Source organism: Sander lucioperca, chromosome 2 (genome assembly GCF_008315115.2).
Source record: "Sander lucioperca isolate FBNREF2018 chromosome 2, SLUC_FBN_1.2, whole genome shotgun sequence".
Taxonomy (NCBI): domain Eukaryota; kingdom Metazoa; phylum Chordata; class Actinopteri; order Perciformes; family Percidae; genus Sander; species Sander lucioperca.
In genome coordinates this window covers 6,252,865-6,313,812 of record NC_050174.1, presented here as the reverse complement: position 1 = coordinate 6,313,812, position 60,948 = coordinate 6,252,865, and the positions used below count along the sequence as shown (strand labels likewise).

The window sequence follows — 60,948 nt, the reverse complement described above, 5'->3', positions numbered from 1 at the left end:
CATCGCTCAGTTTCTGCCCGAGAGCCTCCATTCACTCAAAACCAGTGAAGGAAAAGTAATGTTATTGTTCTCCAGTCTTTCTCTCCAAAGGGTGGATGCTCTTAGTTCTACGGGATGAGTGGAGGATCATTGTGTTGCTGCAGCTCAAAAAGGATCTCGTCACTTTCCGCAGCAGTTGACTGAATCTTATTTTAATGTAAACTTCATTTGTATTTACTGATTTCAATTATAAATGATATGAATATGATATAAAGTGGCTGCACCGCTGTCCGTGGTGCTGAATGCGATTTTCTGATTGGAAGTTTAGCTGATTTCGACGGATTTAGGCACTTTTCACAGTGATTTTTTCACTCGCGTGAAGCTAATGTTTTTTATTCCTTGAAACGTCTTCTTGATTTGCATCTATCTCCCTTGTGGTAGGTGGTCCAACACACTTTGGGAAAATGATAAGACATGTTGTAATACCACTCGTTTGTTGAGTAGGCCTAACACATTGCGCAATCAAGTGTGTGTGAGAGAGAGAGAGAGAGAGAGAGAGAGAGAGAGAGAGAGAGAGAGAGAGAGAGAGAGAGAGAGAGAGAGAGGGAGTAAGAGAGGGAGAGAGAGAGGGAGTAAGAGAGGGAGAGAGAGAGAGGCTGGTACTGTACGCCTTTCCTAATAACCAACGGTAGTTGTAAGGGGCGGTGTCCAACACACGAATAGAGGAGAGCTGGTGTGCACAGGCTCCACTTTTATGCATCAGTTGTTCGTGTTAAGGTGTCAATGCCGAACTTACCTTGGATTTGCATTTTATATGAAAAAACACCACCATTGTCTTTATAACAAAACTCAGTTTTAAGCATCATCCAGAGTATAGCATACACCAGCGCAGTGTGTGTAAGTGTGGACCAGTGGACCCAGAAAAGTCTCCGTCATGGGAGCGCATAGATGGAGCTCAGCGCGTCTTGGGTTTATCGTTTGTGGATATTTCGCGTTTTTCTGCGGGGAAATTGTTCCACGGGCTGAAGCGGGCTGCAGGGAGAGAGAGAGCCCAAACTGCTGCACCGGCCGGAACAACGAATGTTTTGAGTACAGCAAGAGAAAAACAGTGTGCTACTGTGACACCTACTGTCAGAAAACCGGAGACTGCTGCGAGGACTACCAGCGTGTGTGTCAAATATCTGGTGAGTTGCTCACTCTGTCCTGCTCACTGACATTTAATAACAAATAACTTTAAAAACTGTTGAAGCCTTTAAGGGTTGAAAGCTAAATGTTTGGGGGAAATTAACACCTGCACTGTGCGTGGATTCAAACTGTGTCCTGTCTAGTGAGCCTGTTGTTTATTGTTGTCCAGTTTGAGCCAGAGATGACTGGCATTGAGGTGACATGGAGACAGTGAGAGATACTACACATAGCTGTCTGTAGTGCGCCCATTATGGCTGTTTGTTTTAAGTGACCAGCCAGAGGTGTATTGTAGGGGGGTATCTCCTGTCTCCATGGTGTATATTCCAACAGAAGGTTGTGAGTATGTGTTTTTAAGTTTGTAGGGTTGACCTTTGACCCTAAAACCTGACCATGAAGTGGTTGGAAACTGAAGTGAGTGATCATAACAAAGTCACAAATCAGCATGGCGGTTTTCTCTTCAACAAAGAGAAAAAACTGCACTTTGTATCACGAGTACAAGGTTAATTGTTCACAGAACCCGTAAAATGTGAGTGTGTTACCGTTTCCCTCATCATCCTGGCTGCTGCTGCTGCTGCTGCTGCTATATATGGACAAATAAGGGAATAGACACCATGGGAACAGACTGCCAAAGATGGCCAGGATTATAGTAGATTTGTGTCTGAGATATGACAGAGAGGAAACACTCCGACCTGTAACTGAGGCAGCTCTTAGTTACACTATGTTGAAACAGTTCAAGTTTACGCGGAGTGTATTACGAGGAGTGTCTGTGTATAGATACACTCAGAGTGTGACCCTCATCTTATGTGCACACTAACAAGCACCTGCAGGATCAGGCATACAAGTCAAAGAGCACTTTAAATGCTGCAGGAATCCCTCTATTTAGCAACATACATAGTGAACCTTTGAGTGTTGTATCTGTGCTGTGATGTAAACAAGCTGTCTTGTCCAGACTTGGGTCAATTACTTAAAAGTTTGTACAAGTACAGTTAAGGAAACTTTATTATTATTTTGGGTCAATCTTGCACCGACCCAGTACCCATGAGCATAAAAACCACTGAGTCACCAATAATCAACGTTATTTTGATCCACTTTTACTTATTTATATTATTTTTATTGAGTTATTCAGCCACACCAATATGTGGTTATTTTGACCCAGTAACAATGTCATATTTACATTTCTGTTGGGTCATCAAATAAACCAAATAGTGTATGGTTTTATAAACATGTTTAGTGTTCTTTTAAGACAACAACTTTTTTCAAGTTTTACTTCAAAACTTAAATATAATCAATCTACAATTTCAACTGAATTATATTAAATGGTGGACATGTTTGGCTGTAATGTAAAACATTCAAAAACACCAGTACAGCATGAATGCATGATAACACTCGTTGCTAACAGCAGAGGTGTAGTTACTAGCAACTACAAATTGCTACACTTAGGAGGAAATATTGCAGACTCCAATCTCAATTTGTGCTTTTGATCCACCAATTAGTCAGAGGCATGTAGAGACAACCTTTATCATCCAGCAGCCAGTTGAGTGGAGTCCAGGCATCACTTGATCCATCCCATGTGTCTGCCAAGCTGAAACTTAACAGAATAAGCAGAGGAAAGCACCTCAGGTCAGTGTTGAGTCATCACTGTACTGTGTAACAGCAGCTGGTCCCTCACAGGTCAGCTAACAGCCGCCATGTGCATCAGTTCACTTACGTGTCAGACAGGGATTTTTTTTTTTTTTTATCACTGTGGAGCTTGTCTGTGGCTCAGACAGGTCAATTCAGATGTGACACTGTACAGAAAAAAAATCACACAGTGATGTGATGCAGGTGTTTCAAGTTGGAGGACGTTTCCCAAAATAATGTAGTCACTGAACAGTATATCTGTAAATCAAGACATGTGACAAGCCTAACAATCATCTACAAACTGGAAAGATTCATTCTGTAAATGAAAAAAAATGGGATTGTGTTGTTAATGGTTGTAAACAGTCTTTGATTTGTTTGATTCTGAAAATGAAAATGATGTCAACTTGGTCATGGCCTGTAACTGCTGTATGGATCAGTGAGCACTGAGTGATGCTGTGAAAAGCACCTTGACTTCCTCCCTCTGCAACCTGAGCATCTTACCCGTATAAACACAACATGCATCATGTGGCTTGGCTCAGATCCATCAAAGCGCCCTCACCCACAATACACTCAGACTTTATCTGATCCTGCAGCTCTGCAACGCATCAAGGAGTCTGTCTGTGTACTGTTTCTCACAGTCTGTAATTTAGTCGTGTCAGCTGTGACGAGCAAAGAGCTTGGAGTGGGTGACATCTGAGGAGAGACAGAAAAAAACTGGCAGATGGTTTGCACCACTTGGACACAAACACTTAAAGCTCTTTTGAGTTGGTTCTCTCCAGAGATGTCGTTCAAATTAAGTATTTGGCAGGAATTTGTGTTGGTTGTAAACAGTGTGGAGAATGTTGCTGTGAACTTAGGCGCTGTAAGGTATTATTTTAAAACAAGTCAGTGGTGGAATGTTTTAAGGAAAAACAAAATCCTCCCCACAACACATACAGTAAAACAACTCAAAGTGAAGTGCCATGCATTTCTGGGCCCATTTTTATTCACTCATATTTGGCAAGTTTAAAGTCTTTCTGCACCAGACTGGCAGAAGGAGCAATTACTTGGATGTGAAGTTACAGAGTCATGCTTAGTTTTAGATCCACAAGTTAGTTTAAGAAGTTCTTGAGATTGGGGAGTTGATACACAGCAAGTTGACACAGATTGTCATCTAAACCACTCAGCATCATTTAGTCATTAGTTAGGCTTCTAGCTGCAGGTCGTTTCACCACTAAGCTTACAAGTATTTTTGGCTGGCTTGGCAATGCTAGCTGTTTGTGAACTTTTCTCTCTTTTTGCAAATAAATCGGCAAAAGTAGAAATTGAAACTTCACATAAGCAATAACCAGCATCCATCAGTGTTATTTGAAAACATAGAGAGAGAAATGCATCATGAAAGGGGCAGAGAAGATGCGAATATCTGCACTGATGGAGGATTCAAAACATCATAGTTCAATACAGCCCCAATTGTTGCCTCTTCAGTAAGGCATATGAGATCTTTTTTGGTGTGATATGCTTTAGCTTTCTTCACTTCTTTGCTATGTTATTACTACAGGGAACAAAGGGTTGTTAACAGAAATATAGGATATTACTGTATATAGCACAAGAGGAGGAGGTAACTTAAAGTGAATTGGATAAAATTGGATTGGAAATCCATGGGGGGAGTTGTCTCCTGTTGCACGAATATCTTTTGGTTATTTCAGTTGTATGTCAGCCCTACAGTAATTGCTCATTCCTCTTCATAGACAGATGAAACTGGCCCACAGGAGGATGGAAGAGGCAGCTCCTGTCCTCTCCTCTCCTACTGTGGCGTCTGGTAGTTCTCACTTCAGCAGGAAGACATATTGTTGCATCTACCTCAGATACACCAGAGGTTTGCTCATCCGTCATCTGTCTCTCCTGCAGACACTTCTGCTTCTCTTCCTTTCCTTTAGGGAACAGTATTCCGTCATGCCATGATGTTTGCTTCTTTCCACCTACTGTACGTTCACTCCCTCTTTTTCTTCCTGACTACCCCCACGTTCTTTCTTTAACATCTGTGAGTAGTAAATGTTTTTCCTCATCTTGGCTGAAACGGGCCAGCTGTTGTAGTTGTTGGGACCAACAGTGTGCCGCCCAGTTTCTCCTGGTACTCACATACTGCACGCACTGCCATAGATGCTCCTGATTGCTAATTTGATGCCCTTCATCTGGCCTCTTCATGACCAAAAAACTCAAATGTTGTATTCCATAATACAGGGACATTTAAATGTGTTTTTTCAATGTCTTCATGCTGTGGTAGAAACATCAGAGATGGATATCTCAAAACCTGGACAAATTACATCTGTCCACAATTTTCAAATACATTTTTGCAACAAACGAGTTGATTGGATACAATTTAAACCCAGAATGGTTGTATATTAAAAATAAATCAAGTTGTTATTATCTGGAAACTGAGGCAGTATAGAAGTGCAAGCTTCCACTGTAGAGTACCCACATTTGTTGTTGCTTTCAAGAGCTCTGTAATTACTCCGAAGTAAAGTTCACTTTGTCTTTAAATAACGTTTTTGAAGAAAAGCAGAGGAACCTTCCATCGACAAGAGCTTCCTTGTTTTTATTGTTTTATTGTTGTTAGGAGTCAGTATTCAGAATTGCTTTTTCTTATGTGTTTGTGTATCATGAATTTAATTATTATTATTATTATTATGCTATAATAAAGTGTATTGCAATGCAATAATATACCTTTTAGGTTGTACAATTATAACAGAAATCTGTGTCAGCTGTGTTTGTAATGAATCCTTTTAATTAGTTGGTTTGCTTGGCTCCACTTTTCAAGGTGTCTACAGGAAACATTTATGTGCTAACATGTAATTAGGGCTCAGTCCCGTGTCCTTCACCTCTTTTAACAGGCTTCTTTCTTGTGTTGCCGAACATTATAAGGCTTGTCTGATGGGACCAAGGCCCAGCTCTCTACATGGGAGGAAGGTTGGCTGTGGAGGTTTTGAGGTTCAGTTGTCCTTTAGAGGAGCTGGACATCTGGGTCCCATCAGAGAGGAGATGGAGGGAAAAGAGAGGGGGTGGGAGGGAAAAAGAGGACCAAAAACAAGGAGACAGATGGGGAGAAAGAACAAGGGAGAGTGTGGGACAAAGTGATAAAGGGAGAAGAAGATAAAGCAAATTGGGCGGGCAGGTCTGATAAGTCTTTTGTTATGAACCACTAAAATGGAAGCAGAATTCAGGGAGAGGGAAAGAGAAAGAGAAAGCAAAGGAATGCCAATACGCCATTATCTCACTGTAACAAGTGTGACTGGAGATTGGCTGACAAGTGAGGAGATAAAAGTGCTGATGTTGGATACACATTCAGTGGTTTGAGTCATTTAATGGCATTTATCGGAACTTCTGCCAACTGCTAGTAAAATTACTATATGCTATAATTTCCTTTCAAATAAACGATCAGATTTAATTGACAGTGACCTAATTCAAATGTTGCTAAATCCTGATTAGTGTACAGTATTCAACAATGCCCTATTCAAACTGAGCCCAAGCAGTGAAAACAGCGCTAAGAATCTCCTATAAAAAATATTTAAATTTTGGCTGTTAAGTTTAGCAGATTCTGTAGCTAATATGAGTTGTTTAGTGTTTCAAAGGTTACTATAAGATTTACCTTGTGCTCCAAAATATTAGAGAATACAGATCTAAAGTCAGTGTCACTGTCTTTGATTAATTACAGAAATCTTCTTTGAGGTAAACTTTAGAGTACTTGAAAACAGCTGATCAAAAAGACAAAAGCTGAACATGCTGACGAGTACCATTTGTTTCCTGTATTGGGGTCAGAGGTCAGAGGTGGTGGCGTGCTTTCCAACTGGGGACTTTCTCGTCAACAATGGGGACAGGAGACAACAGTGGCTGTAAGCTCTGTGGGTAAGCAGGTTTATCATGTGGGTGGTGGGACTGTCGCACTGGTGGTACCAGAAACAGAGCGGGGGACCACCACAGTTTGGTAATTGCCTTCTGACCTCTGGTGGCTTGGGGCCAACAGGCTGAGACTTTCAGACAGGGCCTTAGTCCTGTTAGTGTGTGTGTGGGTGTCGATCATCCCTCCCCTCGGGTGCGGGAACTCGCTGACCCTATAGGTTTCACTGCACACCCTCTGCAGTAAAGACCTTAACTGCCCTGCTTGCTCATATTTTTCCCACTATGAGAAAGAGCAACAGCAACATCAGAACTGCCCCTGTGAACGTCAGAGGATGTAGAAGAGGGAAGGAAAGGCGAGGAGTAAGGATAAGAAGAGGTGGAGGAGGCAAGAGTAGGAAGTTGATATGGTTGTGGTGTCTGATTCAATCACGCCCCTCAGTATTCTTTCAAGTTCATGTCACTTTACAAGTCTACACAGTGTAATGTGTATGTCTGTGTGTTTTAGGGTGATGACTGAGGGTGGAACAAGCCCAAGTGGGTGGGTTTATCTGACAGAAATTGTTTTCGATGTATGTGTGTATGTGTGTGTGATGATCTGGGAAAGGCGAGTGTCAGGTGGGCAGCACTAATGTGCAGAGGAATGCAGAGATTCCACAGTGGCTTTGTGGATCGGCTGTGACACTGAGACAGCCGCACCCCCCCTTCAAAACCCCAACAGGACCATGGGAATAAACCGAACAGGCGGCACCTTGAAAGCTCTCTCTCTCTTTCTCCTGTTCACACACATACACACACACACACAGACACACACACACACACACACACACACACACACACACACGCACACACACGCACACACACACACACACACACACACACACGCACACACGCGCACACACACACACGCACACACACGAACACACACACACACACACACACACACACACACACACACACACACACACACACACACACACACACTTATTCACTTCAGCATTGTACTGTGGGGTGAGTGTGTATTATAAAGACAGGGTGAGGTAGATTAGATGGCAAGAGAGGATTAGATTCAGTTATGGTATATTTATCCTCTCCCTCCCTATAATTTCCCCAATAACATCTAACAGCTTCAAGCTGTGTGCACCTGCTCTCATTGTATTAAACTTTTAGTATCTTCAATTTAAAAAGAAACACACACCTGCATCTGTCTTTTTGAATAAAGTGTTCTGGTGTATGTTTGCATTTATTATTTGTTGTGTTTGTTTGTGTGCCTCTCTACTTATTTGTCTGTGGGTTTATGGAGTGGGCACTTCCTCCCTAAAACAAGGCTGTTAAATGTCTGCCGCTATTAAATCTCTGTGTTGGACAAAGCTTGATGAGGGCTGGAGACTCTTGGCTTTGATCAGAGCAGCCATCTAACTAATACAGCTTCCTCTTAGCCTGATGTAATTGGCTAAATCAGCCTACCGAACGGGAAGCCTGATTGCTGCTGCTGCTGTGTTTATGTGGTGTGCTGTATTTGTGTTTCTTTAAGTGTGTGCTAGAGGGAAACCAGAGAGAACAGGATGCAAAATTAGCCCCTTATTTAAATGGTCCCACACATATGACCTGGGTCCCAGACTTCCTGAGTCTGGGGTTTGGCTGATCTGACATTAGTAGATGGTAATGAACCAGTCACTCGTTTCCCGCCCACCTACCTGAGTAAATGCCCAGTGCAATATTATGCAACTCTGTATCTGGGTGTGTGCTGCAGCTCACACTTTTAGTCATGCAGTGAAGCATGACAGCAAAGATTAGGGGAAAGTTTACAACTACCCTTCAGGGTAAAGATCTTTTTTTTTTTTTTTTTTTAATTAGAACATTTGTTGACAGCTGAAGAAAGCTTGTCTGAGTCTCTCAAAAATATATTTTTCTCTCTTCTGCCCTGCATGCCTTTAAATTTTCCTGAACTGAAACTCATCTCACCTTTCCAAAATGTACTTGACCTTCTCTGTATGTAGCTCTGAAAAAACCTAAAGCAACATAAAACACCTAGAGGCTTCAGATTCTCTTCCTTTTGTATTTTTCCTCACTCATATTTTATGACTTTTTCTCCTGACGTTTATTTAAAACCCTCAGCTGATCTCTCTGTCTCCCTGCTTTCCTAGCAGCCATTGACTGTGTGTTGGGATCATGGGGTCCCTGGTCATCATGCACATCTTCATGTGGAGTTGGCAGCACAGAGAGGAGTCGCCAAGTGTCTATTCCCCCTAGAAATGGCGGCACGCCCTGTCCTGACCTCAAACAGCGCCGGGGATGCTTTGGAAACAATGCCATATGCAGCACTGCGAAAGGTAAGAATGTGACCTTTTCTACATGCCCCCACATGCGTGTGTTTATGCACTGCTCTGAACTCTATTACATATTAATTTGGTGTTTTAGTATTCTCTCGGGTACCACTTGTTATCACTTTTACTGTAAGTAGCAGGCCTTTTCTCCAGCTGCACTATTTCAAACGCCTCAGTTATGCGCTTCACTGTTGAATCACTTTGCCAGTAATAAAACATGGAACATAGAACACCACTTTGAGTCATTTGATACACTGAGTCATTTTGAGTCATGGGATGAGATGCTCTTCAGTGGAATGAGTGTTGCCTTTTTCATTTTCACCTTTTCATCCCCACCTGACCTGCAGAGGTGGCAAAGATCCTGCCTGATTCTTTCAAGAGGAACTTCAAGGACCCTTGGAGGCGACCACACATGCTGATGAAGGAGGAGAAGGCCAGGTAAGGCCTCCATTATCAGACTGCAAACAAACACAGAGACTGCTCCCTACTGACCCAGCCAGCCTACTAGGTTTACCAGTACTGGCTTTCATGTGCAATTGATGCAGAGAGGGGTTAATTATAGCTGAAATGTGTGGAGCGTTCATACATCCCGCACAGAGATTGAGATTTAGCAACTGAAGAAATCCATTTAAAAAATGCTATCGATGCATTTTGCATGAAATTTACCAGCTTAATATTTCAAAAACATCTTTAAAAGCACAACTCTTACTCATGACTATAATTATAACCAACAATATGCTTTGCTTTTGTGCCAGCAATCATTTTATATAAGACAATTTTGGCATAAACCGCTTTTGTTCCAGCTCCAAGCTTCAAGGCTGCCTGATACAGCTGGAGTTTTACTTCAGGTTCATATCAGTTTTTCCTTAGTTTTGACTTAGATTCAAAGGTCACTTTAAGTGATCAACTTTGTGCTCCAAAAGATTAGAGAATACAGACCAAGTCCAAGGTTGCCATAGCACGCAGAGCCTTGAAATTGCTTTGACTGTGTAACATGAACGCCATTATTGAATATTTGCATCATGAGATGACCTTTACTGATAAGGCAACCGTAATCCATGTAATTGGCAAACCCTCTCTGCATAAATGTCATCCTTGATCTGAGCTGATTGCAGATGTTCTCAGAGCTGGAAAAAATCAGAAACTAGGGAATACAATCACTGCTGGTTTGCTGACAGCCCACAGCTTTTCACGCAGATTAAAATGGACATTGGATACCTTTGTTTTGACAAAGCATCAGGGGATTGAAAGCACATTACTCATAAATGTGAGCTAGGGTGATTTCACAGACATCTGGTGCCCTAAAAGGTCCCTGTTGTCATGGTAATTGACCTAGGAAACATGGGATAAAACAACATGAAATGATGATCAGTAGCTGTCTTTGGATCTCTAGTTATAGCTGTAAAATTAGCTGAATGAGTAATATTTCATGATGTTGAGGTTAAGAATTGCCAGTAGGCTGTTATGTAGTTCTTACTTTACTTGTGAGGGTTAACACAGATGTGTGGTAGTATCTTTCCTGAATAAAGACATAAAGGTAGCGTGTGTGTTTTTAAGGACAGCATTTGTAGTGGTATGAGGAATTTGAATTATTTGAAGTTCAAGCCTAATTAGGGGAGGGAAAAAAGCGAGAAAATCACCCTTCAGCAGTTGGATGTGCACATGTACTGAATGTGCTAGAATGTCATTACACTGGTTATTTCAGCATATATTTTTTTTAATTATCCCAAAGGTACATGCTAATGAAAATTGCTGATGGAATCCATCAAGCATAAGTGATTATTTTCATTTTCTCTCACTACCTTACTTATTCGCTCCTTTTTATTTACATTTGCTTGTTTTACTTGTAAATATTCCTTAAAATGCAAGCATGAACACTACAAATCAGAGCTGAATATTAATATTGCATGAGTTTAAAAAAGAAGAAGATATTTGCTAATGTTACTGTTGGACAAAGTCTTCACAATGAGAAAAAAGCTGCAGCTTCATGTTTTCTTTGATAAACCACCCCACTGGGGATGATGTTTTGTCGCAGCTGACTAAATCAGAGACAAAACAAATAGTGCAGACGTTTAAAGTGCCTGCCAGAGAACACAGTGTGCAGAAAAACAAGACTGTATTATTTTTTTCAGTGCACAGACTGAGCTGTATTGATATTAGGATACTGCAGGTGACCGTGACACTGCTGGATCACCTTCAAATGGAACAAATCTGTTATCGGGAAGTTGGATTTGTCTTTTGTCTGGCTATGGCTGTGATCAAGCTCAGCTTGCTGTGTTGGACCACCACCTGGCTTCCAGCAATCAAGCCACGTTGGATTGATTTTTCATTTTGAACTACGTGAAGGATAGGAAAGAGTAGAGATTCCGTTTTTTTAAAAGTGTTTAAACCTAGCTTGTGTCTGTGTCTTCATCTGAACATTTTCATGTTTTGTTGTTCATGTTGAATTTGCAATTGGCATGGGAGTGAATGATAACAGTTCATTGCGTTTATGTGTTTCTCAGCCCAGAAATGTGTGATTTCACCTTTTGACCCCAGTGTTTTTACCAGATATAAGAATCAAATATAATTAAAATTGGGTCAATTATGTTTGTTACTTTTCCTTTCTCTCCCTCTCTTTACTCTGTGCTTGCAGTTACTGTGTCTATTTGCGGGTGAAACAGGCCAGTGCAGCATGTAAACTTAAACTGTGGAGTGCTCAGCTGGTGAAAGAGAGGCTGGTCTGTGCAGAGTGTCAGAGTGATGCCATGTCAAAGTCAGACCGCTGTGGAGGAGACGGCCTAGAAAGCATCAGGTAAACCAAACAACCAAAAGTAAACTAAAGACGTGTTCATCCATTACAAGGGACCACAATGGAAATAAGCCCCAGGGCTTTATTGTGTTATCCTGACTTTTTTTTAATGTATGGTGCAAAGCTGTATCATATCTTATAACGAAAGGGTCAAATAAAATCAATCAATCAATCAATCAATCAATCAATCAATCAATCAATCACTGCTCACCGTTTCCAGCTTAGGGCCTGTGTAGCTTTTAAAGTAGCTTAGCCCAGTTGTTCCCAAACATTTTCACATCAAGAACCCCTAAACTGACACAAATTAGACCACTGACCCCCATTCAGTGGCGGTTCTACATTGAATGGCACCCTGGGCGAGACCCCCTTCGAGCCCCCCCCCCCCAAAAAAAAAAAAAAAAATTAACTATTGCAATTACAACAGGAAACACACTTTTTAAGGTGCACAATCTCCACCTCCAACATTGCCAAAAGACAATGAACATAATTCTGCACAAAATATGACAGTATAGGTTATGAGAACTTAAAATAAATATACAGTATATACATAAATGTGCCAAAAATATATACAATCATAAAAAAATTAGCAAGAGCAGAGAGCAACAATAATATAAAATATTAGGAATAATATACAAATAAAATATAGAAATATTCTAAATAGCACAAATCCTTCATCACACAAATGTGAAGACACACTAAAGATAATTTAATTATTACACTATAGCACTAAGAACAGAAAACACAAACTAAAACTAAAACCTGACGTCTCTAGCCTTCCTTGACGCAAAATCATCAATGATGTCATCGACAGGGACGGACTGGGACCAAAAATCTGCCCTGGCATTTTGGCCTAGACCGGCCCACCGCATAAGATCACAAATACCACCCGTCCTTGCGCTCCCCTGAATATGTATAGCAACTCCTACTCCTTAAAACTACTAACGCCATGTAATGAGTAAGCAAGAATCAGTGAGAGTTGACACATTAAATACTTCAAAAAGTGCCACTTATTAATACAATAAAACGGTATACTTCTCATGAATCATAAAACAAGCTCTCTCTCTCTCTCTCTATATATATATATATTATCATTTCAAGAGGCCTTGTGCTTTAATTTGAAGAGGTCTATCATGACTTTTTGTCTGCCAATGCAGATAAGAATGTTTGCATGATGTGCAACGTTTATATAGACTACTAATGTAATCATACAGTAAAGCATGTGTTTTATTGTTGTAGTGTTTTGTCCACCACTCAGTTTTTGGCTCAGTTTTATCAAGGGGCTAAGTGTTTTAAGGGGAGTTGTGCTTACCGCAGATTGTACCCTCACTCCCTCATCTCTGTCTCTCTCCTCCTGATTCTCCTCCTCACTCTGCATGCCACTGTCACCGACACCGACAACGCCACCACTATCATCAGCCACGGGAGCTGAGAAAACATGTCTTTTCGCTTTTTTCTTTTATTTGAGCCGCTTGGGTAACTTTGTTTCATTTTTGCGTTTAGACCATTGCCATAAAAGAAAGGTTTAGACTCGTCTTGCTGCGTCTCTGTGTACTTCATTGTGAAAGTAGGGGGTGCCAGCAGGGTGCCTGCAGCTGCAGGGGGGCGCTGATTTGCCAATTCCCCACACAGTGAAATGGTAGATAACAGAAACCGCTTTGCAGCGCAGAGGACTTTATTTATTTATTTGTTTTAAGTTCTCGTGCCGCCCTCCATGTGATATGAAAAAATGCCCGGTTTGCCCGTGCCAAAAACCGCCACTGCCCCCATTTGATAAGGTTTTATCCCAGGGTCCCCCCTCTGATAGGATTTTAACTTTTAGATGTTTTATTAAAGAAAGTGTATGAAACCCATGACCAAAATAGTCATACATTCTGTCACTGTGCTACTTATGGATGGAATAATGAAAGTGAAAATAAATGATTCCGCTTTTTGCTGGGGACCCCTTGGAACCCCCCTCAAGGACCCCACTTTGAAAACCACTGGCTTAGCCATCTTCAGACTGGCTGAAGAAAACTAGAAAGGGAACAATTTATTTTCCTCTTCAGCAACTACTAGGTGAAAAGCCAAGGAGCAAGTCACTCAAAGAAATTAATAAATACAATGTCTTATGTCTTCGTATGCAATTAAATGTACAGTATGTTGAATGATGAGCTTAGTTTAGCTCAGTTAATGGATCTGGATGGTCTATGGGATCAATTAGCAGCTGCTTCTGAAAGAAGGCAAACACTTTCCCCAACACAGATGGTGTAATACTTTGTACTCGTTAGCCAAGCATATGCATATTAATTTGGTGTGTAAAACGCAAGTGGAATCTATTTTTTTTATAATCTCATTTCTTAGTTATGAAATCAACAACAAATTACAGCAAGTATTATTTTTGACAGGGTGTCAATCTGTGAGTGTTAAAACATCCATTTATTTGTCTAACATTGGATCATTTGAAAAAATAGTTCCCCCCAAAATTGAAGTGGCCTTTTAACCTAACCACATCTTTCTGGGTATTAATATAAAAATAATTTTGACAACGTTAAATCCATTATGTGTCAAATTTTGCGCTGAAAGAAACTTTCGCATCAAATTTCACCTAGACTGTAGAATGAAAAATGAAAATGTTAATACTCATAATCTCTTAATACTTTCCCTATATTGTAACCAACTGTTTCACGCAGGATACAATCTTTTTCTTCCTAGAACGTTCTGGGCAGCAGCTTCAGTCCCGGGTTGTCATGGTTCCTGGGTGAAAGCGTCGTCCTCTGTGGGCTGCCGCTGTCCTCCCTACTCTGTGCTCTTCGTGTGAGCTGACACGCAAACCCAAGACATCCGTATGCAGGGACAAGATTTCCCTCAGCACCTCCTGCTAACTGTGGAGAGCCCTGCCAGCTAAGCCAGACCCCTCTGATCCAGATTACTGGATGGGTAACTCAAGGAGATCAGCAGCATCCTGCCACTTTTTCCTATCACCTCATACTCTGTACTGTATACACTATTACTAAGCACACAGAAATTCTTGCATTTAACTTCAGATCTTACAGCCACGTTATGTACTTATTCTCCCCCAAAGCACAGCAACATCTATATGCCTTTTTACCTCTGAATCTTTGCTATCTACCTCCATCAATGCAAGTGCATTTGTTAATGCATAATGTATAAATATATAAATATATTATTTTGCTTTATACATTTTCTACTTTTGATTGTTTATATGTTATGTATATGTGTCTATATAGCTACACTTATGTGTATTCAACAAATGCCAAACAGCAGTTGCTGCACCCAGTGTAAGCCCTAGCCAGGATCCCTAAATCACCTGCAGGTTGGAGAAGCTGAAAACTGGTTCATCCAAATTGTATTCATCGCTAGAATCCTTGAGTCAATATATCTGTGTTTTACAGTTTTGTCCCTGCTATTATTTCTTTTCAACAAAAACTTTTATACCAGCAAGTCAAGTTGAATATCAGGTATTGATTCTCAGGTGCTGAGATTTGCGTCTTTGTCTCCCATCAAGCTTCCTCTTTCATGTCTACCACCTCCGATGGTCAGTGACTGATGTTTTTAGGAGTTTAGAGTGACTCATAGATGAAATCAGTCCCATCTGTTTAGACCTTATATTGTTGGAGAGGAAAAAGAGCCATTAAAAATTATTGTACTGTGGTTCTCTCTGTCCTCTGTGTCCAAGACTGAAAACAATTGCTTCATAACAATGTTTTCTCTTACTCCCTGCCCTGCTCAGAAATCCTATTACCGTCATGAGGGAGTTTTTATTAGCAAAGTGTCATCTAATATATCTATCGCATACAGCCATGTTACTCCCATTTTATTCATTAACAGAACCTCCTCCCAGCACTCCCCACATATCCTTGATCTGCACTTCTTTTTTTCTCTGCCCTCTACTGACTTGGTGTATTCATAAAAACCAGGAGTCAGTCAACTGGCTCAGTACGCCTTCCTGCATCTCTTGTACTTCTGCTTTAAGAAGAGAAGTGTACTCCCAGTAAAGGGCTTTTCTCTCTGGAAAGCTGTGACTTTCTCTCTCCCATGTCTGTGTCTGTGTGTTTATTTATTATAAAACAAATGATGATGTTATTAGTGCAGCACAGCATACTCTGTACACTGTCCATTAGTGAAAATAAACAACTATACTGACATTTCTCCCCCTCGTCATATATCTATATACTGCATTCAGATGTTACAGACCACCATTAGCATTTCTTTCCTCTCTTCTCTGCAATTACTACTACGTATGAACCCAGCAATGCTAAGTATCTCCCTCAGTTTGACCAGTGTTTACATGCAGCACTTCGCAGTTAAAAGAAGACTGCAGTTGAACATGTGTAACTTAACATGTACCCATCAACATATTTTTGTTGCATTCTTGGCTTTTTTTTTTTTTTTACTGTGGTGTAAACGGGATGACGACAAGCAAGATGGAAGCTAATGTGTATAATCATGTTTTTGCTCCACATACTCCCCCAATTTGGGGTTTATTTATATAATGTAACTGGCAGAGATGATGTGTGGACAGGCTACACATGAGGCCTTAGATACTGGACAACGTACATCATCTGGAAATATATCTGTTGTTTTCATGTTTTCACAGCAGCTCTGGACAGAGAATACCAAGATGCCCAATTTGAAAGCCAGTTTGCCTCCTCCTTCATGTGATATATGGACTAGTAAACTGAACATGGAGGAGGAGATGTCTAAACCTTGACTATGACCCTGGAAGTTGTTGATAAAGCCATTGCTCCTTGTCCTTGCTGACATTTTAAACATTTGCCAACCACGTCACGCAAAAACGAAATTAAACAATATAAGAGCCTGATATTTCTTCCATTGTCTTGCCTTGTGCAAAACCCACTAATGGATCAATTTGATTGCTTATTAGTCAGGATATTCACTGTATAATACAGCCCTTCATCATAAGCAGGTATGTAAGCAAGAATGCAATGAGACTTAGAGGAGTAAATGTGAGGTAAAGCACAATAGATGGATTTGAGGATGTAAAAATTACACATGACACGTATTTAGACTTTAAGTTGAATCATTTTAAAGGCTCATTCTCTTTATGGATAAAGATCATTTTTTGTCTGGAAAATTAGTATAGAAAGACTTAACCTTTGTGGAAAACGAGACAACCCAAGATCTAACAAATCAACATTAGTTTTGGGGTTAGATAGATTCATACTCCTGGTTACTTTCATGTGTTCCATCTTAGGGACACTTGAACTTTACCTCCTCCATTAATCTCTCCAGCCACACTCCCCCCTTTCTCTGCACTCCTCCCTCCTCCCTCTCCCCAGATCCCTACCAAACTCCCCTCCGTCAGCACAACTCTTTATTTTCTCTTACTACAACAGTGGCAATAGAGTGCTGTCAGCCTGACAGTCCATCCCCTCTGAAGCAGGCTTTACCCCCCTGGCTGCCCTGTCTCTGCTGCTAACCCGCTTTCCAAAGGGCAGGAAGGCCCATCTCTGGCCCAGTGCCTGATGGGCTCCGACAGCAGTGTGTTCTGGGATTACACCCGCTGAAAAGGGGGGCATTCCAGCACCGGCGGCCTTTGTCACAGCACGGCCACTGTTTGCTTTTGACAAGACAGCTGTTCAAAGCCCTCACGGCCCCCATGGACGGCGTTAAGGGAAAGAACCCAGGGGTGACTTCCGTTTATTGGTGCGTCGTTGAATGTGCTGTATCACCTCCACCTGAGGTCGCTTCAGCACCTATCTGTAGAAGTTTGTGCATCTCATAGAATCCTATTGTTTTTTCATGCTTACATTTGAGTGACAAAAGCAATGGGTGTCACTGATCAAACTTAAGACTTTTCTATCCTGCAGCTACAAAAATATTCCCTCCAACCAGGTGCATCTTTCCTTGACCCAAACTAAAATGAAAACTGCTCAAGACTGCATGACAGCATTGCTTTGTCTACTGGAACATCCTTGACTTCTTCCTTCCTATCCTAATTTGTAAATGACGGTGCAATTACCTGGTACTGTATCTTCCTTGTTTACTCATTTGTTTGTGTGTGTACACTACACGTGCAATGGGAGAAGTCACATTTTGTGTGTTACAGTGCAGGGTTGTAGCTAGGAAGTATCTGCCCTATACACCCCTTCACCACCATTACTATCAACTCACTCATCCACAACTTAAACATAACCAAATCATTAATTTACTGATCAATTAATGGACTCACATGAAATATGTTTTGGACACTGTTCATAGTGCTAATTGGATCATGTCCTAACCAGTAGCCTATTTCCTAGAGGGTTTGGTTGGCTGTTCTTCAACATTCAACCAAGCCTTGCTTCAAATACAAATAAAGAAGTGAAATAATATGAAATAAACATCTACAAATACATGCTTGAGGTGTTTGAGAACTCACAAAAAACCTTCTAGTTCAGACATGCAGGGGCCTCCCTCAGCTTGTGGTCCTGGGTAGTTGGTACCCCCATATTCCCCTGTGTCACCCCAGTGTTATGTATATATATGTTTTTGGGAAGTGTGTACTGTAATTAGCAAGTCATCCTAATGAGGGCTTGTTGCCACTCTAGGAGCAGCTGGTCCAACACAGAGGAATGATAATGAATAGACGGATCCACATGGGGACCAACACAGCTGGTACACAACAGAGGCAGTATAACACACACACACACACACACACACACACACACACACACACACACACACACACACACACACACACACACACACACACACACACACACACACACACACACACACACACACACACACACACACACACACACACACACACACACACACACACACACACACACACACACACACACACACCTTTGAAATATAAGCTATAATATATGTTATTTTCAACTGTAGTAAGTGTACTTGGATTATAAAATGGCATCTACTGTATTCAACTTTCATCATAAAATGTAACCCTGTTGCTATATAACAATGCATCAAAAATGTAAACAGTCAGATACTTTGCCAACATACACCATCAAATGAATGATGAACAGTGGTATTTTTCTGCAGAAGCTCATGAAAATTCAGCCCTGGGAATGTGGCGTCACCTTGTGGTGCTTTTGACTTCCTGCTCCACTGAACGCCAACAGAAACAATTTATAAAACACCTGAGACTCCCCTTATAAATGTTTTTATTGGGTTTGTGGTTTTGATTAGATTACATGATATACATGGCAAAAATGAAACTGATTTTGAAATTGATAACCATGAATCCTCATTTGTTTTCTTATTTATCATCGTTTTAATTAGAGTAACATTGTGTTTACATTTCTAAAAGAAAAACTTTAAAGTGGTTCATCTACTCATAAATGTATCTTAGGGAAGATATCTTCAGATAATAAATGGGGGGGGGGGTGTTCCTTCAGTTTTGAGTTAATATTCAGAGCTAGTTTGTTCACATTATTTACGCTGTACAATAATTCACTCAATCACATTCTGCAAAATTCAATACAATATCTATCAATATAAACAATGTATATAAAGCTAGTGAAAGCACTAAAGAACATGAATGTACTTAAAAAAAATCATGGTAAGATGTACCAGTCAGTGGAGACAAAATCATGGCACAGAACCAAAAGCTAGCCTATTGTACATACAAATAATGTGTAAGGCAGAAGTGACTTGAACTCCCAAAGTACATATGTGGAGGCAGGTCCAGGAAGTTAACACTGACATATGAACCATACACACCAAACATTCCAGTTTTAGACAGATGCTGTGCTCTTGTCTATTCACTAAGTTATTCATACATTTATGACAGTAGTCCATTGTATGTCTTTGGAGATCAAGAAAAGCTGATTAAACTGATCAAACTCTAATCACCCAAAACAAACACCCACCTACCCAGTGGAGCCTGATTAAAAAAAAAAAAAAAAAGTATTTTACCTGGATAGTCACACACATCTAATTCACACCTTGAATAGAATATTTCCTGCGAAGCACACAAGTTAACAAATCAGTTATTTTGAGGTGGAAAAAAATCATTATATCAACATACAACTGAATAGCAGTATGTATTTATGAACAAATACGAAATAGAAATGAAGGGAAATTTCCTTTCAGCCATACAAGCAGAAAATAATATAGATAAAAATGTCTAAAACCAGCAGTAAAAGAACACAGTTTATACAACAGAAGACAGGATGGAGAGAAAAGTGAGAGGATGACCTGTTGCAGTCTTTTGTCTCTGTAAGGTGAGTCCAAATGTTTGTTTTACTTGAGGTTTTTAATCTGTTGGTTCGTGTTGTGGATCTTTAGATCCATCTTGTCCACTTTATTCATCAGAGAATCAATGGAGTCGTCCTGGTCTTCAATTTCAGACTGGAGACCAAGGCCTAGGTTCTTCAGTCTACTCAAGCCACTGCACATCTCATCTGGGTAATTCACAAGGGACACCTAACATTAGTTAAACTGTGTGGATTGGCAGAAACTAATTAAAAAGGATTTGATAACGTTGCAAGGCAAATTGTGGTAAATTAAATGCATTTCCAATTTCAGAATTACAAAAAATGGAATTATAATACCTAGCAAAATTAAAAGAATTATAATTCAAACATTACAAAAAGGTCCTTGTGCCTTTCTTGTGACTGCATTGTATAACATTGTATCTTATTATCAAATAGTTTATTTTACCTAAATTGTTGTCGAGGGTCTGGTGAGCCTCCCTAAGGTGTCTGTTCGCAGTGTATCCATTCTGTCCAGATGAGCTGTCACCTATTGATGCAGAAGCTCCAAATCCTGGAACATAGAAATCTGGCATGGTGGCAACCAGTTTGTGGTATGGTTATGCCATGCTAAGGTTCTTGTGCAAACTCTTACCTTCTGTATCCAACTTTCTTAGATTGGGGTGGCTGGCTTGGTACTTATCTTCATATTCTCTGCTGCTGGACATGGCATTCTGTAATCTGAGAAAGTCAGATAAGCATTGTTGAGCCATTTAGTGAAGGACAGTCAATGACGAGTAGCTGGAAATGGCAAAAGCACAAATTTTACAGTAGCATTAGTCAAGCATTCTGAGTCACTGTTATGATGGCTATGTTGTAAAATGTGATCTCCAACTTGGCTCCAGAAAACTCAAATACATAGAAGTGATCTGTATGTGGTAGGTAGACATTTACCTACTGATGAGGTAATGGATCATACATTACACAGACACATTAAACATATCATTGTCACAAAATATACCAATATCATGGGTATACTAAAGCAACAAAGACTACAAAGTATCTACCTAATACATAACTGACTGGTAAACAAGGTTTGGATTGTAACACCCTGCTTCTTCATCTAAACTCAGATGGGTGAAGAACTACTACATCTGAGCTTCAGGCCTTTCTGTTGATTCAACATACTGGCTAGTTTCACACTGCAAGGTTTAGTGCTCAATTCAGATTTATTGCTCAGATCTGATTTTTTTTGTTTGGCTGTTCACATTATTTTAAATGTGGCCATATCAGATTCCAGTGTGAACCGGTCACAGTCTTAAACTGACCCGCATGCGCAAATGAACAATAACAAAGACGTAGCAGCACGCTGTCGTAATGAAGTAAACATGGAGGCCAATGAACTTAAATTGCTGCTTAGTATACCTTTACAATTTGTCCAGCTTGAATGTGTACCATATTATGCAAAAAAAAAAAAAAAAAAAAGATTTTTGAGAATATAGGACTGAATCTTACCTGTCGTTGGCCTGGCGGGCCTTTGGCTCCTCAGGTGGTGGTTTTGTCTCTGGCTTGGCCTTGAAGTAATTGACAAGGCCACCCCACACACTCTTGATACTGTTAATGTGCTTCTGACTGGTCTTCAGGTCCTGATCCATGTTATCCATCATCTTGTCAGCCCTCTTCAAAACCTCACCCTGTCGCATCAGCTCCTATAGAGACATAGATTGATAAGATAAAATTAGATAGATTGATAGATAGATAGATACAGACACTACAATAATCTTTTTAATATAATACTTTTAATATAATAATAATAATAATACAATTATTTGCCTCTGCCAGGATAAAGCTGATTAGTTTGACATACCTCTGCCGTTTCCACACCCATCTTCTCTGATTCATAGATGAGGCCGAGGGAACGGTGACTGCTGTCCACAGCAGACTTAGCTGTACGCATCACTTCCTGCTGGAGGTACCTCTGTCTCCTCTCTGCATCACTCATCCCACTGTCACTGGGGTCATCATCGAACCCCCGACTTTTAGGCCTAAAATCTGTCTCATCGTCATCATCTGCAAACGGGTTGTGGGATTTAGGGTAGGCCATCTGTGGAGAAGACACAGAGTTTTTTGACAAAATAATCTTAGCCCAAGGTCTACTAGCCTTTTCCAGAGCTTTTGACCAGATATCATCATCTTCATCGAAGCAACTTTTTCATACAAGAATAAACTTTCACACTCAGACTTTTGTTACTGTGAAGAGCTGGAACAAAATTAATTTTTTTTTTTTTAATTGGCTAACAGAAGATTAAATAATAGATTTCAGCTTGATAAATCAATTAACTTTACTAATATATTGATAAAAGACATTCCGAATACAGCCTTGCAAATGCCAAGAGTTGCTTATCTTTATTTCATATAATTACAAATAAAAAAAGAATGACATTTGGGTTGCTGGTCAGATTCGTCAGGTAAGAAATTATCCCATTTACTAGCTATGTTTTTGGGCTCTGCTGGCTTGCATTTATCAGCTTTTGACATTTCACAAACTCTGGTTAGCTACTCAATTGATAGATTAAGAATACATGTATCAATTCTGAAAATAATGCTTAGCTTAGTTGTATCCCTAATTTTAAGAATAATATGAGATTCAGTCGACATGTTGATTTGACAAATGCTATCCAAACTTTGAGAGAAATAAGTTAACGCTATCTTTAGATTGTTAATTTCAACTAGCCACAACTACAACAACACAATCAAACGAGTTTTGAGCAATGGAGAGAGAATCTGTCAAACTGTTTTATATTAATAATTTGCTAAAACACCTAATGGGTCATATTAACGAAAAGTAATTCACACTATTGCTACATTAACAATGTTTCAAGTGTTAAAGCTAACGTTAGCTAAGGGGTGTTGGTTGGCTAACGTTGGTCAACTGGTAACGTTAGCTAAAGTTAATTTACGAGGATTGCAAGCTAACTAAACATACAGGACGGCGCGGTGTCAACATGTTGACGTTTTCTTCTCGTAGACTAGCTAGATAATAGATAAAATAAAACTGTAAAGATCATAGGTATGGTCAACTTAACAGACAAACCTTTGATCGTTGTTGATGCTTTATCAGCTGACTGCTGCAACAGAACCCTTCCTGTCACGTTTGGTGACGTTGCTGCGTGCTCTCCCAACGGCTAATGCTGCGCAATATAAACGCAACGTAAGTCCTTCCCAAATCTTAACATTTTTCTGGTTGAACTACATTTTTACATCGATACATTAACCCTGATGACAAACTAAAAAATAAACGCACACTGTTATATTTTAAAGATTATTTTTTTAATTTGTTAAGATACCTTGTTTTATATTTAATTTACTTTTTCATATATCATTTTATTGATATGTACTTTTTTTTACACACTGAATCTTTTATTGTAGAATAAGAATGTCCATGACCTGCTGAATGTCTGTCTGTTCACAATGTTTGATTAAAAGAAGAAGAAAAACGTAAGCACTTATAAAATAAAATCATTAAACATGAAACTAGGCAGGGGTGTGTATTGTTTACCTGTCGCTCTCATTTTAGTGTTGTTTGTATGGACAAAACAAATGCAATGCCCCTTATGTACCTGCTGCAAGCCCCTCGTTAAGATTGTCCGCGCTGAGTTGCCGTACTGCGGCTCTGCCAGAGCCATTGCCGCTGCTTGTCTGTTTCCTCGCTAGTTTGATGTAGCGTTTAGTGGTAAACATGTCTGTAATGGGAGGCGGTACGAGAGGGTTTTACTTCAACACAGTCCTGTCGCTGGCCCGCTCTTTAGCTGCCCACAGTCCCGCACCGGTCGAAAAGGTGAGAAAGGAGAAAACCGAGTGAGCTCAAAACACATTTGTATTAATAAGCCAACGTTAGGGCCGTTTAACAACCGAATTGTTCAGGATGTAGCTCCGCTTCCGCACAGGCGGTGGCTTATTTTGATCACTGACGTTACAGCCAAGCTATCATTTGATGCGTGCGTCTGTATATCACTGTAGCTGAGTCTTTTCCCTGTAATATTAGAAGAGAGCAATGCAGAAGAAAGTGGCGTCGCTGCTTGTGTGTTGCCTAATACTGCTTCAGACATGCAGAGCATCAGGCTTGATCAGCACTGCAAACAGTCAAACAGGTTGATAGAGAAATGCTCACACAGTGCGATCTGTTAAGCATGATATGTATAGGTATATACCTGTTGCAGGGATCTTCAGGTCAAAATCAAAACGGGCTCTTTTATTTATTTGGCCAATACAGAGTATAGTGAAAAAGAGCTGTGTTGGGTAAAGTAATATTTACATTTGGTGCTATCAAACAAAACATATAGGCAATCATCAATACACCGAGTTTTGCTGTGTTATGGAGCGTATAGGTTATCTAATGTCCAGTTTTAGGTGTGTGGGAATTACCAGTTTTTTTTAAGGCATAGTGAGGTGACTGTCTTGAATATCATAAATACCAGTATCATGATAACATAGTTACAGTAGGCAGCAACATAGTAGATTATGGTTTCCTTCTTGATAGCAACAGTAAACTTTATTGATCCACAGAAGGTAGTAAGGGGTAAAAATAATAGTTAGAAAGATATATAAAGTATGTGTAACCCAAGACCAGTGTGTATAAATGTAATGTATGTACAAAACTAATAGTGCAGTTTCCTGATATTCCTGGTATAGCTTTAGAAAGATCAAAATGCAATACTGGAACATGCAATCACTCTCAAACAGGTTTTTCAATGCGTATCTGTCTGATGTCTATCATAAGTTTATTTCAAGATAATAAATTCATGATCTCTTTGTGCTCTTTCAGGTCCAGAAGCTACAATGTATGTGTCCAGTGGAAGTCCGCGGTGTGTTCACTCTAGATGTGCGTCGCAGAGATGCTGTTATTGCGTTGGCTGTGTTTTTGGTGGAATCTGGCTTACAGGTGGGTGGTCGTCAGTAAGAAATCAAGCTGTTGAGCCTTTTTAACACAGTGGGTGCATTTCATCATCACTTTAAACATTAGATATTTAGGTTGTCCTGGCAGTTAATGGATAATATGATCCAAACATTGCTCAATTTACAGAGTTTATTACAAAGGGATGCAGTAGCATGACATATTAAGACATTATTAGTTTTATTATATCAGTACTATTCGTCTGCTTTTGCTACCAGCCTCTCAGCAGGACGTATACAGTATATCACATATATCACCATGATAAGCTTACTCCCATAATCTTATTAAACTGGCGATTAGACATGCAGCTGTAAGCCTCTAACCTCATCACACTGAAACACAGGGTGGAAAGCTTACCTGCCATCTGATTATGTAGAGATGGTAGCTTCACTTTTCAAGTAATGTTTGATATATTTTCTTTGATCCAGATTTGATTGATTGTCGGAATAAATAATTAAAACTTCATATTTTTGATTTATCAGTGCTTGTTAGGCAAACAAAGGTGCTGCTCTGTGCCAACAAGTGCAGTTGTTTGTGGTATGTAATCATTTTCTTCACTCTGGCAGCACAAAGACATACTTGTTTCCTACTTGCTGAGCCTATTGAGAGGGCTACCTCGGGTCCAATGGGTCGAAGAAAGCTCGGGAAAGAAAGGAAAGGGTGAGAACAATCCTCTTATAGTGGGGCCCTTTGTTTTACAATGGCCTCTATTTACTTGCTGTAACTGTGCACCTAGTAATATTCTTACTCATTTTCAATACTATCTCAAGACATATTGAGATAGTGTTAATATCCGTCCATAAAATGCCACTTCTTGCTGCACACGTATATGTGACATTCAACTGTAGGTATTTTTGTCTTGTCATTTTCTGCTCCTCAGAATATCTCCCAGTCGCAGAAAACTTCAGCTACTGTCTAGTGACTCTTTTAGCAGATGTGGCTCAGAGGGACCCAGACTCCCGACAAGAGGTCAGTTTAGAAAGTGGTGATAATATATCATTTCTAGGTTAGGCTGCATTGCAGTGAAGTGCTAAGTTATTGTTTCCCCTCCAGATCTTGAACGCTATAATGGAGGTCATGCAGTCATTGCAGGACATGTGCCAAACACCTGATAATCATGACAAAGGTACACACACACACACACACACACACACACACACACACAAAGGCAACAAGGTGCATAACATCAGTACTTCAAAACACAAGAAAGCTTTACAGATGCTCTCTTGCCTCCAGTCTACTTGTGCAGGTATACCGTCCCCAGCCTGCTCGGCATGACTCGAGCATTTGGCCGCTACAGCTACACAGACGAAGCTCTGTTGTCCAAGCTGTTCCCCAAAGATTCGCCCCCGGCCCGCTGCGTCACAGAGGAAACAGAGGGTGTGAGGCGCAGATCCTTCAATGAATTTCGTTCTATCATGCCATCCTCGTTGCTTACAGTGTGCCAGAGTGAATCTCTGCGCAGATCCACTGGGACCAACCTGGATGCTTCTGCGCAGGTGTGTATATGTTGTGATGAAGCTGATTGGATTCAGATGTTTTGTGTGTTCAAGGCAATTAGAGGTGACTGCAGAGTCATAATATTGTCACATATTTTAGAGAGTCATTTTCAATGACTTTATGTTTAGTTGTTAAATAAATGTTCTGTAATGTGGTGTCTCATAGGTCTGTACAGATCCAGGAGGCCACTCTCCCTGCTCTCCTACAGCCCCTGGCCCGCATTACTTTGAAGGTAAAACTCAAGAAACTCAAGCAGCTTTGATTAGATTTGTGTTTGCCAATGTAAACCTGGATTCTGTCAACTCATCCTAGTTTATCACTGTGAGTCATCAGCATTATGTAACAACTAGTTACTTGCATATTACTTATCTGCACTTGTATGTATCCAAAATGAATGATATGTATTAGGGTACACTGAAGACCTATCTCACATGCTGTAATAATACAGTCATGCATATAGTAAAAGTTTTTTAATTTGGGTGAATCTTTTGTTGCTTGATACCACATACTATGGATCCAGGGTGTTTTTAATGTCCTTTGGGCTCTTTCATTTTAGGTGCCTACCTCCCAGACAGCAGCACAGTAGATCCTGACTACTATTTCTCTACAGTCAGCTCGAGTTTCTCAGTGTCTCCTCTCTTCACGGGGACTGAAAACGAGGTGGAGGTGCCCGTTGATCTGCTCCGACAGCTCCTGGGCATGGTACGGTAGCCCACTTCCTGTTTACCAAGATACTGCATCTGTTGTCTCCCATCCCGTTCACGTATATTGCATCTTTACCAGTGGTTGTGCGTATCGGCAATTTACAGGTGAAGAAGTTTGTTTCCGACTCGTTTTTGAAAGCTCTGGACGCCACTATGATGGAGGTTACAGAGGTAACTATGTAACCACTGTCTGTACAAAAAAAATGTAGATAGTAAATTCAAAGTTAAATTTATGCCATTATCAGTTAAATAATCTTCTCTGTCATTATCTCTTCTGTTTGTTGTTAAGTCTAATCCTGGAATCAACTTCTATTACAAAACCTTCAGTGACACTCTCTATGTGTGTGTGTTCAAAATGCTGCGGGACACACTGTACTACATGAAAGGTAAAGCATCATAGATTATTATAAGCTTATTTATTATGCATTAAATCCCCACAGTCCTGCGATTATTGTTGTTTATTGTGGTCTATCAAGTAGAATATTTTGTCAAATGTTCATACTTTCTCCATGTTTCTCAGCCTTGCAGCCAGCATTTGTACGGCAAGTGCATGACTTTGTACTAGAACAGTTTAGCAGCAGTCAATCAGAGCTGCAGCGGGTACTTTATGACACGGGAGGGTTGCCGGTGGAACAGAGCCCCCTCAAGCTTCGTTGCCAAGCCAACGCTGCCTGCGTGGACCTCATGGTGTGGGCTGTCAAAGATGAGCAAGGTAGTCAGAGCATTGTGTTCAGTAGTCATATACTGGATATGTTTATTTTTTATGGTTGCATTACATTTCTTTCCTGGTGTCTTTTTTTTCAGGAGCTGAGAATTTGTGCACCAAACTGTCAGAGAAGCTGCAGTCGAAAACCTCCAGTAAAGTCATCATTGCTCATATGCCCCTGCTCATCTGTTGCCTACAGGTATTATACTGCAAGGTAGCCAGAGCGCAAAGATATTTGCTCAAATAGAAGAGAAATGTTGCAGAAAATGACTTAACTAAAAATAATCAATCAATCAACATTTATTTACATAGCACTTTACAGTAACCAGCAGGTATCCAAAGTGCTTCACATCAGAAACCAAGAATAAAACACATATCATACAACATATTATACAATAAAAAGAATGAAACGTAGAAAACAGTAAAATCAGAAAAGGTTACATAGAAATAGGAGAGGGAAATTGTCACATCACTACTACATATTAAAAGCCATTCTAAACAGATAGGTTTTGAGTTTAGACCTAAAAAGAGCTACATCTGTAATCGTCCGAATATCAGGGGGTAACTTGTTCCAGAGTCTGGGGGCAGCAACCGCAAAAGCCTGATCACCCCACCGTTTATACCTTGACCTTGGGACTTCTGATTTGAGGACCGCAAGGACCGGTTGTGCTCACGCAGGGTTAAGATCTCGGACAAATACTCCGGGTCCAGGCCGTTTAAGACCTTGAAAACAAACAATAAAATCTTAAAATCGATTCTAAAACGCACAGGGAGCCAATGTAGGGTGTAGAGAACGGGAGTGATGTGTGCACGTCTAGATGTATTTGTCAAAAAGCGAGCAGCAGCATTTTGTTTTGTTGTTCAAGTTGAAGTTGTGAGATGGAGGTTTGATTCAAACCAACGTGAAGAGCATTACAGTAATCCAACCTTGAACTAATAAAAGCATGAATCGCCTTTTCTAGTTCATGCCTGTTAAGAAAAGGCTTAACTTTAGCCAGGAGACGAAGCTGTAAAAAGCTCATTTTAACAACATTGCTGATTTGCTTATCAAATTTCACGTTGCAATCAAAAGTAACCCCCAGATTTTTGACAGCTGGCTTAAGGTATGAAGCCAGAGCTCCCAAACTCAAAGCTGGATCGTTTGGCATGCCTGAAGTACTAAAGATGATACACTCAGTTTTAGCTTCATTCAAATGAAGAAAGTTTTGTGAAAGCCAAAACTTAATATCATTAATACAGCTAAGCAGGGAGTCTAGTGCGACACTGTCATTCGGCTTCATAGGCAAATAAATTTGCAAATCCTCTGCATAACAATGAAAAGACAGGTTGTGCTTTCCTATAATAGCCCCTAAAGGCAACATATATAAGGAAAACAGGATGGGGCCAAGAATTGAACCCTGGGGTACCCCACAGGAGAGAGGAGCAGTTGACGAGGAGAAGTCACCAATCATGACAGAGAAGCTCCTATTTGCCAGATAGGAGCTAAACCATTGAAGTGCCGAGCCTCGGATGCCTACACAATGATCAAGGCGAGAGAGGAGGACTGCATGGTCCACTGTATCAAACGCCGCTGTGAGGTCCAAAAGCACTAAAACAGCAGGATTCCCGGCATCTACAGACAAGGCAATATCGTTGTGCACTCTAAGCAGTGCAGACTCAGTGCTGTGACGTGATCTGAAATCAGATAGAAGTTTTTCAAACACAGAGTTCTGTTGCAAAAAGGCTTGTAACTGTATAAAAACAACTTTTTCCAAGACATTTGAAAGAAAAGGCAGATGAGAGACTGGTCTAAAATTGGACAATAAGTGAGCATCCTGGTGATCCTGCTTTTGAAGCTGACCCAAAACTGTGTTTCAAGGTCATACATTTCTATTATTTATTGGGCAATTTCTCTTATTGTCTCCCCCTCTGTTTCAGGGCCTTGGTCGTCTGTGTGAGAGGTTTCCAGTAGTTGCTCACTCTGCCACTACCTCTCTTAGGGATTTCCTGGTGGTTCCTTCCCCTGTTCTTATTAAACTCTATAAGTATCACAGCCAGTGCAACACAGGTAAATTCATTCATTAATTCATTTATTCATTTATTCATTTATTTATTTATATATTTATTTATTTATTTATTTATTATTTAAGGAACATTCTTATCCCTAATACAGCACAAATGATCAGAGCCTAAAGTAAATGGGACGAAAGTGCTGTAGCTGATGATACAGTGACAGATATACATCTATGTTACATTCAGCGCTAATCCACTATTGATCTGAACAGAGTGTTCATTGATTAGCTGCTGCAAATACAGTACAGAGAATTGGAAAGCAATTCAGGTTACTGGTTCTTCACAGTGTACTGTTTTTTTCATAGATTAGCTGCCAATTTGTTAGATTCTAAAAGATAACATGCTCTTTAGATTTGAGACTACAATCAGCCTTTTTTTCTTTTCTGTGCAGGGTACAATGTTTTAAATTCTAATAGATTTAAAATCGCTTGTTTTTAATGCTCTTTCTGTTGATGTTTTTGTCTTTGTGCTGTTGTCACTCTTTATTTAAGGCACAGGAGAAATTAGGATAAATGTGACCAATGAGCACTCTCAGTCCACCTTCAACCTCCTGTCCAACAGGAAAGACCAGCCGTCCATGTACGAGCAGCTCAGAGACATTTCCATTGACAACATATGCAGGTCAGACACAAACACCTGGCACAGCCACAGACTTGAAGATAAGATCTTAACGTATTTTTTTTTTTTTTAACTTTCATTGTTCATCTTTGTGTGTATTTCTTATCTCTCAGATGTCTGAAAGCTGGTCTGACCATGGACAATGTGATAGTGGAGGCCTTTCTGGCTAGTCTGTCCAACCGTTTATACATTTCACAGGAGAATGACAAGTAAGCAACATTTCCGGTTGAAGAAAAGCAACACTGTGCCTTGTATTCATTTTCAAGTCCTTGATGAACAGCTACTCTAAAAATAAAATGTGTCTTTCTGCAAGGGATGCCCATCTGATCCCAGATCACACCATTCGAGCACTGGGCCACATTGCAGTGGCTCTGAGAGACACTCCTAAAGTCATGGAGCACATCCTACAAATCCTTCAACAAAAGTTCTGCCAGCCTCCATCACAGCTGGATGTCCTCATCATCGACCAGCTTGGCTGCATGGTCATTACAGGAAATGTGAGTTCAAAGATACAATGATAACACATTTTTAGGGCATCTTGCCTTCATTATTTTGATACATTTATGGTTGAGAAGGGCCATTACATTAGCACCAGGGAATCATTCAAATGTGTAAACCATTGGTGAGGGAATGCAGATTTATTTCATAGTAACTATGTTATATTAGACTGAACTTTTTATTACTGTTGCTTAAATAGAAGTAATGTAACCCTTTTTTTCTTAACCCAGAGGGACTGACACGCTGTAATTACTGGAAACCTGCTGGCTGCTGTTTACTTGCTCAGTACAATGTGCATTAAGAATAGGTTCCAGTATTCTAGTTGACAACCCTTTGGAGTGTAATGGGGGGTTTTGACAGCCAGTGTACCCAGAGTGCGATAGACTACAATTAACAAAGGACTGGAAAAGAATCTGAAATTATACAGCAGATACAGATCACTTACACTTAACCTACTGGTGCATGCACAGTCTTACTCCTGTCTGCCTTTCTGTCTTGTAGCAATACATGTACCAGGAGGGGTGGAACCTGTTCCAGCAGATCAGTGTGAAGGCCAGCTCAGTGGTCTACTCAGCTACCAAAGACTACAGAGATCATGGCTACAGGTCAGCATCTGCTCTTACCCTGATCACAAAATTACTAGCTGCACCAGGGGACATGTAGAAGCAGGACATGTAGTTGGGAGAACATTAATATTTGTTGTTGTCTTGTTGATCTTATTTACATTGATGTCTCTTTGGAACTGTGTTTAAATGTTCCCTTCATCTTTCCTCCACTAGGCACTGCTCTCTGGCAGTGATAAATGCTCTGGCCAACATTGCAGCCAACCTGCAGGGGGAGCAACTCGTGGATGAGCTGATGGTGAACCTTTTAGAGCTGTTTGTCCAACTGGGCCTGGAAGGAAAGAGAGCCAGTGAGAGGGCCTCAGACAAGGGGCCAGCGCTGAAGGTACGTGCTTAAATGCATTAACATCTGAACACAACAGGAAATTGTTGCAATGTTGGTAAATTGGTAATGGCTCTTTATCTCCTGTAGGCATCAAGTAGTGCTGGAAATCTTGGAGTCCTCATTCCGGTGATTGCTGTGGTGAGTATGTGATGTCTGTACAAACTGCTGCCCTTTTTTGGGAACAATCAACAAATATTTACCCTGTTAGCTGCAGTACAAACATCTGTCACCAGTTCACTGCTGAATATTGTTACACTGCACAACCTTGTTTTTCTTTAAAATATATTAGATGTATTTAATAATGAGATAAGAAAATAAATGATATATTGATAACATGTTTTCATTAAAGCTCTCTCTTTATAATTTTCACAGAAATTCTTGGCTAGTAGTTTTATATTTTATTTTATTATCCCCTTGTGTTATTCATGTATTCTCATAGTCTTTCTGGTGTTATTACAGTACAACATTAGGTTAATGATAGGTATATAATGCAGTTTTGAGCACATTTCTTCACTGGGTTCATTGCACGAGATAAAACATTAACAGACAGATAATCATTGAGTCACTCCGACAGACTCACATTACGAGAATTATGAAGTTTAAATGTGAGGTAAGAGACTGCATACACATTCATTACACTCACACTCATTACTTGATGGTACATATACATATTGTACTAATAGCAGTAATTTATTATTAAAAACAATAACCCAGCTATTAAAGTCAGAAATGTCTTAGTTGGATATTATAACCAAACATGGAATTTGTAAGGGTATATTTTAGCTGTTTAGTTTAGTTCTGTGAAGGATTGACCACCCGGCCCATGAACACAAGGCAGTCTGTGCGGTGCTCATAGATCAGGAAGAGGAAGGGATGGTCCACAGTGAAGCGGATCTGAGAGGAGAGGGGCATGAAGCCGACCTGGGTCAGAGCAGCAGCCTCAGTGCCCTCTTCATTCACCGTGATGGTCCCCTGGTGCTTCAGCTTGGGAAGGAGATTAGAAGGCTTCCATTATTTTGAGATAGTTTGTTATTGATTGCAGTTGATAAGGTGTCCAGGTGACTGAATGACCGACACACTTTTATTTAGTTTTGATGTTTGCCTCATCACTGATTTAGTCTTACTCACCCAGTTCATGGAAACCCTTTCAGAGGTCATTCCAGAGAAATCTCCACTCTCCTGGAACAAGTCAGTGAGGCCCATCTCTTTCAAATTTGCAATCAAGTCATAGTTTTGCTCCAGTTTAAACCGAGGTAACACCACCTCTCGAGTCCTGAAAGGAGCCATAGAAAAGTTTTCTCATGGTATAGCTTTTAAATCGCCACTAGGTCTAAACAATTTCATTATGTTCACCCAAGCCTTTAATTATTAAGGTGCTCCCAAACGTTTATTGCATATTATTAGTTACAGTGTGCTTTGTTTGGGAGAAGGCTGCTGACCTGTTTGTCATGTTTTTGAGCCACTTGTTGACAACAGTGGGAGAGATCTCCTGCTCCAGGGTCCTCATGCCAGTGATCTTCCTAGGCAAGGCAATAAGCATGCTGATTTTTCCTGTGTAAGGGAGCTGAAAATAAGAACATTTACATCATTATTATGTATCCCAGTTGACTTGTTTGTAGACCAGTATGCATGTTTGTCAGGAAATTGCCACCCTTCAGATGCCAAGTTAAACTGTTGTGAGGCCACCGACCTGTAGGATGTCACACTCTAGTTCGTGGTCGGCAGCAGCCAGATAGTTCCCCTTGTTGGTCATCATTGGCACGCGTACATTTGTCTTTTCGTTAACTCGAAAGTTGCGATAATGAGTCAATTCTTTGGGGAATTTTTGTTCCCATGTACCTGTTTATTCAAACAAATAAGAGTCCTATGTTTACTTCAGCAGACAGATGTGCTGTCATTTTACTTTCCTCACAGTTCTGCAACATACACATCATTTGAAAGTAGGTGGAGGACAGAGTGTGTCCCGATTTTCACTCACCTTTGAAGTACAGGTAGTTGAGCAGCATCAGCACCATATTTGGGTCCACACTCTTGAGCGGTTCCTTAATCAGCCCTTTGGTCTGCTTTAGGATGCGACGGTTGGCCTTGTCCAGAAAGGCAGGGTCCCGGAAGTCCACTGACTGCGGCTCTGCAAAGTAATAAGCCTTTGTCTCTGCACGGAAAGTATCTTTCACTGCGACATCCTTTTTTATGTAGACATCGTTTACAGAGCGTAGTGTGTAACCAAAGTTCCTCCTGAAGAGCCTGTGCGTCAGCTTCCTGAAGAGCTTATGCACTGTTGTGTTGTTGTAGTGATGGCTAGCATTAACAAACTCTGCGAATCCCAGAACTTTATAGATCTGATCATGGGTTTCAGGTCCTGTCCCTAGAGCCATCATCCCCATAGCAACAGAGATTCCAGCAGGTGCTAGCAGGATGTTGTCACTCTGGTTAACGTTGTTACGAAGACTTCGATAGAGGTTGAAACCAAAATGGGCATTAACAATGTTGAGGCGTTGGAGGCGAGACCGACTATGGAACAGCCGTAGGAGTCTGGCACGGCGGATCTTTGGGTCAGAGGGTTCGGCGAAGATGTCAATGTCCGGGGCTGGTGTGGCGATTTCATCTATCTCATCCCCTTCACTGAAACATATCGTAAACTCAGCATCCAGCTATTCAGAAGTAGAATTACTCTAAATTTGTTTAGGTATTTTGTTCCGAAAGACTAAAAGCACTTATACAGTAGCTGCTTTATAAGTAACTGTTTTTGGATGCATAAACATTTATTTCGGACATGTTTATGTATTATTCTTATTCTCAATTATTCTTCTAAGAATCTAAGTATAAAACTTCAAAACTAAGTTGGCACTAAGTAAATGAGTTGTCTCGGCCTACCATATTCAATTTTTCTCTTTGAAAATATTTCACATCTCAACTTCTTTTCTTAACATTTTATTTTTTATATAATGTACCAGAAGTAACAACAGTTAATACTCACGTGTAGTCGTCACTGCCCAAAGCCAGGATTTTATCAAAATCAATATAATCTTCATCCTCAAAGCCATCCAAAACTAGGTCATTAGTAACAGTGTTTTCTTTGTGGAACTCCAAGGGGATGGCCTCTATATCCACTGCCCCCCCTGGCTCAAAGCCTCTGGGTTCCAGTTCAGGGTCAGTGAAGTGAGAGCTGAGGTCTTTAATCCCAGCCAGGGATGGACTGACCAGCAGACAGGCCACAGACATGACGGTGATGACCCACATGCTGAAGGCTGAGGCAGAGAGAATAGACATTTAGTATGGCCTAATAATCATCTGATCAACATTGAGAAGATTTCGATAAAATTATGTTTTAATAAATCTATAGGAATAAAATCATGTATTTACTTGCTAAAAGTACAAAAACATTTACATAAAAACTCTCTTAATAGCAGTCTCACTCTGCAGTCTCACTCTGTAATAATAAAGAGTATAAATTAAATTAAAATGTCTTACCTTAACTGTGCTGGCGGGAAGTGCTGTGTTGCTCCTGTTTGTAGGACTAAGAGCAAAGAATTGAATACAAAACTGAACTTTGATGTGGGCTCCTCCTGAACAAATAGACCAGATCAAACAGACCAAAAAGTGCTGTGACTGACTAAAGTATTTAACTCTTCACAATTCAGCTAATCTGTTAAGAGGATTTAATACTAATTACCTACTGAAGGACTTGTAGTCTGGTAAGAGATATTTTGCAGTTGCATTCATTTTATTTGTGTATCTTTATTCAGTGTGCAGCATATTGAAAAAGATTTAAGCTATTTTTATTTGTAGGAATTCCCATTTTATCACTCCTAAAGATTCACTTTAAACAGAATGTGATGAATTGAGTAATGCAACATTAATCGCTCTGCATTTTTCACCATTTTCCTGTGTTCATTTTTCTAACTCACAGTTGACCAGGCGGCTTCCGCCAATAAAAGAGGCCAAGCCCCGTCTCCAGAAGCTGTTCAGGGACTTCTGGTTGTACTCTGTGGTCATGGGTTTTGCTGTGGAAGGATCAGGTGAGCAACTGATTTCAGAATGCTACATGTTTAGTCAAAAGTTCTGCACTTCTGCACCATATCACTCGAAATGAGTAGGAGAGGTCTGATTTTGGTTAAGTGGTCAATAGCTTCTTCAAATCACAAAATGGTTTCCCTGTTCAGTGATGACGTTTTGAAACTCAGCTATGAACTGTGTGGAGTTTCAAAACATCAAGGTTCCCATTGCCTTCATTTGTTGGTTATACATCTTATTTTCTTATACGTGTTTGCCCAGGCTATCGCAAGAAGAGTTACAAGTAGTGATAATGTAGTGAATGTAACTTAGGTAATTATGGAGATTTAACCAAAAACATATGAAGAGTGTTTTTTCACAGCTCTAAATACCCTAATCAAATCTGAAATATTAGCATACAACATCAGTGTCATTGAAGTCCATATGCTTTTCTGTATTTTTTTGGATGAATATATTTTGTCTTTTCAGGGCTTTGGCCAGAGGAGTGGTATGAAGGTGTGTGTGAGATTGCTACCACGTCTCCTCTTCTCACTTTTCCCAGTGGAGAACCTCTTCGCTCCGAACTGCAATATAACTCTGCCCTGAAAAATGATACAGTCACGCCGGTACAGCACATAAACAGACTTTTTTCCCCCCCTCTATTACCTTTGAAAACAGAAACACCAGGACTTATCTTTTAATTGTCTATTTTTGTCCACCAGGCTGAGTTGAGCGATTTGCGAGCAACCATCAGCAATCTACTTGACCCACCTCCTGAAGGATCTGCCCTCATTAACAAGCTTGACTTTGCCATGTCCACGTACCTGCTCTCAGTCTACAGACTGGAATACATGCGGTCAGCTCCTTTTACACTTCTGTATCCGGTTCACATTGTTCATTGTGAGGTCAGATTATGAAACTTTGTATTACCTCTCTTTTCTCTTGCACTCTTGCAGGATGCTACGATCCAATGATCCTGACAGATTTCAGGTCATGTTTCGGTACTTTGAAGACAAAGCCATCCAGAAAGACAAATCTGGTGAGGGCTTTACACCCATTCATCTCTGGTCTTTTTTTTCCTCATGCTGTGTAATTCATTTTCTCAAATTCCCTTTTTTTTCTTTCTTCGCAGGCATGATGCAGTGCATTATTTGTGTTAGCGATAAGGTGTTTGATGTCTTTCTCCAGATGATGGCTGAGAAGGTAGGTAGTATGGTTTCTCTTCAAATTTGGGGTGATAGTTAACAATTTCGAAAGGCTTGGACGTCTTGTTGACTGTATGTTTATTTTTTTATCAGTATCATTGAATAACAATGAAATCATATTTCTCATGTTTTTAGCCCAAGACCAAAGAGCACGAGGAGGAATTGGAGCGACATGCCCAATTCTTATTGATCAACTTTAACCACACCCACAAGAGGATTCGCAGAGTGGCGGACAAATACCTTTCTGGATTGGCTGAGACGTGAGTCTCCGAGATCCTTGTTTGCCTACATTTTTTTTTTCATCATGTTATAAACAGTATGAATCCTATTTCTCATGTGTTTTACCTTTACTAGATTCCCCCATCTGCTTTGGAGCGGTCGTGTGTTGAAGACCATGTTGGACATCTTGCAGACACTCTCTCTATCACTAAGTGCTGTAAGTATGAGTGGAGGGTTGGTGTGAACAACACAGAGCCAGTGTGGAATATTCTCCTCTGGTGCAGATTTTTGTCAACATTATTAGTCAAGGAATAAAAGTGTTCTGTAGTGGAACAAAAGCAGAGTTTGAATTATTTTTGCTTAAAGAGCATGGGAAGTGTTTAGATAGGTGCACCTATAAGCTTCAGTTGCAACAAATTTCTTCTGGGTTTATTTAGGACATCCACAAGGATCAGCCGTACTATGACATCCCAGACACCCCGTACAGGATCACTGTTCCTGACACATATGAGGCCAGGGAGGTGAGTTTGGACTGTTGTTACACTTATGACCACTAGAGGACAGCACAGTATTGGTTTTAAAGACAGTTGTGGCCTCTTTCTTGCTCAGTCTTTGTTCTTTTTGGATTGTTTAATCTGTTCATCAGCTATTTTATCCTTTGTGATGGATTTTAATGTGATGTTTTTATGACATGACATAAGCTTCTTAAAATCATGTACCAATAGCAATCTCTAAGGAAGAGTCTGCCTCATCTCAACATGTGTAGGGATACATTTTATTGAAATTGATTGTCTAACAGCCCTTTTGTATTTCTTAAATGGTCACATTCTGGTTTCATTATCGCCTTGTAGAGCATAGTGAAGGACTTTGCTGCTCGCTGTGGTGAGATCCTGAAAGAGGCAATGAAATGGGCCCCTTCAGTCACAAAGTCCCACTTACAGGTGAGTTCCTTTACTTTTATGTTTCCTCAGAGTGGAGATCTCTTCTTTGGCATCAGAAAAACACACTCAATTAGAGGGGTTATATTAATTGTAGCTACTAATTCCTTTTGATTATGTAAAACTAACAAACGAAGCAAAACTAAAGTGGCTATACTGGAAGTAAGTCTAAGAAAAGTCATTGATGGTCATGAAAGTTAATACTAAAAGTCTGAACTTCACAGCTGACTTTGCATGTCTGTATAGTTTAGGTAACCTAATACTCCAAATTACTTAAATCGGTTTAGTTTTTTTAGGGAAGTCATTGTATATTTTGACTATAGAGGATATTTGTCATTGTTCCATTACTGCTTCTCTTTTTCCCCCCTCTTCTCTCTTTTTGTCCATTCCTATATCTTACCTGTATTTTGTGTGTTGTGCAGGAGTACTTGAACAAGCATCAGAACTGGGTGTCGGGACTGTCCCAGCACACTGGCCTGGCCATGGCCACAGAGAGCATACTGCACTTTGCAGGCTACAACAGACAGAGTACTACACTAGGCGTGAGTCTCACACACACATGCAGGGAACACGGGCCCTTTCCCCAGATTAAGGGCGGTCTTGAATTTAGAAAACACTACACAGCCCAAATTTATGGTGAGGTTGGTGAGGTACATCCGAGCTACCTGTCACATTTTATCATATTTAAAGACTGCAGAACAAATGTCAGTATGTCACGTAAAAAAATACTGAAAACATTGTTTAGACACACATTATCGAACATTACAACAACAAAAGCACAGTATCTGTTTTTACAGTCCTACCAAAGAATTTTGTAAGTACAGTTACATTTTTTTAGAGCATTGAGGATGGCTCAGGAAGTAAGAAATGCCTTGTCATTTCCTGAGGCATCAAGAAGGACGCAGTACTTGTAACATCATTGGAACAGACTGCTTTGGCCTTACAGGCTTGTTGATTGGATGCTTATTAACATTTGTCCAACATAATTGGCTTTTTTGGTTAACAAATGTGCCATTAAGTTGCTTTGTCAAAGCCTTTGCCGTTTTGGTAACACTGACCAGAAGTGTCTTGTATCCTTTTGCACATATATGTGTGTATATATATATGTCTTTTATTATATTCTATGGTTCTGGAAACACTGGGAGTCCAGTCTTATTTACAGCATTGTATGTCCGTGTGTGCATGCTTACTAGTCTGTGTGACATCTTTTTGCTTGCTATGCAGTGCGTTTATGTTCATGGGCTTGCATTTTGCTATATCTGTCTTTTCATTTGCTTCATTTGTTGTATTTTGTCTTTGTTAAACTGCACCGAACTACCTACCTGGTTGCTTGGCTGGTTTGCGGATTTGCTGGTTACCTGGTTACTTACCTGCAATGGACGGGTGGGTTGGTTGGCTGGTTGCCCATTTGGCTAACTGGTTATGCTGGTGCTGTCCTCCACCATGTGGCCAACCATAGGCTGCTTTCCCCCAGGTTGGTCAGATCTCTAAATACAGAGAGTCAGGGCTCAGGCATGATAGCTTCAGTATAGCCAGAAGTGTTACAGTACAGCTACAAATCTACTTTCCTAGCTTGTGACCATGTTGCCCTAAGTGGACCCTGAACTGTGTTTTTCATTAGACCACCCAGCTGACAGAGAGACCTGCATGCGTGAAGAAGGACTACTCCAACTTCATGGCATCCCTCAACCTGCGCAACCGCTACACAGGAGAGGTGAAATCTCAATATAATAAAAATTAAGAATATGTGACTTTCCTATGCTTTCTGCATACAGTATGATCCATACCTGTCTGTTTATGTGCTGTGCAGGTGGCTGGTATGATCCAGTTCTCACAGGCTACTCACAGCCAGTCAGACCTCACCAAGCTGATGATCTATCAGATGACCAGTGCTCTGGACAGAAAAGACCCAGAGGCCTTCACCCAGGCCATGTTCAAGATGGCCGCTTTGCTTATAACTACCAAAAGTGAGCAGCTCTGCGTCATTTGAATATCTTTCTGCAATAGTGCTGTTTGATTCTTGTTATAATTCAATTTTCTATATTTTGTCTTTCAGACTGCAATCCTCAACTCCTGCACCATCTGTGTTGGTCTCCTCTGAAGATGTTTACAGAACATGGCATGGAAACTGCTATCGCCTGCTGGGAATGGCTCCTGGCTGCACACAACGGGGTGGAAGTGCCAGTGAGTATATTTATCACTTTTCATAAAATCATAGGAATAATTTGTTACATGAATGTGTATCTTGATTTGAGATGTTGTAGAATAGAACTTCTTCTTCATTCTTATCTCTCTCCCCCCCCCCCCCACATCTGCCTAGTTTATGCGGGAGATTGCAGGAGCTTGGCAGATGACAGTAGAACTGAAGATGGGCTTGTTTTCGGAGGCTAAGGTAGAGGCCGGCCCTCTGGCTGTGTCAGAGGAGAGTCAACCTGCACCCTGTGAACCTGATGTCATCCCTCACTTCCTCTGGATAGAGGTCAGTGACAGGCAGACATAAACTACTGCTTTGTATTTAATGTCTTTGTCGTCTCTATTGCCAACTTACTGTTACCGTTAAAGTCGTTTCAAACTTCAGTATCGAGAGATAACAAAAGTAAATGTCTGTAATACACACAGCATACTCATGTTCACTAATTCACTGGTGTGATGCTACAATAAAGGCTCTGTAATGTTGATGCATTTTTTACAAAATGTAGTTAAGCTTATTATTTTAAGGGTAAAAGGGTTGGAAACTGTCACATCTTTATTCATTCTTTATTTTCTCCCTCCAGTTTCTGGTGCAGAGATTTGAGATAGCCAAGTACAGCAGTGCTGACCAGGTGGAGATTTTCACCTCCATTTTGCAGAGATCTCTTTCTCTGAGTGTCGGAGGGCCCAAAAGCAGCCTGAACCGACATGTTGCTGCCATTGGACCAAGATTTAGGTACCGTGTCTCATTATCACAACAGCAAATTGGTTTAATCTTAAATGCTGTAATAATCAGCTGGCAGAAATCCTAAATCCTAAACTTGATAAGACTATTGTGTCATCACTTTGCTTTATTTCAGACTGCTGACTCTGGGCTTGACTCTTCTGCATTCTGATGTTGTGACAAATGCTACCATCAGAAATGTTCTGCGAGAGAAGATCTATTCATCGGCTTTTGACTACTTCAGGTAGGAAAAAATATCGTTCAAATCTGTTTTGTAGGCAAAAAAGAAAACTGTAAAAATTCTCTGTCCACTAACTTCTATGCCGTCTCTGTCTTTGTGTAGTGCCACTCCCAAATTTCCCACTCAGACTGATAAGAGGCTGAGAGAAGACATCAGTATAATGATCAAATTCTATGCCAGCCTGCAGTCTGACAAAAAGTATCTGGCTGCCAACCAGCTGGTTCCCCCAGGTACAACACAGTACAACAGTGGTCTTATTTTATCAGTAATATTAACAGAATTAGAAACTAACACATAGCCAGAGAATTCACACCTTATACGTGGATTTGATTTTCCTTTGTGTAGATCCTCAAGACATGTCTGTGAACAGCCTGTCTGTTGTGACAGGGGCAGATAGCAGGAACAGTCTTGATGCTGCTATGGGCCAGAGGCAGCAGGTGACTCAGGGATGGATCAACACCTACCCTCTGTCCTCCGGGATGTCCACCATATCCAAGAAATCAGGTAAAACACACACAGGATTAGGCCTGCACGATAAAACGTTATAACATCGCAATCTTGATTCACCCCTCTTCACAGTTCAATTTTTAAATGACTTCGATTTTTTATTTTTATTTTTTTTCTCTCCTTCAATTAATTTATTGAAAGCATTTGACATTGACATTAACATGTTTAAATTATGTAAAGACATGTTCAAGGAGTTCAGATAGAGCCTGTATCAGGGCCATATATAGTTCAATGTGTTATATGTCACTATTTTTGGTAGCCTGCTGTACTCAAATGGCCAGTATGTACTTTATTTTCTTTATTCATTGAAGCCTCTATGTTTACAGGCTTGTGGTGACGCGCAATGTGCTATAGGTGCGCAAAAAAATCTATGTTTGGTACTGCCAATTTGTTTTGTTTTGTCATGGTTCATGTGTGCAATAAACATTACACTTCGTGAGAAAAAAAAATCGTGGCAGAAAATCGTGATATCAATTCTAAGCTAAAACAAATCGCGATTCATATTTTTCCCCGAATCGTGCAGGCCTACACAGGATAAACTTACAACAGCTGTGCTGGAACACACCATATGCTGCAAAGATGGTCACATTGAAACTTAACCTAAATCTGCTACATTTATAGATGAACTAGGTCAATAATATAATATTTCTGCTGTCACAATGTATTACTGATGTATTGCTCCTGTCCTGTTTCAGGACTGTCTAAAAAAAGCAACAGAGGCACACAGCTGCACAAGTACTACATGAAACGCCGGACTCTTTTACTGGCTTTACTGGTACGATACTACATTTTCTCATCCACTATCTATATTCACAAATATGTGGTAACAGAGAGAATTACATCAAACATTTCTACATGTAGTTGTATACTTGACATCCTATTGGCGAATTATTATGAATCCCATCCCCTCTATGTCTCTCTTTAGGCCAGCGAGATTGAGCGGCTGACAATATGGTACAACCCGTTATCCACTCAGGAGCTTGCTATTGCTACTGAACAGTCAGTGGAAACCAGCATTGCTAACTGGAGGTCCAAATACATCAGTCTGACAGAGAAACAGTGGAAGGACAATATCAACCTGGCCTGGAGCATAGCACCTTACCTTGCCCTGCAGCTGCCTGCCAGGTACACAGAGAAACAAAATGCAATACATCCCCAAGTTTCAATCAATGTCAAACCGAGAGTGTAATAGATTTTGTCTCACAAAAACCCTTTAACAATAGCATCCAAAGTGAACTGTTTTTTAAGTTGAAATCCCATAACCATCTGCACTTAATTGCCCTCTACTGCAGCAAGAAGTATTTGAATGATTAACTACAACACAAAGGTGGCAGACAATTCAGTATGAAATCATCTTACACCACTAATGCGTGCAAACAGCTACAATTTCTAGCTGAATGAAAATATCCTCAACAGATAAATATTACCCTTTAATTTACTGTGCATAATATATTCACCTACAAATAGCTGCTACACATTATGGCTTAGTTACAGGACTGTAACTTAAGTGATAATTTTGTTGAAAAGAAATAAACAAAACACCAACTTTATTCATACACAATGTACTTTATACACACATACATGCACGTTTATGACATAACAAGTGCAAAATATCTGAACAGATAAAGTCTTTTATTGGGCATGCACCTATTAAATTTTGTTTTGTTTTTCAGATTTAAAAATACAGAGGCGATTGTCTCAGAGGTGACTCGCCTAGTGCGACTGGATCCGGCTGCTGTGTGTGATGTTCCAGAAGCAGTCAAGGTGAGGTCCCCCGCCTGCCACTACAGACACCAGGATGGCAGTTGTGTCTGCCATCTTTTTAGTTCCATTCATGGTGCTTTTATTCTGAAGTATTTGGAGCAGATAATCAAAAAATCTTGGGGACAAGGACAAGCTTAAACAAAGTGGGTTTAAGTTCTGTAACTGTCGATGAGTTTCAAGGTTTAAGCAGCTGGACAACATTGAAAAAAGAAAAGAAAGTGAAACACTATATATAGGAACTAGCACAATGAGCCCTACATATTGTGTGGCCAAACTCTGCTTGTGCATGTGTGATACAGTAGGCTTTATGCAAATAGACAGCATAACTTCCTACATGCTTACTAGCGACATGGTCTGAGGTTTATTTGCTGTAGCTATACCATGACAAATTCCTAATCCTAATGTTTTCTGCGCTTACTTTTCCTTCTCTTATTTGGATTATGTAAGTTAAAGATCTGTTCTGATTAAAACCCTTTCTTGACCTCATTTTGCATTGGAATACACACTATATTGAGCCATTGCAATCATCTATAGCCATAGGTATAGATTCAGTCATCCGATTTTGGCAGCCATTGACTCTAAGGATTTGAAATGTTCTGACTTTTTAAGTTTTGCCACCACTACATTTCTGTAAGTTACAACAAAACTTAAATGGAAAAAAAGTTGTTTTTGTTACTCAGTGTTTTGCTTTCAAGTGGCCATAATCATGCCCCTTAAGACATGTTGGTGTTGTTTAAGTCTCTTTCCCTAGCTTCCTCTAGTCCTCTTCATTTATGTCTCCCTGACTGAACACTTAATGAGCCTCCTACCTGTCTGAAGAAGAAGCAAGGGAGGCAGAGCACGGCCTTCCCCAAAGGCCACCGTAATTTATAGGCTGATCCTCCTTGACATCTCATAGTTGTTTATTCCAGTCACTTTAGTAACTAATAAACACAGTTTCCTCTGGAGGCTAGTTAGCCCACCGTCAGGCTGGGGGTCGTAACCTTGCGTCAGATTGATGTCAGATTGATGCGGAAATATGGATCCTGTGATGCATGCTGCACATAATAGTAGAACCTATGAGAGTATTGATTTAAATGTTGGCTTGAACCTGAATCATTTATTTTTTATTTTTATGTAACTTCATTTCCATTTTTGTTGGTAAACAACATGTATCTGACGACATACAAATAGCACAAAACTACGTAACAGAACAACAATAATATCGTCTATGGCAATTGTAGAATTAAAAAGTAAACTATAATGTTACTGTAAAGAACATAATATGGCAAAGGAGAATAAATAACACTAATGATACCAGTAAGACTCGGTAGATGATACACATCAAGCAAGAGGAGCAGAAAAACTGATTGAACATGAAACATTTTTGATATATTTCTCAATTTACTTTCTCTCTTTTTTGTTTTTCTTCAGTTCCTTGTGACATGGCACACAATTGATGCTGACTCTCCAGAGCTAAGTCATGTCCTGTGCTGGGCCCCGGCAGATCCCCCAACTGGACTGTCCTACTTCTCCTCTATGTACCCTCCTCACCCCCTCACAGCCCAGTACGGGGTCAAAGTACTCCGCTCCTTTCCTCCTGTACGTTCATAAATACATAACACATACACAATCAGCTGCTGTCATTTCCTCAAGTAGCATACAGTATTAAACACCATCAGAACTGATTTTGCTAAAAGTGTGAGAAAGAGTTGATGGTTGTAGTATGTTCAGGGGTCTATAATTCACGCTAATATGCCCAATGGCAGGTGGTGGAAAGTAACTAAGTACATTTACTCAAGTACTATACTTAAGTACTATTTTGAGGTACTTTTTAGCTTCTTTATTCTTCTACTCCATATATATATATATATATATATATATATATATATATATATATATATTAAAGGTCCTGCGTTCACAACTTTACTTAAATATAAATATAAATATATATATATATATATATATATATATATATATATATAATGGGCCATTTGATGCTTATACTTTTGGACTTTTATTTAAGCGAAGTTGTGAATGCTGGACTTTTACGTGTTAGAGTATTTCTACACTGTGGTATAACTGCTTTTACTTAAATAACCGATCTGAGTACTTCTTCCATTTCTGCCTAATGGTGTTCAGACAGCACTGATACAATTTGATAAAACTGTGACTGATAAGCCAAAGGAATGCGCCCATTTTAGGGGATTCTGTGTTTCATATGTATGCAGTGACACATTTATGGCTTTTTTTTTTTTTTTTCTTGCTTGTAAAATATTTTTTCCCACTGTTTCTAGGATGCTATTTTGTTTTACATTCCTCAAATTGTCCAAGCGCTTCGTTACGACAAGGTAAATATCAGCTTTTTTGAGTCCGCAAATGCATTTAAAGCCCACAAATCTTCAGATTATGACATTTTCAGAACTCTCCCTGTCTTGCTTTCCTTATACAACCTGGTGTAGATGGGTTATGTGAGAGAGTACATCCTGTGGGCCGCTCAGAAATCTCAGCTGCTGGCTCACCAGTTCATCTGGAACATGAAGACCAACATATACCTGGACGAGGAAGGAAACCAGAAAGACCGTGAGATGTTCACCCTCACTATCTCTTTACTGACTCAACACATCTACACCACAACAAGTGAACATACAAGAACCTACAACCTTCTCTCTCCCTGCAGCTGACATAGGTGAGCTGCTGGAGCAGATGGTGGAGGAGATCACCGGCTCTCTGTCTGGCCCGGCCAAAGACTTCTACCAGAGAGAGTTTGACTTCTTCAACAAGATCACCAATGTGTCAGCCATTATCAAGTATGAACACACTTCACTTTTTTTTTTTCGGTTCGGTGCCTTGCTCAAGAGCACCTTAGCAGTGCCCAGGAAGTGAACTGGCTTCTCTAGGGACTCTATGGACCATACTGTGCATTTAGCATGTTTAATGCCATTAGTTACAGTAGCATATTCTTTGCATTACTGCTGCACTTTTTCCAAATTTAACATAACATTTTGGATTGATTTCCCACAGATATCCATTGGTTTCACTTCCGTATAAGTATCAGTTTTTCAGACACCTGGAATTTGGTTGAGGTTCCATCACAGTGAACATTTACTCAAATGTGTGTTTTCGAAAGTTTTAGTAGTGCAGGTGAGAGTCGGGACTGTTTGGGGGCACTGGGACTGCTTTTAAAACCATTTTACAAATTAAGGACTGTGTCTACTGCCCTAAAGGAAATGCTCCTTTTGTTATTGGGCTGCAATGAGGCCTGCATAGACCTGCAATCCATTTACTATAAGACATAACCTTGAGTTATTTGTCTTCTCCTCTCTGCTTTGCTTAATTTTATATCCCATTGTCCTATTGTCATCATCATCTCGTTTTAATCACTTTTTCATCACGTGTTTTGGCTCTATCATTATATACTATCTTCCTCAATTAAATGCCATCACAAGTAATGATGCAGTATAAAACACTCGTAATCTGACTGGGACATTGAAATAAACCAGCAACATTTAGGAAGGCCTCAAAGTAATACTACAGTTTAACTTTACTGTTAAACGAAACCCTTTAGGTGATCTTCAAGGTGTTAATGAAGTGATAACAAGTGTTCCCCTGAGCCAAGATGTTTTGTTTATTTCCCTTCCTCGTTCCACCTGTGGTCTACTCTCTAAATCCCTTTGTTGTTCATTTATTTAGCTATTGGTTGCTACTGTCTCTCTGATTATGCACCGGTCTGGAAGTTTTGTGACAGGCCCCATTATTGCTGGCTCTAACAGAGGGTGTTTTGTTAGCCCACTAGCGGCAGACAAAATCCCCCTCAGCCCTCATTACAGCACTAATTGCAACTATCTGGAGAAAAAACTTGGACTGTCCCCTGGCTTCCACTCTATCACTCTCTTCCCCAGTGACTCCCCTCTGTGAATAACAGCAGAGCCCGACTGTCACTTATGGTCTGAAGTCATTCAGTGAGATACCCATGCATGCTATTCTCAGTAAAGTGAGTCATAGAAGTGTGGAAACTGTGTGTTCAAGTTGTTTTTGTTTGTCTATATCAGACCTTTTCCCAAAGGGGAGGAGAGGAAGAGGGCCTGCCTGGAAGCCATGTCACAGATCAAAGTCCAACCCGGATGTTATCTTCCTAGTAACCCAGAGGCCATAGTTTTGGATATAGACTACAAGTCTGGGACCCCCATGCAGAGGTGGGCCTCAAAACATTCTTCTATAGTGCTCATAACCAGTATTACCAGAATTCACAAAGAAATATGACAGCTTCACTGAACTTACAAAATCACTTTTTTGTCCCCCTCTATTCAGTGCTGCCAAAGCTCCCTACCTGGCCAAGTTTAAAGTTAGGAGGTGTGGAGTCAGTGAGCTGGAAAAAGAAGGTACTGCTAATGTTAAATGAACTTACCGTAGATATTTTATTTCTCAAATGTTGTGCACCGACAAACAGCGTGTCATGACATCTTCCCCTCAGGTCTGAAGTGTTGCTCAGATTCTGGAGATGAGGTGAAAAGTGAAGAGGAGGCCAAGAGAATCTGCTGGCAGGCGGCCATCTTTAAAGTGGGAGACGACTGCAGACAGGTCTCAGTTTCACACTCCTCTCCCTTCACTTACTGCACTGCTATCTTCCCTGTATTTCATGATATCTTCCTTTGAGGTGACATGATTTCTTTTTTGCTTGACTTTCCTTTCCTTACCAATTACATCATTTGCGTTCACAGGACATGCTGGCTCTTCAGATCATCAGCCTGTTTAAGAACATCTTCCAGCTGGTCGGCCTGGATCTCTATGTGTTTCCTTACAGGGTGGTGGCCACAGCCCCTGGAGTAAGTTCATATACAACTTTTCCTATGTTACTCTATATTACTTTCTGACAGGAGCAACTGAATGTCCAAAACAAATGTTTTCTTTTTAAATTTGTTCCTAACTCTCCCCTGAAATCTATGTACTTCTCATTCTTCCTATTTTCGGATGTTCCACCACAGTGTGGAGTGATCGAGTGCATCCCAGACTGCAAGTCTCGTGACCAACTGGGCCGACAGACTGACTTCGGCATGTACGACTATTTCAGGAACCAGTATGGAGATGAATCCACATTAGCGTTCCAGAAGGTAAATGCAGGCTCTTTCGGTCATCAGTCGGTCATTTACACCTGTAATACTCTACCATACAGTATGTCTCAGTGCTCACATATTGTATTTACTAACAGTTTAACTGATATTCTTTCCAACACTTCTCTTTTCAGGCACGGTACAACTTCATCCGCAGTATGGCAGCTTACAGCTTGCTGCTCTTCCTGCTGCAGATAAAAGACAGACACAACGGCAACATCATGTTGGATAGCCAGGGCCACCTTATCCACATCGGTGTGTATTGTGTCATGGATTACCAATCTTAAAAAGGTTTTAAGCTGACTTTTAGACCTAACTATCTTATATACTGATACAAACAAATAGCTACATGGAAGGGAGAAAGATGCATTCGAAAATGGTTGGTAGCACAGATTGTCTTAAGATTCTCAAAGTGCATCCAAACTTTTGACTATTTTTTTGAAAATGTCAGTCCATTGTTGAGACAATAATGGAATTATAACCCTCTGTAACCTAAGCTTGTATTTTGCATCATTCTGTCTGCAGTCTTTACCAAATGCTTTGAGTGATTGTATTTGTATTGATAGTGCCCTACATTATCTTCATGTTACATGATCCATGAGCATTAAAAAAAAAAAAAGTTTGTTTGTGTATTTCTAGACTTCGGCTTCATTTTTGAAAGCTCTCCTGGTGGGAACCTCGGCTGGGAGCCAGATATCAAGCTGACCGATGAGATGGTGATGATCATGGGTGGGAAGATGGAGGCGACACCCTTCAAATGGTTCATGGAGATGTGTGTGAGAGGATACTTGGCTGTCAGGTTAGTATGCAGAAGTGCTAAAACGAGTGTTTATTGTGCTATAAAGATGGCTGACATGTAACATTAAGACAAGTTCCTCTGGTAAACCAGGCCCTACATGGATGGAGTGGTCTCCTTGGTTACACTCATGCTGGACACTGGCCTTCCCTGCTTCAGAGGACAGACCATCAAATTGCTCAAGTGAGTCAGGCGTGTTGATGTGTCTGCATGTGTGTGTCAATGTGAATGAGAATAAGCAGTTTGAATGTCATTTGCTGTTGTTGCTCATACTCTCTTCCCCCACATCCAGGCAGCGGTTCAACCCTGGTTTGAGTGAGAAAGATGCAGCTTCCTTCATCATCAAAGTCATCCAGAACTGCTTCCTCAGCAACAGGTCAGTACAAAACCGAAGCGGTTCACATACTCTTCTTCTATTCCTGTTAATATTGGTTTCCAGAAAGCATTATTCACATTTGTCCAACTGCTTTCTTTTTGTCTCACAGGAGTAGAACCTACGACATGATCCAGTATTACCAAAACCAGATCCCATACTAAACGTCTGTGCCTAAGCATGTGCATGTATTGGCTGGTACATAGTGTGCGTGTGTGCGTTTGCGCATGTGCCTTTGTTAATGTTCAACATTGAAGATTGTGGCTCATTGTTTCTGCTGATTGTTGGATGTTGTCTTTTGTGTTTGCTTTAGCTTCTTGTTTCCTCTTAAACCATATTTTCTTTATATCAGTTGTCTATTCCCTTATTTATTACGTTATGTTAAAATCAATGTTGTTATTAATTGTTATATTATTGCACTGGCTTCTGTGCACTTAGAGAAAAAAAACTCTTGGTAATCTGCACATTAAGTAAATACTTAACCAGAGTTTGTGCCAATTTTAAAATGTTTGTGAATGTGGGTTCTTAGAGCTGTTGATTTTAGATGGGGTTTTAAATGTAATTGGATACTTGAAGTAGCTGAAGTAGACCGGTTTCAGTTCTGACCGATGTGGCCTATTCTGTCATCTCGTACTTGACTGTACTACTGTGCTTCTCTTTTTAATGGACCAGTCTGAGTTCTTTGATCTGTAGCATGGTACTTGTCTTGTATTTAACAGTGACGACTAACTGTATATACATGAGTTACACCGTCTGTATTTTTGGGTTTCAGTATTTGCAGTTACCAAGGGGACGATGAACACAAGTTCAGAGAAACACTGGGGCTGAGTTTTGTATATTTAGCATTGCCAAAGGGGGAGGGAAGATAATGCACATAAATGTAACTTTTCTATTGTTTGTGGATGAAAGTAAGACACAGTTTGAATGTTGGGCAGTTGCATGAAGTTTCATGGTTAACCACCATGTAGCCTGTGTCCAATGTGGCTTCTGGTGGTGAAAGTAACTTTAGTAATCCAAAGTGCTGTGCCCCTTGTCCATATGGATAGCTTAAGCCTTTATGTAATGTTACTGATTGTAAAGATTTTGCCTCTTTGTATATTTATATCCATGGCCCATTTTCTGTCTCCTTTTCTATCTTCATGCCTTTTGAATGAGAATGCATAAGATAAGAAATCAAATAAAGATCAATTAACTTAAAGAAACTGTCTTGCTGATGGTGTTTCATTAATTATGAAAAAGACAGAGTTGGGTGACGATGTGAAGTAGCAGTTTCTATATTTTGTTTGCTGTAACAGGTGCCTGGATCATAAAGCATGACACTTTGAAGTCGAAGGCATCGTCATCAGTTAAAAGATCTGTGGTGGTGAGTTTTTAAATATCAATTAACTGGGCTTTCATTTTACAGAACAAAACAGTACATAAAAAATACGAGAAAGGGGAAGTAAACCAAATTAGAAAAAAAGATCTATCAATTATTGATTGCTAAAAAAAAAAAGTGTCCTTCCTTGAAACAAAGGCAGGAGCGGAGCATAATCATTCCTAAAAGAAGTGAGGGGTTTTCCTGAGACCTATATTTAGGGATGCCTTGAGATCTCTCTGATCCGAGACACCTAATTCACAGCCCAAATGATTCCCTCTTCTGTTATGTAGCACATACCTCGTTAATGTTAGATAATGTGTCAGCAACAACCTCAGACAATGTGTAATCATGTTTCTCTTCAGAAACTACAGCCTGCGTTTTAAACTTAGACCCACCAGAGGGCAGCGCATAATGACATATTTAATGTGTTTCCAAGTTCCTGCAAGTGCCACTTCTGATCGATGGTTCTCAGTCATAACTAGTGGGAAACCAAATCAGCTACCACTGTATTCAGTATTGTTTTGAGGATGTCTCTCACGGTTGATAAGACAATACTTAAGTAATACCAAAAAAAACGTGTCAAACAGAGCTCAGGCATTACAGCTGTCAAACTGTTTACCTCTCAGATAATGAGAGTGGCTTTAAGTGGGCCTTGGAGCATTAACAGATGCAATGAGCAACTACTTTTGAAGAAGATCTTGCCCTTTGACAGCAGCATGGATTTCTCTGGAGGCAAACGTGCTTACCCGTTTCTGCTGCTGTAAAACACAAACTTGTCTTGTGTGAAATACTATACTAGTATATTCTTGCAAAACAAGTTATATTAAACACATTGATTCTGAAAAAAGACTGGAATAAAACAGCCCAACCTAAAAAAGGTATTAACAAATTAGAAGATTTCACCTCCAGGTTATGTGCAGAAACACCTGGGAGTGGCATGTGTTACATTCTGCAAATACACTTACAGGAGTATGTGAAGAAGTGAGATTGGAGACATTCATCTTACCTCTAAAACATTGTTTAATACTGTAACTGCTCAGTGCATTCAAAGTAAAAGTTTGAAAAACTAAACAAAAAAATTGTAAAAGAGACGGCTGTGGCTTATTTTGCTCTCTTACCATCATATGTAAGTTATTTATTCAGCTACCTAAAGAGAGGTATGGCATTCAAATAGGTTTGTCTGTGTGTTAGGGGGATGTATGGCTGGGCTGCTGGCTGTGTCAGCTCAGGTCAACAAGCTGGAGGCCAAACGAGAATGAGATCGAGAGAGTGAAAGAAAGACGGAAGAAAAGGGTGGAGATCCCGTGACAGCACACTGTGCTGCTCTTGCTTTTAGTTTTCACAGCTATAGATATACCTGCGGTTTTAATGAAAAGAGTACAGATTTAATTAAAGAAAAACGTGCTGATGGTTGTTTATATGGGTGGATTCTTGATACTCTATTTGGTTAATATTTAATTGCATACAGATGTCCGGAGGGGAAACACCTTGATTTTATTATTTTTGATGAGATCAGATCACTGACTGTCATGGCTATTCCCTGTGGTCTTGCAGGTGTACTGATCTAATCCCTGTAGTTTTGTGTGTGTGTGTGTGTGTGTGTGTGTGTGTGTGTGTGTGTGTGTGTGTGTGTGTGTACACGGCATAATGGACATTTGCACTGCTTTGATGTCTGAACAAGTACTAAAACTGTGACATGTAAATTTGAAGCTTAGGTTGGCTCACAAATCATGAGTGACCGCTTTGGCACAGTTTTGTTGGCATCCATCTTTAACTGAAATTCTTGTGTAATATTGTCAGGGTTAGGTATCCATAGGACTTTTGTCATGTAATATCTCCTAAAATCTTTGATATGTTCCTCGTATTGTGTCATTAATTTAAGGAATCTTTTCCGTGTTTTAGGTTTCATGTCGACAAATGGCAAAAAAAAGAACAGTAATGAATGGCAACAATATCAACACAACTCCACAACTGAGGGACAGAAAACAAGAACAAGAAAGACAATAAACTTTTTAGATCTCAAACAACACAACAAGGTGACAACAGTACATACACAATGACATAAATAAAAATCAGCTTGATGTTGAGTTGAGAATAACCAAAGAGATACGTTTTCCAATGCCTCACTGAGTTGAAACTAACTCCGATATTTCAGAGTCTATAAAATCAAACCATGAGGGAATGATGCTGAAAACTTTAAAGACAAGTAATTAATTAACTGGATTTCACACTTCATACAAATACATATTGATGCTGACAGTGTGAGGTGCAGTGTGTGGTAATGTGGGAGGTGTGTGTGTGTGTCTGTCTTTGGGTGGTATACGCTAGTATATGTGTGGTGGTGTTGGAGGGATTGATATTTGAATAGTCAGCACATGTGAGTGATTATCCACCATGTGAATACTGAAGTGTTTTTATTCGTATTAACTCATGCATGAATCCTTTAATTGAGTAAAACCACCTAACATATTAACTAAAAATGTTCTTCTCTTTAGTTTTGTCTTTCTCTCTCTATACACACATATGCTGTAGCTCCTTACATCCTTGTTCATCACATGCATTAAACCGCGGGGCGTCTTGTGACACATTCATGCATCTTGAACTGGTGCAACCATGGTGCTGTATGCCAGCCATGTGCTATGCAATAATTAACTCTTCTCTGAGCTGCTCCAGCCATTAAAGCTGTAAGGAGTGAGGTTGAGTAGAAAGGGCTATTTGTCCAACAGCCATTGCAGACAGTCAGGCCTATTGATGAGATGCTGGAGCTAATCAGGAATAGTGGCTGCTGTGCCCTGAATAGCAGCGCTGATGTGTTTTTGTTGAGAGAGAAGGGAAACCAGTGCCACACAAAAGTCAGACTGTCCCCCTCGTCAACGCTGCCATCGTTTTTTATTTTCACATCATTGGGGCATCAAATAAAACTGGGACCTGACTGTAATGTCTAATCTTTGGAGGGGTTTTTTCAGCTTCAAGAGATGACCTGCATCACATAAGTGCTGGCATTTATGATGTAGCCATGACAACAAAGGAGATTGAATAATGTTGACTTGGTTTTACAGAGATTGTTCAATTTAGGGGAAACATTTACTATTATCCCTCCTTAACCAGAGTCTGACAAACTCATGGATTCTTTTCATCTGTCTCTGCGTGCAGTTTAAAAATCTGTTTAACCAAGGGTGTAACTTTGGTTTGAAAACGAGGGGGGGACACAAAACAGGGGGTCTTCCGCCAGAACATATTTTTTTCAATTTGAAGCCCATCTCCTGCATTTCAACATACATTCATAGTAACTACGCGATTTTGAAAAGTGTGGGGGGGGGGGGGGGACATGTCCCCCCTTTCCACAGTAGGAATTACGTCCTAGTGTTCAACCATATGGTTAACATAGCCAAGCCCAAATCATGGATGTTTATGAGTTTAAGTAGCAGCTTGTTTTAAAAGTCACTTTAAGACTTATCCAAAGATGGATGGCTGGTCTAATGAAAGCACATACTGCAATTTGCATATTTATTAAGTCACTAATTTCAATGTTGATGAAGAACAAGCTCATATCAAACCTCCAATTCATTTTCTGATCACATACGTACAGTCACAGCACACAAGATGGATAAATATGCATATTTTGGAAAATAGCTCCATCTCTAATGTGACTAAGACATTTTTATGGACTCTCCTCATTGATATAAATGGGGTGGACAAAATATTAGAAACACTTTTCAGTATAACACAATATAGTTTAACAGCACCTAAACTACTGAATCAATACCTCTCTAAAACAAAAACTGAACATTATAACCATCATGAAAGTAGGGTTTATTGCATTGGCTGTTGTGTTAGACTGCATTAGTATTAAGTAGGTGTACATAATAAACTGGCAACTGACTGTAAATTAGTTTGACTCTAAACTAGTAAGAAAGAGAAACCATTAAATACCCCCCAAACCGAACCCTTTCATTTGGGCCATTTTCCGTTTGGTGGTTGTTTACTGCAATTTGCATAAGGCTGGAGGGCGATAACATGGCCTCTACTCTGCCTGTTTCCACTGTTGATCACTTGTGTTATCTGATGTTGTGAGGACTTAAGGGAGGGTTCGGAGCCATATGCTTAACCAACATACACTGTTTACCTGTGAGCTAAAGGCCACTTGGCAACTGTATATTTAAACATGCAAAGGGTATCCACACGCAAAGTACTGTTTCTCCCAACAGTTAGACTAATTCCATCACAATGATATATTTCATTGTATTCAATACAATTTGACGTATTAGCATAACAAATCTATGTTTTATAACGCTCCTCTATGAAAAGACTTTCCCAGAACTCTCAAAGAACTTGTCAAGACACACACTGGGGCCAAAACTCTTTCTTTTTTCCTTTCTTTCTGTTTGTGGTTTTTCAGTGCCCACGTGTTATACGCTTTTGGTCCGGGCTGCTGAATGGGCCCCAGTGTTTGCCCTCTCCTTATCGTGTGACCTTTGATCTGTTTGGACAGCGTGACCAACAGAGGCTGAAGGCAGAAGGAGAAGAGACACCCGAGTCAGAGCAGAATAAACCTGGCACAATTCAATCGTAATGGCACTAAATGAAATGTAAAGATGAAAAAAAAAGCATCTATGGCATGTTACAAGCATCAAGTGTACATGTATGTGGATACAATTAAAATATAATATGATATATACCATATGTGTAATACTCTTTCAGGGCTTCACTGTGTCACTGCTAAACTCTGTATTGACCTCAAAATATTAGTCCATGACTCATAAATCACTGGATGGTTTTGTACTTTCATACATAAGAGATGTGCCATACCTGCACTACCCATCCCACACAGCGAGATCTCAGAATGCAAACTTACTTATAAGCTCCCTTTTTGTGGAACATCATGGCACCACTTATTTGCATTTAGAAAAAGTCAGTACACTTGGGTGTGCAGTATAGATTAAAAATCACATATTCAGCCTTTGTCCTCCAAACTCTTTGTTGTTCCTCCCTCCCTGCTATCCTCTCGCCACCCTTTTACCACTGCTGCCTCCTCTGCACGTCACCCTGGCCTGGTTCCGCTTCTCTCTATTGAGTTACTGTAACAGCCCATACTTTCTGTCACTGCATTTACTTGACAGTTGAACGTCCAGATTCATACCAGCTATGCTAAATCCTAAAAACAGAATTGTACAGACAGTTGATTTCTGCATTTGAAATGGAAACCACTTCCCAGCTATATGTCATATGCTATTTTTTGTCATTTGGTTGCTTATTCATTTAATTGGTGCTTTGATAAGCATTTCATTATTCACTTTATTGTAGTTATGTACACATTTATGTTTTCTTGATGATACATTATCCCTCTTTTTCTCCATTTTGCTGGAACCTTTCAGTGTGAAATGCACATTTAATATTTTCATCAGATCTGTCAACAAGAAAATATGAACTGAGACCAGAAGAATTAATCAGCATCACACAACATTTCTCCAAACATTAAAACAAGGCTTTGAAGTTTTCCCACAGTTTTATTGGCTGGTGCCAGACTGATGATGTGAAACCATGCAGTTGTGTGTGTGCCCAGCAGAGGGCTGAAGCTGCAGGAACATCAGCACAGAAACAATAACTCCCAAACAGGATAGAAGAGCTCTGTATGAAATATGCAATACTTCTTGCATGCTACGAGTCCTACCTTCTCTCTCAGTCCTTTTAAAAGCTATGATCTAGACAAATTCCCCAGTAAATTACAACTAAAGATTTGTTTTTGCATTATGGCCACATTAAACTATAAGTATGTTTTTCTTCCTAAATCATACTTCAGTTTTCTTCAGTTGTGCTGAATCAGATTAATTGGGCACTGTCCATGGCAACAAGGCAACAACAAAAAGCCTCTGCCACTCTCTCAACCGCCATGGCCACTGTTGCCACGGAGACCCATTCAGATGCCCGGTGGTGACCTCTGACCTGAGGGGAGGCTGGTGAATGTAGCTGAAAGGGGCGGCTGGGCCGGGGCATCTGGGGTATCATCTGGCGCATAACAAAGCCCCTCGCCAGCTGGGGAGGAGGGCAGGGGAAAGAGAGAGAGGGAGCTGGAGGAAGGGGCACAGAGGAGAGGGGAGGGGAGAGAAAGAGAGAGCACCCTTTTCTTCTTGCCCTCTTCAGAGAGAGTGGCCATTGACACTGTGCATCTCATTAAAATCTGTGCACCCCCCTCTCCTGCTCTGGAGCACAGGGCCCAGGCAGCTGCCTGTCCTGCTCTGGCCATTCAAGCTCAAGTGCAGTCCACTGGGCGGGGGGCGGGGGGGGCTTGGACATATGCCACCACCACTGGGACTGGAGAGGCTGCATGGAGAAAGACATCACTCTGCTGTTATATATTAAAATGATTTATTTCTTTTAAAAAATTGTATGAATTCAATGTGCACAGATAAAATCCCCTTAAACCTCTTAAAACACTGCATGCCTACTGTATGATTTAATTGCCCTCCTTCTTTATTAAAAAAGGCACAGCATGCATCATGAGCTGGATATTTTTGGGGGGCATTATTTTAAAAGATGTAAGTTAGCTCAAGAGTGATGTGATGTCACCAAGGCGCCAGACACGGCCCCATCCGTGTGTAGCTGGACAGCAGGATAAAACATGCAAACAGCTGCCGGGTGGCAACACGCGCAATCACAGACTGCAAACAATGACACACACCCGTCAACCTCCCAGAGCCCCTCTGGTGTCCCTACGCCCCCGAAGGACTTTGTGGATATGCACAGGGCTCTCTGAGGGTCATGGTCATGCAATGTGTGTGTGTGTGAGTGAAGCCAAGAGAGCACAGCAGGACTGCTGTCAAAACAGAAAATCTGCCATGGGGTGCACAAGGTGGGGGATCTGTAATAAGGGAGGGGGGAAATTACTAATATGACGGCGAGACTTAGACTGGTGGGTGCTTTCCTAATGAGAAGACAACACTGCAGGTAGTGGAGAAGGAAGCATACGCAAAGCAATATAATATATAATATGTTTAAATGTGTGCACACGTTCATTTGCAAACACATGTTAGGCATGTGATTGTTTAAGGATTGGGTACAGAGCTGATTGACTGAAAACAACATGCACCACATGGAGGATTCAGCCTCAACTCTCCTTCCTCTGTTTTTCACTCTTCACAAGCTAGTTTGGATTCCTAAATCCAAGGGTACAGCAACAGAGCCCCTTGTCCCCCACTCCTCTCTCTCTTTCTCTCTCTCTCTCTCTCTCTCTCTCTCTCTCTCTGTCATCTCCGCTGATGAATGGGTCTTTGCGTGTGGATTTTAATTACTGCTCTGTCGAGGTGGGAATTGGCCATGCATTAAATTGGAATGAGACACATTTTTCCCCTCAGCAGGGGCAGGAGGAGAATGGAGGGTAAAAGGAGAAACTGGTTACTGTATATTAATTGAACCATCCAGTGGCACAAAGTTCTCACATAACTGTGCAAGGCTAACAAAGTACATTTTTACATGCAGGAAAACTACAGATGAGTTACAGAAGTTTACTGAGCAGTTCTGTCGGATTACTATCATGTTTAAAAGAACATAACCTGGCCAGTTTATTCCTGAGAGAGTGATATTTCTTCTGCCAAAATCATACTACTGTAAGTCGAGGAAGTCATAGCCTAGAGGCAGAGCAGGGCTCCGGCATGGTTGGCAAGGGCATATGCAGTTATGATGAAGGTCTATCTGTGTCAATTACCTCTGATTAAAAAGGGCATTACATAGGTCAAATTCTGTGTTGCAATCTGCCAGTGCGGCATCTCTCACACACACACACACACACACACACACACACACACACACACACACACACACACACACACACACATTGCGCTCATATTGTTCAGTGGACCAGAAAAAGCACAGGTTTTTTTTTTTCTAATTTCAAGAACTGAATTTTTTTTATACTTCAAACAGCACATAAAGCACCTGAGTTCTGGAGGAAAATGGTAGAGATCTTAAACTAACCTATAGATCAAGTTCAGCAATACCATATTTACCAGAACACATGAGGGATGAGAGGCGAATGGTGTGTAGGTTAAATACAGTATATGCAAATAACTTATATTTCCCTGATAAGCCCTGTGATAAACAATATATTTAGGCTGCCAACAAAAGCCAAAGGTTGCTTTTTCATTATTTCATGTGATACTAATACCAGTGATCAATGCCCTTCGGAGCTGTTTGACTTGCTCATTTCATATTTACCAACTTAATGAGTTGATGGGGATCGCCTGGATGCTCCATTAAACAACTGACTGGTGGTCTGACAATTTTAGTTGCTCCATCAGGATGCTATTCCAGAATAACAATGATTTTATTGTGGTAATCCAGGTAGGTGATGTATCATGCTCTAAAACTGAAAGTTAAGTATTGACATTCTGTTGAAAATATCACAGATTCATGCCCCCCAGGTATTGATCCTAATGGCACTTTACAAGTGAATGAATCTGAAAATGTTTTCTGCAGGGTAAAATGTAATACTAGTACTATTCCAGTTATAATCAACAATAGACCATACAAAGTGTTGAATCCCCTAAGTAATAAGGAGTTGACTGCAAACATAGTCAATTTAGCATCCAGTTCACGTCAGCCACAGGTAACCAAAAAAGGGGCAATACTTAACAACCTAATTGGAATTACAACTACCACTGCAATGATAGAACAGGATAGGAAAATTAGATGCGGTCTACTAAATATCAGATCTCTGTCTTCTAAAGCAATACTAGTAAACGAATTGATATCCGATAATCAAATTGATCTATTCTGTCTAACTGAAACCTGGCTGGGCCATGAAGAGTATGTCAGTCTAAATGAAGCCACTCCTCCCACTCATATTAATACTCAAATTCCTAGAGGCTCAGGCCGAGGAGGGGGAGTTGCAGCCATATTTGACTCTAACCTGTTAATTAATCCTAAACCTAAACTAAATTATAACTCTTTTGAAAATCTCGTTCTTAACCTTCAGCATCCAACATGGAAAACAGTACAGCCAATTATATTTGTTGTTGTCTACCGAGCACCAGGTCCATATTGTGAATTTTTATCGGAATTCTCAGAGTTTTTATCATGTGTAGTCCTAAAATCAGACAAAGTACTTATTGTAGGTGATTTTAATATCCATGTGGACGTTGACAGCAATAGCCTTAGTACTGCTTTCAACTCACTACTAGATTCAATTGGTTTCAGTCAGAGTGTGCATGAGGCCACGCACTGTTTTAACCACACCCTCGACCTTGTGCTGGCATATGGCATCAAAATTGAAGACGTAATAGTATTCCCGCAAAATCCTTTATTATCAGACCACTTCTTAATAACTTTCGAATTCTTACTACCCGATTATACGAAATTAGATAAAAGCTTCTACGCTAGAAGCCTATCTGACAGTGCTATAGCTAAATTTAAGGAAGATATTCCAACAGCACTAAACTCATTAACGTGCCGTAATATAATATAAGCCATCTACCTGTCTCTTGGACCCCATCCCAACGAAGCTACTTAAAGAAGCGTTACCCGTGGTTAACACTTCATTGTTAGATATGATAAATATGTCTTTATTGACAGGTTATGTACCGCAGTCATTTAAAGTAGCTGTGATAAAACCTCTACTGAAAAAACCCAC

At 40.3% G+C, this 60,948-nt stretch overlaps 4 protein-coding genes across 10 annotated transcripts; 2 read left to right on the top strand and 2 right to left on the bottom strand.

Moving 5' to 3' along the window:
• Positions 1–678: 678 nt before the first annotated feature.
• On the top strand, positions 679–15,923 carry si:dkey-178e17.3 (somatomedin-B and thrombospondin type-1 domain-containing protein). 2 transcript variants are annotated; one of them, XM_031305753.1, is made up of 5 exons: positions 679–1,163; positions 8,808–8,990; positions 9,332–9,422; positions 11,620–11,778; positions 14,467–15,923. In XM_031305753.1, the coding sequence occupies exons 1-5, from the start codon at positions 914–916 to the stop codon at positions 14,570–14,572; spliced, it is 789 nt and encodes a 262-aa protein (XP_031161613.1). In that variant the 5' UTR covers positions 679–913; the 3' UTR covers positions 14,573–15,923. The 2 variants fall into 2 exon arrangements, with proteins under 2 accessions (XP_031161613.1, XP_031161612.1); XM_031305752.2 differs by having other exon boundaries at positions 8,805–8,990.
• Positions 15,924–19,779: 3,856 nt separating this feature from the next.
• Positions 19,780–23,644, bottom strand: snap29 (synaptosome associated protein 29). 4 transcript variants are annotated; one of them, XM_035998947.1, is made up of 6 exons: positions 23,564–23,644; positions 21,811–22,047; positions 21,459–21,652; positions 20,599–20,684; positions 20,413–20,517; positions 19,780–20,153 (listed from the first exon to the last, which is right to left on the bottom strand). In XM_035998947.1, the coding sequence occupies exons 1-6, from the start codon at positions 23,627–23,629 to the stop codon at positions 19,993–19,995; spliced, it is 849 nt and encodes a 282-aa protein (XP_035854840.1). In that variant the 5' UTR covers positions 23,630–23,644; the 3' UTR covers positions 19,780–19,992. The 4 variants fall into 4 exon arrangements, with proteins under 4 accessions (XP_035854840.1, XP_031161611.1, XP_031161610.1 ...); XM_031305751.2 differs by lacking the exon at positions 23,564–23,644 and adding an exon at positions 23,038–23,143; XM_031305750.2 differs by lacking the exon at positions 23,564–23,644 and adding an exon at positions 22,930–23,055.
• pi4kab (phosphatidylinositol 4-kinase, catalytic, alpha b) lies at positions 23,605–51,165 on the top strand. Of its 3 annotated transcripts, none has more exons than XM_031305686.2 (55): positions 23,605–23,781; positions 24,769–24,885; positions 25,464–25,557; positions 25,778–25,866; positions 25,951–26,023; positions 26,134–26,396; positions 26,563–26,629; positions 26,954–27,099; positions 27,207–27,272; positions 27,391–27,487; positions 27,622–27,813; positions 27,906–28,006; positions 29,725–29,854; positions 30,351–30,480; positions 30,591–30,686; positions 30,791–30,974; positions 31,477–31,580; positions 31,755–31,923; positions 32,011–32,061; positions 35,834–35,942; positions 36,406–36,542; positions 36,639–36,772; positions 36,873–36,955; positions 37,049–37,119; positions 37,257–37,381; positions 37,476–37,557; positions 37,778–37,861; positions 38,192–38,281; positions 38,701–38,820; positions 39,738–39,752; positions 39,900–39,992; positions 40,089–40,245; positions 40,335–40,462; positions 40,599–40,757; positions 41,053–41,204; positions 41,329–41,436; positions 41,536–41,663; positions 41,821–41,937; positions 42,636–42,715; positions 42,866–43,065; positions 43,614–43,704; positions 45,118–45,285; positions 45,981–46,034; positions 46,146–46,266; positions 46,364–46,493; positions 47,736–47,879; positions 47,995–48,065; positions 48,158–48,264; positions 48,405–48,509; positions 48,669–48,794; positions 48,929–49,049; positions 49,434–49,593; positions 49,684–49,773; positions 49,883–49,966; positions 50,076–51,165. In XM_031305686.2, the coding sequence occupies exons 1-55, from the start codon at positions 23,683–23,685 to the stop codon at positions 50,125–50,127; spliced, it is 6,264 nt and encodes a 2,087-aa protein (XP_031161546.1). In that variant the 5' UTR covers positions 23,605–23,682; the 3' UTR covers positions 50,128–51,165. The 3 variants fall into 3 exon arrangements, with proteins under 3 accessions (XP_031161546.1, XP_031161543.1, XP_031161545.1); XM_031305683.2 differs by having other exon boundaries at positions 41,779–41,937; XM_031305685.2 differs by lacking the exon at positions 39,738–39,752 and having other exon boundaries at positions 41,779–41,937.
• Positions 32,307–35,520, bottom strand: serpind1 (serpin peptidase inhibitor, clade D (heparin cofactor), member 1). The gene is made up of 7 exons (XM_031305723.2): positions 35,395–35,520; positions 34,901–35,171; positions 33,902–34,545; positions 33,614–33,762; positions 33,363–33,487; positions 33,052–33,196; positions 32,307–32,907 (listed from the first exon to the last, which is right to left on the bottom strand). Exons 2-7 carry the CDS (start codon positions 35,161–35,163, stop codon positions 32,716–32,718), a joined length of 1,518 nt encoding a protein of 505 aa, XP_031161583.1. The 5' UTR covers positions 35,164–35,171; positions 35,395–35,520; the 3' UTR covers positions 32,307–32,715.
• Positions 51,166–60,948: the final 9,783 nt, after the last annotated feature.

Excerpts from the sequence above, each read along its gene's own strand:
- serpind1 (XM_031305723.2), bottom strand. The coding sequence starts at position 35,163 with ATGTGGGTCATCACCGTCATGTCTGTGGCCTGTCTGCTGGTCAGTCCA. Across the intron at positions 33,488-33,613 it reads TAGAGTGTGACATCCTACAG|CTCCCTTACACAGGAAAAAT; the intron begins GTCGGTGGCCTC and ends TCTTATTTTCAG. Across the intron at positions 32,908-33,051 it reads AAAGGGTTTCCATGAACTGG|CTGAAGCACCAGGGGACCAT; the intron begins GTGAGTAAGACT and ends CTCCTTCCCAAG.
- pi4kab (XM_031305683.2), top strand. The coding sequence starts at position 23,683 with ATGTCTGTAATGGGAGGCGGTACGAGAGGGTTTTACTTCAACACAGTC. Across the intron at positions 24,886-25,463 it reads TGGTGGAATCTGGCTTACAG|CACAAAGACATACTTGTTTC; the intron begins GTGGGTGGTCGT and ends TCACTCTGGCAG. Across the intron at positions 37,558-37,777 it reads TCTCTCTATCACTAAGTGCT|GACATCCACAAGGATCAGCC; the intron begins GTAAGTATGAGT and ends GGGTTTATTTAG.
- si:dkey-178e17.3 (XM_031305752.2), top strand. The coding sequence starts at position 914 with ATGGGAGCGCATAGATGGAGCTCAGCGCGTCTTGGGTTTATCGTTTGT. Across the intron at positions 1,164-8,804 it reads GCGTGTGTGTCAAATATCTG|CAGCCATTGACTGTGTGTTG; the intron begins GTGAGTTGCTCA and ends CTGCTTTCCTAG. Across the intron at positions 11,779-14,466 it reads GACGGCCTAGAAAGCATCAG|AACGTTCTGGGCAGCAGCTT; the intron begins GTAAACCAAACA and ends TTTTCTTCCTAG.
- snap29 (XM_035998947.1), bottom strand. The coding sequence starts at position 23,629 with ATGGCTCTGGCAGAGCCGCAGTACGGCAACTCAGCGCGGACAATCTTA. Across the intron at positions 20,518-20,598 it reads AAGAAAGTTGGATACAGAAG|GATTTGGAGCTTCTGCATCA; the intron begins GTAAGAGTTTGC and ends TCTATGTTCCAG. Across the intron at positions 20,154-20,412 it reads GACCCTCGACAACAATTTAG|ATGAGATGTGCAGTGGCTTG; the intron begins GTAAAATAAACT and ends TGAATTACCCAG.